Below are 55,975 nucleotides of genomic sequence, written 5' to 3' on the forward strand. Positions count from 1 at the left end.
TTCTGTATGCTCGTATACAATAGTCTCAGAGCCAAAGGACAGAGAGAGATAGGCGATGAGAAGACCAACAAGGAGACAATCTTTCTTCTGTTCTCCCACTCACCGCTCGGAAGAAAATCAGAAAGCAAGAAAACTGAAGGAGGAAAGAAGTTAAAAGGATTTGAAGAATAATAATAAAAAAAAGAGAGGACTCCCCTTTCTCTCCCACCTGGAGAAATGTTGGAGCCTAACGTCTCCCTATTCAAGATGGGTTTTAAATGAGTCGTTCGTTGAGTTCTTTAGCGGGCAACTCTTCAAGGATAGTTTAAATGAGGGAGGGACGTTTTCATAGCCATTTCAAATTTCAAAAACCTCTTACATTCCCCACCATTTTGAAATTTTGGAAATTTTTGAGATAATTTTGAAAGTGACAGAACTTTGAAAACTTCAAAGTACGAGCAATCAGTATACTTAGCTTTCGATGAAAGGTGTCTTTCGGACTTGAACCTTCATCCAGTTGGTATTTCGCCATCCACACCGGTTCGAAGTGAACAAAGTCTTGAACTTGTACTTTATGTATAGATTTTGAGAATATCGAACAACTAAGAGTTGACCTTGCATATGAGTTCCATTGGGGTAGGGCATTACGACCGTACGCAGGTATCTTGTTTTGTGAGCATCTTTTAGAGAACAAGTCTTAATTCTCTATTTGACTGTGGCTCCACAGTCACACTCACATCGGTGATATCTCTAAGGGTATATTGCAACTCTATGTGCTATAATAGCCTTGATATCATTAAGGCATTACACCATCCTCATGTCTAGAGCAGTTGAGCATCTACTCGATAGAGATGGATAGTGAACTTAGTTCACTTAAAATTTGGTGCTCCTACTAGTCACTCAGTTAGCTTGTTTGTCCCATTGAACCTACATCTTGGGATCTCCAGTCAGATAGGTTGGGTTGCCGCTGACGGTGACTCAAAAATAGGCCTTAAACCCTTCCCCCTCGAAGCATATTGAACTTATCCTCTCGATAAGCCCTTGGTCAGATGATTTGCCAAGTTCTCTACTAATTTAATATAAAGTCATAACTTCAGTAGAGGTAAGCTTTCTTAAAATTTTATATCGAAGCTCAATGTGCCTAGACGACTTCGAGTTGTGATTTTTACTTTTCATTTTTGCTATAGTCGCCTGCTTATCGCAGTTAATTAGAATAGCAGGAATAGGCTTATCCATCATGGGAATATCTGATAATGGACCCCTAAGCCAATTTGCTTATCCACTAGCTAACTCTAGTAATCCATATGATAAAATGACTTAGTCAAACTTTTCATGCCAGTGTCTAGGAGCTTGTTTTAATCTATATAAAGATTTGACTAGTTTACACACTTTATTCTCTTGACTAGGAACTACAAAACCTTCTGGCTGCTCCATATAAATTTTTTCGTCTAACTCGCCATTAAGAAAGATGGTTTCCACATCCATATGATGGATTTCAAGTTTATATGATGATGCCAACGCTATAAGCACTCAAACTGTAGTTAACCTGGTGACTAGAGAATAAGTGTCAAAATAGTCTATTCCTTCCTTTTAAAGACCCATTTGCATCCTAGTGGTCTAGACTCTGGAGGTAAGTTGGTTAACACCCATATATTGTGTGAAAGGATCGATTCCATCTCACTTTTAATGGCTTCCTCCCATAGAGGTGCATCACTAGATTTCATCGCTTCAATATATGTCAAAGGTTCATCTTCAATAAGAAATGTGTAAAAGTCATCTTCTAAGTTTTTCTCTATTCTAGGTCTCTTGCTTCTTCTAAGTTTAACTTGGGGTTCTATTGTAGTGTTATCATTTTGTGATTTAGAGGATTTTTCTATTTCTAACTTTCTCTTTTCTTTCATAGGAAACACATTCTCAAAAAAATACTGCATCATTCAATTCTTTAATAGTGTTCGCTGTAATGTTAGGTACATCTGATCATACTATTAAGAATCGTTATGCGTTACTATTTTCCGCATACCCTATAAAAACTGTATGGAAAGTCTTAGAAGACAATTTAGTTATCTTGTTAGAGTTAATTTTAACTTTTGCAAGACAACCCCAAACTTTGAAATATTTTAGGCTAGGTTTTCTACTCCACCAAAACTCATATGGTGTTTTCTGGTTATCTTTAAATGGTATATGGTTAAGTATTTTACATGCTGAAATTAGAGCTTCACCCCATAAATTGTTGAGAATACCATAACTAGTAAGCATTGAGTTAATCATGTCAATAAAAGTTTTATTTTTCCTTTTAGCAACTCTATTTGACTGAGGAGAATAAGGTGCAGTAGCTCATGTATAAATCCCATGTTCCTCACAAAAATTTCCAAATTTTGTTGAACTATATTCTCCTCCTCTGTCTAACCTAAGTTTTTTTATTGTTTTCTGGATTTGATTTTCAACCTCTAATTTATAAATTTTAAATTTTTCTAAAGCTTCATCCTTAGTTTTTATTAAATATACGTGGCAGTATTTTGACATAGCATCTATAAAGGTAATAAAGTATCTTTTTTCTCCTCTCGTCGAATTACTGCTCATCTTGCAAATATCACTATGTATTAAATCAAGTAGGTTAGAACTTCTACTTGTTGATTTAAATGGTTTTCTAGGTTGTTTAGCTTGAACACAAATTTTATATTTTTTGTTCTTCTCTAAATTATATTTAGAAATTAAATCTAAGCTAATCATTCTTTTGAGGGTATTGTTATTCACGTACCCAAGTCTACTATGGCACATCTCTAAAGAGTCAATATGCATAACAAGTGGAGAAAAGACATTTTTATTCATATTGTTGCATGGTAATACACTCAATTTAAATAACCCATCAGCAATATAACCCCTCCCTAGAAATGTCCCACCTTTGGTAATTACAATCTTATTTGATTCAAACACTAATTTAAAGCCTAACTGACCCAAAAGAAAATCACTAACAAGATTCTTGCAAACATCTGGCACATGTTGCATGTTATGGAGAGTAAGAATCTTTCCAGATGTGAACTTTAATTTTACTTCTCCTTCTCCAATCACTTGTGCAACACTGGAGTTGCCCATGGTCATAGGTCTCCTTTAACCTCCTAGTAGAAAGAAAAAGAGAAAATATCAGAACAAATATGGATAATAGCTCCTGTATCAATCCACCATTTGGTTGGATTGTAAGCTAGATTTAATTCAAATTTTGAGATTACTAACTTGTCCTTGGTTCCAGTAAAGCCAGAACTGGTTATCATATTTGCTTGAGGAGTTACTTTGTCACCTTGCCCCTTGATCTTGTCCTTTCTATGTCTACATTGTTTGGCATAGTTTCCTGGTTTTCCACAATCATAACATGTTCTTTTGCTCTATTCCTTTTGAATCTTCGGTTTTGGCTTCTCAAAGTGTTTCTTGGGTTTATTCCTCGCGAAGTTAGTTTTCTTCGTTTCCACTAAGTTTGCCTTTGCACTAACTTCTAAGTCATTAACCAAGTCATGTTTATGGTTATTTCTATATTTTTCTTCTATTTGAAGGGACACTAATACTTGATCCAAAGGGAGGGTGTGTCTCTTATGCTTTAAAGAGACTTTAAAATTTGTCCAGGTAGATGGGAGCTTTTCTATGAGGGTTGCCGCCTGAATTCTCTCATCAATAGGGATTCCCATCGTGATGATCTTCGCCACTATATTTTGGACTTCATGTGCTTGATCAATTACTGATTTGTGATCTACCATTTTGTAGGAAAAATATTCTCCTATGATGAATTTTTCTTCTGATTCGGTTTCTTTACCATATTTCGACTCAAGTTCATCCCATAATGTCTTAGATGTACTTTCAACTTTAGAGTAGATGTCATATAAGTTATCATTTAGTGCACTGAGTATCAAACTTTTGTACAAATAATCATCTCTTTCAAATTTATATTTAGGAGCTGATATGCCGAGTTCATGATCCATTGGGTCCTTAGTTGAAGGATTGTTTGAAACCACATAATATAAGTCTAATATGTCTAACCAAGACTCCATCTTTGTTTGTCATCTAACAAAATTCTTTCTGTCGAATGGCTTGGGTTTCAGAATATCGTTTAATGAGTTCTTAAATTTATCTATTTTTGTGTTTCAGAAACAAATCTCTTTCAAAAAATTGTTGGAATAACACCTTATAAGAACTCAAATAAACCACAAATAATTTAATTTCACTGAAACAACCCATTCCAATGCGTACCTCTTCGACGTCGTTTTCTTTTGATCCACAATAAAATAAATAGTACTTGTAGTTGGTCCGAGGTGTGTAGTCACTGTCTTTAAAAGAGATTCGCCTCCAAGGACGGGCTAACCCCTAAGACTCAGTCAGTGAGTATTGTTGGTAAAAAAAAGAACTACTTAACAAAAATGCCTGCAAGTAGGTGTATTCTGAGAACTACATGAGCTCTTTTGGCAGAAAAGCGGAAACGTCTTTCTTTCATCCTCCACTTGCTGGAGACTATAGAGATATGGAATTTGAGAACACTGACTGACAGCACTCAACTAATGGGACTTTGGGGCAGGTATTTTACTGTATACCTATACCGACGGAATGAAGGCACGAGACTGAGATGGAGACCACAACTTAATGTAAGTACAAACTATACCACAAGCTTATAAGCTTCGAGAGCCCAGGCCAAGGAGCTCTCTCGAATAGAGAAACTCGAAAGCCTAATGCGGGGTTCCTCACCTTTTATTCTTTAGATCAATTAAGTGTTAATTTAGGTTTGAGGGAAATCTTAAACCAAATTTGAAATTAAAAAACTGAGCTTTCATTCAATCTTGAACCAAGCTTCATTTAATCTCATTATTAATTTTAGATTCATCTACGATTATTAGACTAATCAAATAAGTTCGTGATCGGCTTGATTTGAAATTAAACTCCAAGCTCGAAATAATAATAAACAAATCATGATCTTGAAGTTTATGCAAGGCTGCAAGCTTGATCAGAACCATGCTCGATAAAGCTCGGCTCGATCGCCATCCAACGGCCGCGGTTACTTCCGAGACCACCCCCCCCTTCCACTCGCTGCCTTAAAACCACCAGACCAGCCGTAACAGAGTCCCTTCCATGGCCTGAGAGCTCCCGTCTCCCATCATCACCAACCCCCCCCCGCCCCCCAGCCGCCGCCGCCGCCACCATGCTGTCGCCGGCCAGTCGATCTCCGCGGATCCTCCTCCTCGTCCCTCTCCTCCTCCTCCTCCTCCTCTTCTCCGCCGCTTCCGCCTGGAAGAAGGACGAGTTCCGGAACTGCAAACAGACCCCCTTCTGCAAGCGCGCCCGCGGCCGCAAGCCCCACTCCGTCCCCTCCCTCTCCGTCGCGGACGTCTCCATCTCCGACGGCACCGTCGCCGCCCGCCTCCTCCCCTCGCAACCCCTCCGCCAGGCCACCGCCGTCGACGACCCCGAATCCGACACCGTTCCCCCTCGCCCCCTCCTCCTCCGCATCTCCGTCTACCAGGGCGGCGTCCTCCGCCTCCATATCGACGAGGATACCTCCGCCCCCCGCCGCCGCTTCCAGGTCCCCGACGCCCTCCTCCCCGACCTTGACGACCGCCGCCTCTGGCTCTCCCGACTCTCCTCCCCTGCCTCCGGATCCTCCTCCTTCTACCTCGCAGACGGCTTCGAGGCCGTCCTCGTCCACGACCCCTTCGAGATTCAGGTCCGCCGGAAGGGCTTGCGAGAGCCCGTCGTCTCCCTCAATTCCCACGGACTCTTCGACTTCGAGCAGCTGAGAGACAAGAAGAACGACGGCGAGGACTGGGAGGAGCAGTTCCGGGGCCACACCGACACCCGGCCCCACGGTCCCCAGTCGATCAGCTTCGACGTCTCGTTCCACGGCGCTGACTTCGTCTACGGCATCCCCGAGCACGCGTCCACGTCCCTCGCCCTCCGCCCCACCAGCGGTCCCGGCATCGAGTACTCGGAGCCTTATCGTCTCTTTAACCTTGATGTGTTCGAGTACCTCCATGATTCTCCCTTTGGGCTCTATGGCTCCATTCCTTTCATGCTCTCCCACGGCGCCCGATCCTCCTCTGGCTTCTTCTGGGTCAATGCCGCCGAGATGCAGATTGATGTCCTCGCCCCCGGGTGGGACGACCCGGCCGCGCCGGCCAATGGCAGGATCGACACCTTGTGGATGAGCGAGGCCGGGGTTGTTGATGCCTTCTTCTTTGTTGGCCCCAAGCCCAAGGACGTACTGCGGCAGTACACCGGCATCACCGGGACCCCTGCGATGCCGCAGAAGTTCGCCGTGGCTTACCATCAGTGCCGGTGGAATTACCGGGACGAGGAGGATGTTGCATCTGTGGATGCTGGGTTCGACGAGCATGATATTCCTTATGATGTGCTGTGGCTTGACATCGAGCACACCGACGGGAAGCGGTACTTCACGTGGGACAGATTGCTGTTCCCCAACCCAAAGGAGATGCAGGGGAAGTTGGCGGCCAAGGGGAGGCACATGGTGACGATCGTTGACCCTCACATCAAGCGGGATGATTCCTTCTACTTACACAAGGAGGCAACCGGGAGGGGGTACTATGTGAAGGACGCCACAGGGAAGGATTTTGATGGGTGGTGCTGGCCAGGCTCCTCGTCGTATCCGGATATGTTGAATCCAGAGATACGAGAATGGTGGGCTGAGAAATTCTCCTTTCAGAACTATGCGGGCTCAACTCCGTCATTGTATATATGGAATGACATGAATGAGCCTTCGGTCTTCAATGGCCCCGAGGTATATGCAGCTGTACTGTGGCTTATAAGCTCTATATGTTTGCTCTTCAATCTAAGACAGAAAACAACGTTTGACACATTGCTAGGCAGAATTTACTTCTTCTTGGTTAACAGGTTAATGATTTGATATTTTGATATCCTAGCAATGGATTGGAGTCAAAGAATATTGAGTCCTTTAAACTACATTTGGATAACCAAAATTCAGACTAAATTAGCTAGGTATAGAATTTGTCATAGTTGAAATATACTTAAAATCCCATAGGCTTTGATGGAAAAATTATAACATCAACCTTTGCACAATAGTTCAAGTGACTTGTTAAGTTGCCATTTTGCTATGGTCCTTCAAAATTGTACATTCATCTGTCCTCCCTTTTCTATCCTTGTTAACTGGTAATGAGGATAATTAATAGCAAAGATGCTGGAACCCTCAATAAAGATCTAGTTCTTACAAAATGTCCAAATTTTGGAGGCATTTGTAGACATTGTAGGATTCATCTTTATTTACAAGGGCACTGGAACATGTTACAGTAAGCCTGCTTGATGTGACCTACATAAGGGGTGTCCAATTAATTTATGAGCATATAGTGAAATTTTAAATAAGGGGATTCAAGTAAATGATCATGTCCTTATTAGCAAGAAACTTCTACCTTCTACATAGGGTGCCATATGTGCCTCTAAATCTCTGAACAAACTTGTTCTATACCTGCTGTCTAGGCTCTTCCTATTCGAAATTATTTTTGAGAGATCAACTTTGTTGCACCTGCAATCCCATCTACTCGTGCACTTGCACTTGCTTTGGATAACTAAGACCTTGGCTTCTGAGAATTTCTTTGCTATTACTCCTAGTATGGCTTTCTTTGGTTTTATAAGATTTCTCTGTGCTCTAGACAAAGCATTGATCCATAAGGCAACAGTTTGAATATCCTCAATGATTTTCCACTAAAAAATTCTTCTTTGAAGAAACCAAAAAAATCTTCTTTGAAGAAACCAAAAAAATCTAAGTTATATTTATGTATTTATGTATATATTTCTTTATTCCAACAAGATTCCTCTGTCACCGAGTCCTTCTAATAATCAACCAATCAGATGATTTAGCGCTGAATAATTAAGTGCATGTATAGTTTTGTTCGCTCCTGTCCATTTTATACTTGCATTTTCCTACCCATCTTATATTAAACGTTAAGATATTTTGCCAATTAGCTGTCTATGACGGAATTATGAGCACCCAAAAATATATGAACAAAAATGATTTTTTATGCATAACTGGATTTGTTTCAAATTAATCTTGCAATTTTACTCACTTATAGTTTGGATAAATTCATGACATTTATGGCGAACATATGATGTTTCCTTCTATTGATTTGTATTGCTTTATGACCATCACCTCTTAATTGGAGACAGCTTGATCTAAATGAGGGAATTGATTCTTATGAATCATATTGAAGGAATGTTTCAAGTTTCGGATCAAATTGATCCTTTTCAGCTGAGAATGAATATAACCTGACCTCAAGTTTTGAGTTTTAGTCGATTTCTGTGGCTTTGGTGACTTTCAGCTGAAATTGTCTAGTATCAGTCCAGTTTTGTTTGAAACTGACTGAAACAAGCCATACATGACTTTTTCTAGGTTTAATGTTAGTGTTTTTTAAATTTTTATATATTTATTTTATCTTTTATTATTAAGTATGTAGGATATGCAGGATCACTTTTTAGTGGTTTTTGTTTTCTTTTCTTGAGTTAAAAGAGGAGATAGATTATAAGTTTAACATTTGATAAGCAGACCCTCCCGAAAACACTCTTATTATTAGTAACTTAAGGAATATTATGTACACGAGTTACAAGGCATTTGATCAAGCAATCATTTAATGACAAAAATATATATAAAAACCCAAATTAATATATTTGTGTGTCCTACTAAAAGTAAAATATAATAAACTTGCAAATAACTGAAGTCAAGAAGTCACACATGAACTCACAAAACAAAATATGAGCAAGTCTAATTTCACTTATATGTAGCATTAACTTTAGGCATAAATTGTCAAGACTACACAAATAATGATCTATATAATACAAAATACTCTAAAATGTTATGTAACAATTTTCTTGGCTTCTTTTATTTTTCTTTTTTTAAATTTTCTTATTTGTTGGCCGGAATTTTGAAAAATGGAGCCAAACTTTTAAAGCCATCAAATTGCTAATAATAAGACCCCAAAGACCAGGCCAAAACTGAACCTGAAACTGTGCCTTCAAAACTTGTATCAAAGATGATATGTCTGATATGACTTGCTACTTTTAGCTTTTAATTTTGTGGAGATGAAACTTTATGAGTAAATCTCATTTGAAAGCTCACTTTTGCGAAAATATGTATTAATTCTTCTTCTTCTTCTTCTTCTTCTTAATACATGGTAGGACATCTCTGATAATATGCAACCACGGTCCCTATCTTACATAGATCACCTTTTGGTTAAAAGTTCTTTTCCAGGGAATGATCTAAAATGAATGTGTATAAACTCTGCTAAAGGCTATGGGAGTGGGTGAGCTGGGAGGTAAACAACAAATTGTTGAAAAATGTATATGCCCATAATATATAATTAACATTTATTTGATAATGGTGACCAATGCATTTGAATAAGAAGTTTGCTCTGAAAGAGAACCTTCTGGTACTGTTGAGGTTGTAAAAAAAGAAACAACATGATATTGGGTAGAAATAGGTGACTCACCAAAGACTAGATATGAGCATCTGTGTGATTACCTAGTGGGGAAACTACTGAGACTAGAATATAGAGACATTTGATGTGTTGGTTTGTGTTGCTCAATCTTTGTCGTATAGACCTAATTCTTCTACAAGTTTTCCTTCTAATCATGGGGGGTTTGACAGCTGATTGGAAATGTGGGAAAATAAAAGAATGTGTCTGCACCGATATCTATCTCAATCTTTAGTATCATTGGTTGCTCCCTTGTTGTTTGTGATAAGCTAGATGAAATCTGAATTAGGACTCTAAGAAATGAAGCAGAATAATGCTAGCTTGTTGGAAGAAGGGCTCCAAGTGGAATTGCTTAGGTCTGGTCCCTAAACAACTACTTTTTCAGTTACGACTCATTCTCTTGTATTTGTTTTTAAGCTTGAAAGTTCTCATATCTCTTATTTTGATATTTTTTTTAGACTTTCTTTTATTTAGCTATTTGAGTCCCTTGTTTGCTTAGTTTCCACTTATTTGTAGTGTTGAAATAAAATTTCGAGTCTACTTTGGCCAAAAATACTTTTAAAAGTTCTTTTTGGTTGTATGTTTAGGTAGTCTTAGAACCTCTGGGGTTGTGTTTCAGAGTTGTCTTGGTGTCCTTCATTGTTAGTTTCCACAAGAATTTAACTTTTATTATTACATTAATTAATGATTATGAGCATTTATTGGGCAATAGGAGCCCTTAGAGAAAATCATGACCATGTTCTCCTTAACCTGCGAGAAGCCTCTATATACAATTGGCTTTTTTCCAAAAAGGATAATCTATGATTTATTTGCCAAACCCTTTTCAATCCTTTGTCTCTGCTTCTGCTAAGTATATTGTCTACCTCGTTGGATAATTATATTCTCCTCTGGCTGCACTAAAAAGGTTAAAGTTTTCGTGCCACTATTTTTAGAGTTTTCCGTGCTTGACGAAGAAGAATTAGGCTTGAATTTAAGGATGTTGTTTTAAATCTAATTTGAACAAAAGAAGAAATAATATTGCATATTCTTCAGTTTGCTCCGTCAACCATATAGGACGAAGCATAAGTGTTGTGCATATTCACTTCTGTTAGATCATAGTTTGTAAAAATGCCAGCAAAAGCAGAGAGCATCAAAGAACAGTTGTCTTTTATGCTCGAGTTTCACATAATGTAATTTTGACCCTCAAACAGGTTCTTCATGCCATATGATACTGGATGCTCTATCTCTTTTTACCGGTCGGTAAGTTTACTATTGTAGACCTGGTTATTTAGTATATCAGACCAATTCAAAGGTTGAGTACATTGTTTCTTTTTTGACTCAAAGTGATCTCTTTGGCATTTAACCATATCAATTATCAAACACTACAATGTGACGCCTTATATGAACAACATGTGTTAGTGTATGTGAATTTGATGCTTTAAAACAACATATTTTACTGCTTCTGCTATTTAAAAATCATTTTGTCTTCATCAGATTAGCATGCCTAGGGATGCCATACATTATGGAGATGTAGAGCACCGAGAGTTACATAATGCATATGGGTACTACTTCCACATGGCTACATCAAATGGACTTCTAAAGAGAGGTAATGGAAAAGATAGGCCATTTGTCTTGTCAAGGGCTTTCTTTGCTGGAAGTCAACGGTATGGTGCAGTATGGACTGGAGATAATACTGCAGATTGGGACCATCTCAGAGCATCAGTTCCAATGATTTTAACACTTGGTCTTACTGGCATGACATTCTCTGGTAAGTAGACTTGGTCATTAGACTTCGCTGCTGTCTCCTTTTCCGTGGACATGGCTGATATTTGCAATTTATATAGGTGCCGATGTTGGTGGATTCTTTGGCAACCCAGAACCAGAACTGTTAGTGCGTTGGTACCAGCTAGGTGCTTACTACCCTTTCTTTAGAGCTCATGCCCATCAAGACACTAGGAGACGGGAACCTTGGTTATTCGGGTAATATATTCATTACTGTCTCATGGAATTTGTATTATCATAATTGCTAGTATGCCATCTTACTCACAGGAGCTTAGTAACTGGGAACTATGGTTGCCACAAAAGTCTCAAATCTTGCTTCAGCTCTTAAACTTGCACCCTTCCTGTTATTCAAGCACTCATCTATTATTGCTACCATTTGACATAGTATACAATATACACTTTTATTCTGACATTTATTTCTTTTGTTTTGTGAGTCAAGTCCAAGTGAATGCAGAAGTTTGTTCTTCATCTTTTGATATTTACGGATGACATTTTTATTGTTTAATGATGTACCATGAGCAGAGTTACCTATGTATGTAAAACAACCACAAATTGGGATCATTTTTTACAGGTCAATGGAATCTTTATGCTCAGAACCCTGATTCGAGTAGTCCTTTATTTGGTACTTCCCAAGGAGCCGGAACTGCCATTCTAACCCTTTTTGGGGGATTCCATCCACAAACGCAAAGTTTGTGGTTGGCCGATATTGTTCATCATCATTTAGGTATTGCATTTATTTTTCTCGTTACTGGTCGTATGTATAGAACTAACTTCGGAATTGGGCATAGTATCAAAGATCTTTTAGAAACACATATTCCTCTGGGGGTCGATTAGGACGTTCTATAGACGAATGTTGCTTTTTGGACCTTCAACACTGCTTTCTTGCACTGGCTGTCAAATATGCTATTTCACCTGCTTGATGTTCAATTTACTCATCATAGTAGCATAAGTGGCAAACTTAATTTTGCTCATGGTTTATCAGGCACTCTGGCCCTGACCACATGCCAACTGATACTGTAGAACTAGTACTTGGGGCCACAATAAGCCCCGGTATATGGGACTGGGCCACCCAAACAGTGCCAAACAAGAGGAGAATGAGCCCGAACCTCTTGTTACTGGGCAGGACAGCTAAATCCCCCTATTTTGTCTTAAATATCATGTGAAGGTGAGAGAGTGAGTGAAAGGTAGTAGGGAGCTCTCCAAGTGCTAGATTGTGCTGCTTGACTTTGTATTAAATGCATAAGTATAGTTCTCATTTTATGATAGCTATATGAAATTATGTATTACACCATGAAACACATTTAACTGGCAATCCAGAGTATCAATAGTGGTTCCAGCATTTAAATCACTACAGCTACCATATTTTCATGAAAAATGAGCATTAAAAACAGGGGAGAAAAGGAAGAAATGAGGCTAAACATGGCCAGGTCAGCTGGCCCGAGCAGTGTGGGCTAATACACTATACTGGTATAGTATGTACAGCAATACTTACTGTACTGACCTGGAACTTGAATTGTCCAGTCCCTTGATTTTTGATATCTTGGTTGTGCGTCAAGAATACTCTATGGACCTTCACGGCAAGTCCTTCATATATTATTAGAAAAATAAGCAGTAATATGGAAAAATTTAAGTCAGGAAGTAAATTCTGATTGTTTCTAGTGCTTTTATGTTGCTAGACTTAGTGCATTTTCATATGTTCCAAATTCCTAATCTTTATATATATATATATATATATATATATATATATATATATATATATATATATATATATATATATATATATATATATATATATATATATATATATATATATGCATGTATGAATGCAAAAACCAGACATATATATTGTCTTGTCCAATTTCCATTTGTTAGTGAAACTTGATTATCCTATCAACTTACTTCAATACATCTTGGCTTCTCACAACATCTTATTTCTGTAATGCCCAAAAATTTCTAAACATGGAGATTGTTCTTTGTCGTTTGGCTAACATTATGACTTTCTGATTTGATTACACTGGCCATGATACAGAGAGCACAGCACTGCCCTGATAAGAGAGGCAGTACATGTTCGATATTCATTGTTACCATATTATTATACGCTATTCAGAGAGGCTAGTGTAAGTGGCATCCCTGTGATGCGCCCTCTCTGGCTAGAATTTCCTGCTGATAAAGAAACATATAACAGTGGTGAGGCTTTCATGGTTGGGCCAAGTTTGTTGGTCCAAGGGATTTACGAAGAGGTACCTTATATGATTTACTCTCTATTTACTATTATCTATCTGTCTATATTTTTTAACTGCGACTGCAATTTGAGGACTTCTTCCTATGTACTCTTGATGTTGAACAGAGGCAAAAATCTGTGTCAGTTTATCTTCCTGATGGGCAGTCTTGGTATAACCTGAGAAATGGAGTTTCATATACCGGTGGTGTATCTCACAAACTGGAAGTTTCGGAAGACAGCATACCCACTTTCCAGAGGGCAGGAACTATAATACCCAGGAAGGACAGATTTAGGCGTAGTTCCACTCAAATGGTGAATGATCCTTACACCCTGGTATGTCTTTTATACCCTTTACGATTTTTGTTACCTGCTGAGCCCTAGATTTCCTTTTATGTTGCCTTCCTTTTATGTTGTCTCTTATGCAGTGAATTTTCCATCTGATAGGCAGAGAAATGTGATGTTGTCTAAAAAGCAACTTTATTATTCATTCTAATCAGAATGATGTTGGGATTTGTTCAAAGCATACATGCATATTGTAGCATGAAATTATGATTTGTCATGTCTATGGTTAAGCTTTTACATCGTCAGAAAGATGTTGAATTTCAATTTTCATTTTTTTTTTGCTTGAATAATAACATGTAATTAAAATAAGCGCATGAATTTATGAGATTTGCTTTATTTCCTTATATCTTATCATATATGATTGGTTTATGGATTTTTAACAAATCCATAGACCTGTAAAAATCTTTGTATTATTATTTTTTCCAGCAAGGCATTTTCAGATAATTTTATTTTTTAAATGTTGAAATAGGTTCTGAGATGTTATCCTATTAATTGAATTCATTTAAAAGGGGGTTTACTCCATAGATCATCTATAATGTCTTCTAGAAGCAATAAGAACTTTGATTAAATGAAGAACCTTCCTATATTTATGTTGTTTCATAAGGAATGTATCTCCTGTGGATGTATAAAATCTAAATTTTGCATGCTTGCCTTGTGTCTCCTCCCCTCCCCACCCCCTCTCAAATTCAAAAATTAAGCTTATTGCACTTTAGTGCATAATAGAGGCAACTTGTCCTTTAATCCTTACTTAGATATGTTCTTTTGTTTTTAGTTTGTGGTTCCATCTGTAATTGTGCTGTAATACATGTGAATTTTATCTTTCTATGAACACATTTATCTGAAGTAATAGGGTCCATTTGTAAAACTTGTATATGGAAATTCGCCTTTCATGATTGTTTAATTAAAAATGCTACTATATCTAAAATAAGTTTGTCGTATGCAATTTGATCTTTGATGTTCTTCTGTTAATAATATGCATGATATAAACAAAGTATGCTTCCTTTTGGGTTGACCAATTGAGGCACGATACTGCTATAGTCTAAGGACTTAATTTCCTATCAGTTTATTTTCTTCTTGCTACATACCCTAGGTTCGTATACTGACATATGGGTTTTGGAGGATTATGATTGGCATAAGATTAAATAGCCAAAGTTAGGATCTGGGTCTTGATTTGACTTGATTTGCCCTAACCCATCCGTTGGATTGGGAAGAGAAAGATCCACAGTGGGAGGATTTTGTGGAGGGAAAAGAAGAGATATTGAAAAAAAGAAGAGATACTTCTTCATGAATGTCTATATCATCTAGATCTTTGGAGAAGTTATATGAAAGTAAGGATTGCTGGACCGAGCTGAATCGGCTAGTTCAGCTCGAACTGAGGCGACCCGGTCTCCGACCGGTTCGGTTCTCCAATGGAAAACAGTTCCGGCCCTCTAGGAGCCGGAATTTGATTGGATGTGGCCGAAACCGGCCGAAACCGGATAGTTCCGTTCGGTTCTACTCGGATTCAGTGCAAACCGGATTCGGGGCCCCGCTGTGGGGCTGTGACAACCCACTGTGGGGCTGTGACAACCCACTGTGGAACCTGTTGATTCGGTTCAATTTGAATCGGTACCAAACCGTACTGGTCGCTGACCGGTACAGGTTTCGGTACCGATTCGACGAACCTTGTATAAAAGTAGAAGGTTTTGATTTGCAGTACATGCACATTCACTTGCATATGTGCAAATGTGTGTGTGAGTGTGCTCGTGTGTATGTGTGAAAATGATCTATAAACTTGACCGTGGTTCGTTTTGAAATTCATCTACCTTGTTTTAGAAAATGAAAGATATGGTCGACTATATTCTAAAGATTTGAATGGATTGGATAACAACCAAGTTCACTAGTTTAATCCAATACATTATGTTATGAGATGTATGCCAAATGAGATTCTTTCAAGAGTTTGCCTGGCATTTATTGACTATAGGGGAAATATTAAGGTTATTGGGTGTTTTATCAGTAGTTATACAATAGACATATGAAGCATGGTCATGGATACATAATACGGATATGGCACTACAAAAATTCGCCAATATGATAAATCTTGAAAGGTAGGATATGATATGTTTAGGATATGCCAAGAAATATATATATATATATATATATATATATATATATATATATATATATATATATATATATATATATGGATGCATATTCATGTAGACTTGCATGCATATGTGCTGCAGACATATGTCTGTACATATATATATATATATATATATATATATATATATATATATATTATATCTGTTGTTTGTGTGTATGTATACATGCATGCATACATATATATTGCTGATGAATCAATATTTATATATTATAAAAAAGCATCGATAAAGCATAGCAGCCTAATAAAATAATTTAGTCTATACTCTATATGGTAGCATTAACTTTTACAGGCTCATCATTGGTCATTATTTCATAGATTGTAATCCATACTTCTTGTTTTAATATTAATATCAATAGACTACAAAATTGACCCTCCTCTTTTTTGGAGGTATCGAGAAAATATCTAAGGTGTATCCAGGAAATATCTAGATTGTTTTAAAATTTTGAAAAAAGGATACTTAACACAAGTATGAAACATGTACCCGTTAAGTCTTTGATGAGTATTGGTATTTATACAGGTATGATATGGACGCGACGTGTAATTTGAATTACATGTGCTTCTTCTTACAAAAAGACTATCTGACATTCGCCCATACTTGCTCATACTAGATCTCACTGAATGCAACAAAAAAAAGAATAAAGAAATTCTTGAAAAATAGAACCTTTTTGAACAATTACAACTGGTGTCGGTGTTTCTATAGTTTTTGCTAGTCCTTGATTTTGTTGCTGGTTTGCTGCTACTTGTGAATTGGATGGTGCCTCTTGATTTTGTTCCTTTCTTACTTGTGCCTTCTAAACTGTCTAAAAGCATCTTTCTTCATAGGGCTATTTGGGTTTGTTTCACTTTGTAAGAAGAATGCTCACTGCATGGATTTAAAACACCCCATTTCTGTATGCTCTGTGTAGTTAAATGCAAAGAGATCCTATTAGGTGGCCAATGGCAAGGTTTGCCGAGTTGGTATTGGAGGGCATATTGGTTGGCGATTTGTTTGGCATGGTACAGATCTGTACCATGCTGTTCTAGCGCACACCGTAATAGGGAGTCGGAGAGGGAGGGGGAGAGGGAGAAGGAGAGGAAAAGAGAGATAGAGGGAGGGAGAGGGAGAGGGAGGGATGGAGAGAGGGAGAGAGAGGGGGGAGAGAGAGGCCGAGAGAGAGCGTGCTGAGAGGCCGTCATCGTGAGGGGGAGAGAGGGAGAGAGAGCAAGAGGTCATTGTTGTTGAGGGAGAGAGGGAGAGGGAGGGGAGAGGAGAGAGGGACTTACCAGACCTTGTTGGTGACGTCATCGTCATTATCGAGCGATGGGATGGAGATTTGGGTTTCAAGGGAAGGGGATAGATGAAGCTGAAATCGGACGAAAAAACAATGCAGAGGCACTAGGGTCGGGATGAGTGACTATAAACGATGTAAGCGAATATGGTGCTGATAGCCGACTGGTTATGCACCGAACCAGCTAGTTTGGCATGCTTCAAATTGGTCGGTTCAGTACGGTTTAGCAAACCATAGGCCATGGTGTGCTGCCAGGAGATCGGGCTATAGCTTTCACTTTTTAATAGCTCTATGTTGGATAGTTGAGTATGTTCTGGTAGTTTGATAGTTTATTCTATATGTGAGTTCTCGATTTGTAAAGTATGTTTTATTTTTGCTAAAAGTGCTTTACTAAGGTCCTTTGCTTTTTCCATCTACACACTTCTTGTGTTCGGGCATAGAATATTCTCCTTGAGTGGTTCTTACAAGTTATTATTTTGCAGCCACTTCTCTCATAACTTAAACAGAGCTTGTATTGGTATTCCAAAAATTGTGTTCATCATTCTTAATCATGATGGTTCTTAAGACATAATTAGTGAGCATTCTTTAGATTTCTGGAATAGTTTATTTTTTTTAATTGATATTTTGTGGCTCTTTTGTTCATAAGAGTATTTTATGGCCAATATTTAGTTGGGTCTTGCCTTCAGGAACTTAATGTTTGGCCTAGTGTCATCTGTAATGATTGCCTGGAGATGGACAACTTGATATCGGGTTTCAATGTACTACTAGAAATTGTGTGGTCCTAGACATCAATATAGAAGGGTAAGAGTTCTCCATTTAGGATCTGCTTTCAAGCTAGTGACTATAATAATATTTATCTAGAAAAGATCTTGGAGGACATGAATTCATTTTTGCTCTCCTCAAGTAGACAGGAGATCATCTTGGTCAGTGGGAAGTATTTAGTCCTCTGGCGTGCTCCCAAGAGAAGTGTTTTTGAGTATTTGGGCATGTTCTTCTGGGCCATTTGAGCCTAGAACACTATTGGCAACATAGAGGATTCTGCACATTCTTTAAGACAGCATATCTGTCCATGATTGTTGGCTCTAAGGCAAAGTATCTCTGTCCATGATCATTGGGATGGACATCAAAACCGAAGCAACCTTGCCTAATCATCATTAGCTTATTTTTCTTCCACTTGATATCTTGGCTTCAATCCTTTCGTGGGATTCTATAGGTGTTGGTGCTGTTTGTAAGTGGGTAACATCAACTTCATTTTTGTTATCTGAACCTCTTAAGCATATATATGGAGTCGTCTGTCAGTCATGTGAGTAGATGAGTTACATATCCCTAGCAAAGAGAACCAATCTCCTGCATTTTTCTCCATTATCGGATGCTCAACATTTTCTTCCAAATCTTCTATGGCCTATTCTAAGTCTGAAGTTCTTTGTAACTTGTGGGTGGCCTTGCAAGTATGAAGTGACATACGGTAGTCTATTCTAATTTGTTATTAGGGTTAAGATCTATTTCCTCTATAATCAATGATTGTTAGAAGTGGGATGCACCCTAAAAGCCATTTGCATATTCAACATAGGAAGAAATTGAAATATCATGGCTGTCTCCTTTGTACACAGTTATAAACAATATTGGGTCGTGTCACACATCGGCCTTAGAACCAAAAAAGAGTCCATTAAGTATCATTGTTTTGGCAGAATGACCAAGTGAATGGAATGTTTTCCATGGGGAGAATTGGATCATTCTGGACACTTGAAAATTGTTGGATCATTCTGGACACTTGAAAATTGTTTGTTGGTATGGGTGAGGTTGGGTATCTTTGGCTGCCATTATATATAGTGTCAATAGCAGTTCGGAGTGGTTATTTTCTTGTGGTCATCATAGTAGTTGATTCCGCATTGGTATGTTGGGTACGCGTCATACTGAACAACTATCTCTTGGAAGTTCACTATCAGAGTTGGAGATGTTTTAGATGGTCTTGTATGCACATCATGCAACTAGTCCTCTCTCTTGAGGGCATGACTCTCTACAATGATTTTAGTTCAATAAATTTGTAGCCAAACTTGTATATCAACAATGGGGCACCTGGATGAGGCTAGGTGGTTTGATGGGACAATTGCCTCTTGTATTCAAACCATCGAGGTGATCTTCCTTTTTTTCTCTCTTCTTTGTGTTGAATCCCTTCGGACCTGGAGATACGCTGGGTCGGGGTTTGGTGAACCAACAGGTCGCTCCTCTAGTTGAAGTATCATGCCCCTTTTTCGTTGCCTAGGTTGCACCTTCGGAATACATTATGGACCATGCCCTTGTAGGGAGCACAATAGTTTATTGCTTCTTGGAACGAGTATGAGTAAGGATTATTTCAATAAGGATTATCGCTCCTTGGAGTCTTGGTACCAAGCAATGTTTTAACCAACTTGGTGTTCATATTGTAATTATTATTTATTTCAAATAAACAAAATATTATTCAAAATTAGTTTTGCATCTCATCAATTTTCTGTTATGTTTGCACGTGATCTAGGATTCTGATGGGCCATGAGATCGATTAACGATGGGTTTGCTGGGGTAATGATTTTTCTCAACAATCAATTGAGGATAGAAGAAGGTGGAGGGATTAAATTGTAAGAACAATTGCTATGTATAAAGAAGACTTCTCTATCCACTCTATCAACCAAGGATGAGCATAATTATACATGTTTATATATAGGGAGGCTGGTCCACCTTGCTTTATTGTGACTGTAATACACCCATCTAGTAAGAACATGGTAGCTTAAAGATCCAGGGCCTCGGCATCCTACACTAGTCCATCAACCTTGACCTTCTTGGATCTCTCTTGAGTTGTCACCAAACTTAGGCTCGGTTTGATCAGGTGAATCAAACCCTTGGTATATGTATTCGTTTATATGGATTGGCATAATGAGAGTCATATTAGGCTGATATTTCATACCTGAACATGGACTCATCCTACACGGGGGTTTACTAGAGTAGCCGGCTCCTAGGGCTAATCCTAGGTGGCCGACTTCTTCTAGAAGCCCTAGAGGCGATCGGCCAAGCTTTGGGTTTCCTAGATGGCCACCAACTACTAAGGTTTTTCCCTGGCTAGATGCCACTAGGAGGATTCAATCCTAGTGGCCGTGATACCTCGAGATTTCTAGAGTGGTGACACAAGAGTCCTGTGGTTTCTACACTTGTGCTGGTATAGAGGAGCCTAGGGTTTCATCCTATGCTGCCCCCTTCGCTATAAATAAGGAAAGGTGTAGGGTTTGGCAAGAATCACATATACATTAAAGTTTCTTGGCCAGGGGCGTCCAAGAAAGGGCGCAGCAACCATAGGGCACTGCCTAGAAAAGAGAGAGAAACATGGAGAGAAGGAAGAAGCTGGAGATTTGAGACTAGGAGGAGGCTACCGAGTAATTTGGAGGGCTTGCCAGCTGCGAGTACTTATGCGGTGCTTAAAAATCCCTCTATCATCATCTTCATCATCTCTTTGTGCTCTTTTGTCATCTTTGCTTGTATACATCTCTCTTATCATGCATGCAAACTATGTGATTGTTGTTGATTTATTGAAAAAAGATAGATCCTGTCCATGCTATTCATACTATTCCGCTACATAACATGCTGCTGGACCTTTTCCATGTCCTTCAATGACTGCTTTATAATTCCTTCCTATTTTTGTTTGTTGCGTTCTTGCATCATAATCACCAGCTGCAATAACTATGAAGTTGCATTGAATGGTGTAAGGCATCCTGGTGCCAAATACTGTGGTCTTTCTGTTTGCACCATCAAATTCTGACAGTGAATAGTCAATCTTTAATATGCTCCATCAAGTAAAGCTGTTTCACTAGGAACACATGCTGCTTTGTGTGATCAGGTGGTAGCTCTGAATGGTTCATTTGCTGCTGAAGGAGAGCTTTATGTTGACGATGGCAAAAGCTATGACTTCGAGCAAGGGGCATACATCCATCGCCGTTTTATCTTTGCTGATCGCAAGCTAACATCAGTAAATGTTCACCCTGCCAATTTAGGAGGGAAGTTCTCTTCAGACTGCGTTATAGAAAGGATTGTTCTTCTAGGGTTACCATCGGGGGCAAAGAAAGCTGTGATTGAACCTGGAAACCATGAGGCTGACGTTGAACTTGGTCCTCTCACTCTGCGAGGAGGGTCAAGCCCGGATGCAATTACAGTCCGGAAGCCCAACGTCCGCATTGCAGATGACTGGACTCTGAGGATATTATAACAATATACTCCCATATTTTTGCTGGATAAGGAGTACTCATGTTAGTTTTAGATCATATTCAAGAGCAATATCGTTCGTTACTCATTGTGCATCTGTTGTGACCTACGAAACCTTGTTCATGCATGACTGTAATGCATGCGAATAGAATTTTGTTTATGTTCCAAATGATTGATTGCTGGTGGTTAATTATGATCAGCTGCTATACTTCTCAAGGTTGGGATGTCCTGGGAGATGGCTCAAGATATGTTGCTGTACTGCTCTTGGCTATTGAAGACTGATATTTATGCCTGTATTGTAGTGCTTTTACATCCTTGCACTAATGATATAACTGGGGATCTGTGCTGATGTGCCAATTTTTGATGGATTCTAGAGAAATAGAGGCGCTAGTTTTGCCCCTGGGCCCTGGGGTATGATTTTTTTTTTTTTTTTGCGTGCGACTTCCCAGGAACTATTTTGCATCTCTAGTTCGAAAATTTAGTTGTTTGGGATGTTTTAAAAGGAAACTTTATATTCATACTCAACAGAAGATTTGCAAGGGATTGTGGAGGTTTGGAGTATTCATTTATCCCACTTCAGGGGCAGTCACTAGCACACTGGTGAGTTCTACAAGAAGAAGGAAAAAGAAGAAAAAAAAGTTGCTATGAACTTGCTGAGTATGATGTCGTCCAGTTTACCCCCATCCCCCATGAAATAGGTCTCAGGAACTGGTATAAGTTGCAGTGCCACAAAGGTTTTTGACTCAGCTATTGTATCCAGATTAACAGATGGACGATTGCTCTGGAAATGGTCATCCCGATTGTGTTAGTCTTTGCTTGATGTAAGCTTTTGCACAATAGAAGGTCAAGTAGGAAACCATCAATGTTCATGCACTGCTTTGTTTACAAGTTTGGCCATTACGCCTTGTCACTTTGTCAGGTGGGCTGCATCGTCAAAATTGCAAATCTTAGTCATGTTAGGTGGTTGCATCGTCAGAACTGCAATGAATGCTGCATGAAATGAATTGCTCGAATGCTGCTCAATGTCGCTGAAGGTGAGTAGTTTCCAAACCGTGAGCAATCAGAATGCTGCTCAACGCCTTTAGAGTTAGTATACAGCGCTGTCTTCTAGATGTGTTATCAGAAATTTCAATGCCAGATTCAGATCAACTGTGATCATTGCCTCTCCAGCTAGCATATCCCATCTACCCTTGTTTGACATTGCATTCAAGAATCAATTTTTCAATGGCGTGTGACGATTCAGGTACGAAGATATTACAGGGAAAACGGCATGCAGAAATTGTTGAGCAAATGTTTGATTCCTGTAGACTTCTGGATCTGTAGTCGGTGCTTTGATGGGACCTCTGCTACTAGCATTTTCCATTGCATTTTCCTTCTTTAATTTTGTTCTGTATTGCATCCAAATTGAAGACATTCTTTACTTTCTAAAATATATCTTCTGTTTAACCACTTCCCAATCTGCTTATAAGACATTGGATGCTGCTACAACCGAAACGGAGTTATGTGTCATCACTTGGTTTACTTCACATCAGAGCATGAGGAAAGCTTGGAATTGGCTGAGACCAGGCTGTCTTTTTAAACTATTCTTCCATACGGCCTCCGTCATCTCTAAGCCATTTCCTGAAGGACCAATTCATAATGGAAGAAAGAGCGTGGTACGTAACACACAGCCTATTTACTTTTAAAATTTTCCCAACGCGGTTACGCTGAAGGTTCCGTTCCCAATGCGGTATCTCTCTTTTCTACCAACTCACCACAGTTTCCAGCCCAGCAATTTCCATCTCTAATCCCAACACAAGAAATGGAGGGCAAGTTGTTAAGCTAGACCCGTCCTACCAATTTAAAAAAGAAACACAAATCTCTCTATACAGTACCAATCAATACTAAGAACGTTGCTGTTGCTATTAAATTATACGCTTGTAAATCCTGGTAACAATATATCAAGAGGTGAAAAGAGGGGTGAAGTTTAGGTACCATTGGGTTGCATGACACTCATTTGGAATGAGATGGCTTCCATGTGCGACCCATATCTCTAAATTATAGACTAACAAGTATTATTTTATTTTCTAAATTCAGCTGATATTATTTGTATGGAGGTAGCATCATCACACAATGCTACATTAGCATGTAACCTTCGGGTGACCACACAAAAGGCTATAGGAAACCCAAGGCATATGATGCTCTTTGGATCAATTCTAAAGGGTCCAAGCTAATATCGCTGACAGAGACAGCAGCAGAGAACGAATCAGCAGTGGAGACCGAATCTTCCTTTCGAGTTTTTATTATCTACGGTTGGTTGACGTGGTTGACTAAATCTATTTGATAATTTCTCATAAGGCAGATCTAAATCCTGTATATTTCTGGTTTCAATTTTTTTTACAAATATCTTATTTATAATAATTTTAAATTAAAAAATGATTGATGATGTGGTAGTCCAAGTCTATCTAATAATCTCTGCCAAGGATGTTTTCTGGTTTCAAATTTTTTACAGGCATCTTATTTATAATAATTTTAAATGAAAAAAGAGACCACTGGGAGAATCTTACATTGGTGGTGGTGGGAAAATGACATGCAGCGACTGGTTCGCTCGCACTTTTTCTCCCTCTTTTTTACTATGAAAAGGATGTGAATGTGGATACTTCGTCTTTATTCGATGTAGAATGTAATAAAACAACGCTCAGTCTAAAACCACATGACTTAGTTATCGGGACTGTTGTTCTCAACTTTTCTCACCTGGGTTGGAACTTAGGGAGGAGGGAATGGTTTCGGTGGCTTCTTGCAGTGCAACTTCCTGGGTGGGGAAGGCTATAACTGAGGCAGGCTCTTCACCTTTTCTCTACTCTTGGGTAACTGTGTTTCATGTGAAGCGTTTTTGCAAGGTGGCAACTACCCCCGCGCGCCTCCACATTCCTCCCCCTCAGCTTTAGAGGACTTCACCTACAAACAAACAAAGTACCCTCTCTCTCTCTCTCTCTCTCTCAACAAACAAAGTACCCTCTCTCTCTCTCTCTCTCTCTCTCTCTCTCTCTCGGGGAGTGGAAGGTGGGAATCTCGAGGAAAACGTACGCTTATCTCGTGTCACAACAAGGACTGGAGATCGAGCGCGCGCTGCTGAAAGTTTGTTGGGCTCTCTAGTATTGTAATTTAAGGTGGTTTTCTGGCTGTTCTTCTTGTTTCTTTCTCTCTTTTTTTTCACTCAAATCGTTAAATGATTTATGGTTGGATAGAGGAATTTGAACTGCTATCTACAAGTATGATGCTTTCTCCTGCATGTCAAGATTGAGCAATTAGCTGTTCATGGGGGGAGTTTATTCCACTCGGAGTGATCATTTGTTATTGAGACATGGATCCTTTGAATGATAGGCTGTTTGACTCCACCTTCTTGATGTCTGAAGAGCGAGCAACATCCCCTCTTCTTATCTTCTTCAAAGACGCAAGGTAGCCATATGGTTAATTCTAGCTGCCATGCCAGTAGTCAAAAATTTATAATTTGATTGCATGCTGCATTGGTTTTCCTGTTTATTTGTGATGATTTCTTGGCGGGTCCAGTTTTTAGCTAATCATTTGTTATTTAATTTCTTGTATTGTGCAGGCAAGTCTTCAAATTGGATGAGCTAGGATTAGAGATTGCATTGATCGCTTTCCCTGCTGCATTGGCTTTGACAGCCGATCCTATTGCCTCTCTAGTGGACACAGCATTCATCGGCCAGATAGGTTAGTTTGCCCTTCTCAGCTTCTCGTTGCATCTTATGATCATGCTTTTGCTAATATTATATGAATCATTTCCTGCAAGTTGTTTCTATGCCGGTTGCTTTTTCAAGACATGGATCAAATTCATGTTGAAGAGATCTCTTCTTCTTTAGCTCATGCGATCCTGTCATCTCTGATGATGAGATGCAAATCTGCCCCTGGTTTGCCGTGGATGATGAATTTGCTTGGCTTTAGAATGAGATTTCTGTTATCAGTTTGCGCGTAAGTGTTCCTAGGGTTTAAGTTTATGATCAATGAAGAATCAGACATATTTTATGAGCTTCTAGCTACCAAAGACAAATACCAAGTCAGAATCAGCAATAATGTTTTGGTTGTAGCATGCGGGAAGTGTCTTTCTATTTCTCCTCTTTGATGGCTACACCATGACTTACTCGACTTCCTAGATATGTGAGTCGACTTGTTCGAAATTTAGACTCGAGGTTTATTCACAACATCCTGGAAACAGGCATCAGTTTACTAGTCCATGCCACCTGAATATGTTTCTTATCATATAGTTCCTGCTTTTTCTGAGTTCTCCCCCTTAGAATATTTTGGTTGTTCTTCAAAGTTGTCGCTCTGTCTACTCTCTGGATACGTAGTCAACGAGATATCTATGGAGATACAAGAGGCCACAGGGAATTACATTGTCCTGCATGAATTATTTGATGGAAACGCATAAATTGCTTACAGGTTTACTAAATCTCACTGTCCAAACTATTAAGCCTTCAACATAATATACGAAGTACGAACCTTTTAAATACTTGACCTGCCACTGTTTTAATATTATTTTTGCGTTGCAAGGATTTTTGATTAGCTTACCTGAATACTGTTGTTGAGCATTCACATATTTGATGCAGCCATTATGGGCTATGTAATAACATGATGAGCAGTTCTTGTGGAGTACAATCTCTGAAATCTGCAATGGAGTGACTCTTGCCTTTGTCATCTAATTAAAGGCCATGATTCAAATACTTGGTTATTAGATAGTTTGTGCGCTGTCTGTGGTAGTTTGCCCACGAGTTTGAATTTTTGTCCATTCTGGCGTGACAAATTTTCCTTAAAGGAATGCTTGAGGTTCCTTAGTATTATCCTTGAAAAAAGAAAACAGAGTTCCTCAATGATTTTTTACTTACCAGCTGCTGGTTTTAGGTTTTAATTACCTTGAAGAATAACTAGTTAAGCCCTTTTCTTTTTGTTAATGTATTACAACAGGTCCAGTCGAGCTTGCAGCTGTAGGTGTCTCCATTGCAGTGTTTAATCAGGTGTCAAGGATTGCTATATTTCCTCTTGTTAGTGTAACTACATCTTTTGTTGCTGAGGAGGATGCTACCTGCAAAATGGCCAATGAAGAACTTGAATGTGGAGAACATGAAGGGCCACTTTCTGTAAATAGTGAAATGAAAGAATTGATTCCTCAAAATGGTATGCGAATACGAAATTTTTATATGTTATAGATGATGATTGTAGCTAGAAAAACAAAATGGCAATTTATTTTAGATTCTCGATGTTTCATATATTCCATTTTCTTTGTAACTTTGATGAGAGTGATAGCTCTCTATAATTTTGTCATTGCTTTATCAGATCCTGAAAGGACTGTGAGCAACTCATCTTCCTGCTCTGATAAATCTACATGTATCATACCTGGGCGTGAACGGAAACATATTCCACCAGCATCTTCAGCATTAGTCATTGGTGGGATTCTTGGCCTTCTCCAAGCTCTCATTCTCATTTCTGGAGCAATACCTATCTTGAATTTTATGGGTGTAAAACCTGTGAGTATATTCTCTATGCATATTGCAGAATTTTATTTGAAATTGTTTCTTCTCCATGGTTTCACCTGCTTAATGATGCATGTAGCTAGAGCATCATCGTAAAGTTTTAATGGTAAAATAACTTCTGTTGATTCAAAACTAAGGGCCTTTCTGGCATTGTTGTTCTTTTTGTGTTAATGAAATATTGCATTGATGTTGAAGATAGCATTTGCACAAAACTCGTGCTATCCCTTGCTTTTGTTTTCACTATTTTTGGAAGCAATAAATCTTTGATTGCAAAAGCTCTAAAATTTTGCAAACAATTTGTAACAAAACAAAAGGGTTTCATCATATATGTTGTTCAGTCTAGTTCATTTTCCTTCTTATATTTTTTGCAAAAAACACAAAACAAGAGCAATAGCAAATGGACCTTAAAATGTTTTAGTAGGTTCAGTACGAAGAAATATGTTAATGGAGCAAGATTCAGGACCAAAGTTGTACTGGCACAACATCTGTATGCCGCGAGTTTGGCATGCCACTGCATGCGATATACCACAATCCACAACAATGCATGACTCAACAAAATGAAACTGTATCTGTAACATAATTTGTAAACTTGAATAAATGGAAGACTCCAACGTTGTTATTAAATGAAAAAAGAAGAGTATTATTTCTTCTAAATACTTATGGAAACACAGAATAAATAGACTATTTTCTGAAATGTTGAAGAGCAAGGGCACACATTTTTTTCTTTAGAATACAAGGCTAAACTAATTCTCTTCTTAATGGTTTGCGACTCTGTTAATTACACAATTTCAAAATAATTTCTCAGTCCTGTGTAGGTATACAGATATGTAAGGCAAAGAAATACATAATCATAAGCATCTTTCCTTTAATTAAACATCAATATTTGACTCTCTCTTTACCATCATATAGATCCTATTTGGGTATGCATTACATAGTATTACACATGATGATACACATATGTTATAGATATGCAAGCATCCATGCATACGATTATGCTTTGTGTGTTCACCATTCATGTTTTCAAATATTTACATCTATATTGATGATTGTGGAATCCACTTTCGCAAGAGCAAATACTCGGGTCTCTTCTTGGATATGTAATTAGTTGAAACATGTTGATTGGATAATACTGCCATTTTGGAAATGATCTTCAGTATGTCATGCTTATTGGTCTAAAAAAAAAAAAATCTGATGCTACTGGCTTCTTGGTTGGATCCATGCAAGAGTTGGCTCTTTGACTAGGAGGGCTAGTCCAATGTCTTTATTGCCGAAAAATTTAAAGAGAGACCAGTCTTTCTACTTATCTATGTTACATGTTTCCAACTTTGTTGAAAACTGTAACATGAGCTATTGCTTATATAATAACAGGGCCTTTTGTCTCAATAGGATTCCCCTATGTTGACCCCAGCATGTCAATATTTGACTTTGAGGTCTCTTGGTGCTCCTGCTGTTCTCTTGTCTTTGGCCATGCAAGGGGTCTTTCGAGGATTCAAGGATACAAAAACTCCTTTATATGCAACAGGTAAGAAAGAAAATGAATATTCCTTTTATATTGCCCCTTCTTCTTCTTCTTTTCCTTGTTGAAGAATGGCCCTAGCTCTTGCATTAGAGCGTAATATTCCCATTGTTTGGTTAAGTCATACAGTATTTCCAGGTTTCAGTTATCTCAGATATGAATGAAAATTATAACAATCTACCTAGATTATACATTATTCAATAATATGGAATTATTTTTGCAGGATAAGGATGTTAAGTCATACACTATTTCCAGGTTTCAGTTGTCTCAGATATGAAAGAAAATTATACATCTACCTAGATTATACATTATTCAGTAATATGGAATTATTTTTGCAGAAAAAGGTTGTGAAATCTTAACACTATAGTATATCATCCATCTCTATAGGTGTTAAATATTCAAGATTGCATGCTTGGGGTTTTCATGAAATTTTGATGTTAGTTGTCACGCCCCAAATCCGCCACTAGGTCGGCCATGTGACACGGCCGCACACTCTCTAGGGCAGAGCCCTAGAGAATATATTAGACCTGAAAAACTTATTACATCTCAATATCCATGAATAATAACGGCCTTAGTTCATAATGAATAACAAACTTGTACAAAATTACCAGATTCATTCATCTAACTGGAACCAAGGATGCTATATTCCTTCACCCATGATCTCAACTATAACCAAGTACTATGTAACCTCAACTCTAAAAAGAAAATGCAAGGAAGGATATAAACTTTTCCAGCCCAGTAAAAAATCCGAATCGCTACACATAACTAATAGAAATAATCAAATAAATAATACAGGTAAAAAGAATATCATATCAACTACTTGAAAAGCTCATACAAATAGTATGCTTAATAAGTCCTTATTGTTATCTTATCAAAAAAGTGCGCGCGCACGCGCGCATATATATATTGAAAATTAAAATAAGTAAAGAATCAGGGTTTTACCTCAACTTTTCATGCAATCTATATCTTGTTTAGAAATTCAGGTATGAGGATCCATGCGGGTGTGTGTTTAGTCCCAAATCGATTATTCGCTGGGTAGATCTTCGGTACTTATACAGGATCAAGAAGCCCAAATAACCTTCCGGCTAGCCATTTTGGGTGAGGTTCTGGGTTGTTACAAATGGTATCAGAGCGGATCCAGCCTATAACCTATGTGAACTAGGAAACACTGCAGTAACGGATTCCATTGGGGCTGACTAAGGACCGATCATGGTGTTTGTAATTAGATTTGAACTCGTAGCCTGACGAGGACGTCAGGGCTTGAATGGGAGGAATATGTGAGGACCCATGTGGGCGCGTGTTTAGTCCCACATTGGTTATTCGCTGGATAAATTTTGAGTACTTATACAGGATCAAAGAACCCAAATAATATATTCCGACTAGTCATTTTGGGGGAGGTCCTGGGTTGTCACACATGGTGTCGAGAATCTTGCTCAACTGTTCCTGGTATCTTGCAAATCATTTTCGTACACTACCAAATACATTATTAAAATAAAATTATAAATTGATATTCAACTATCTAAAATTCGTTATTGGGTCCACTAGGGTCTACCATTCCCCCGATCCCCTCGTCCACATCTCTTCAGCCTATTAGAGAGAGAGGTTCGAGAGAGGAGAAAGAAAGAGGGAAGGAAGAGAGAGAAGATAATGTTGGAAATTATGTCCTAAATCCAATCAATTGTTGATTGTAAATGTATTTGAACCAATTATAAATAACATGGTATTTATTCATCACCAGAACATCTTCACAAACTCTGATGTGATGAAGTCCTTAGGACTGCTTTGTTTAATGAAATATGATTTTGTCACACAGTTCCTTAAATGTTCATGACCGTATGATATACTATTAATAGGATGATAGTATTATCGGACGTAGGTCATTGTGTATCATAATTGTTGGTTGTCTTCCAAACCAAAGAGTATAGAGATACTAGTATGGTATACAGATGAATGGTAGTGTACGTTCATTGAACTTGACCAATTGATGGATTCTCTCTTGTCAAGAGTTGCTCCAAGTGGATATGGGTATATGTATCTTTTAGACCTAAGATTGCAACCGGTGGCTTGCAGGCAACTCACTGTACTTTGGTGCCGGACTTTCTGAATTTTTAATCCAGCAACGAAAGGTTTCTAGGTCTAGTCAAGTATTTGTGATAGTCAACTGCAGATCAAGATGGAATTGACCTCCCTTAGGAATAAGGGTGAATGCCTTGTGTTTTCAATTAAGTAGTACCCTGGCTAGGGAAAGTCAAATCTCTATCACTTGAATTTTTGAATTGAAACATATTTCCGGATGGATCGTTTCAGGGTAGACAGACTCTGAACCCATCCTGGGCATTTTCTGGTCAAGAGGATGAATTATGCGGTAACCATAGTCCATAGGTTCTAGAATATTGCTTTGCATCTATTCGGCCTATCCGGTCGTCGGGTCCCATTGCTAGATGGTTACTTCGATTAGTGCAAGAAGTGTTCTTGTACTATCGGCTTAGGTTCGAACCTGTGAGGTCACATGCTTAGAAGTTTCTGGATTGATCAAATGGCTGATTGATGATTGAGAATCGTCTAGATGTAAAATAGTCAATGTGATTGATTGATTGACCTAAGCAATTGTTGCTTGGAAAAGTTAATTAGTGATTGGATCACTGATTAGACTCAATTTGATTGAGTAATAGAGATTGGGCTTGACCAAATTCAAATATGATTTGAAATTGGTAAAATCGTAATTGACACCAAAATTGGTTTGGTGAAAATGTCTAATTTGCCCCCAACCAAATCAGATTTGGTCTGAGTCAAATTAGACTAGGACTTCTTTTTGCCTATGTGGGACCCACATACTGTATGTGGGACCCACATCCTGTATGTGGGATCCACGTCCTGCCTAGGTGGGACCCACATACTGTATGTGGGACCCACGTCCTGCTTAGGTGGGACCCACAACCCACATCCTGATCGCACTGCAGGCCATGTCACTCCTTTGCATGCGTGACACGTGGCGGAGCAGGACACCTCTTTTGCTTGCATGTGTGACATGTGGCGGGCCTGGACACCTTACACTCCTCCTGATGTCATCGATGACCTCATCTGCCTCATGAGGTCATCCATGACATTGCCCTCTAGGCCACCTCACCCCTTTGCATGCGTGACACGTGGCGGAGCAGGACATCTCTTTTTCTTGCATGTGTGATATGTGTCTTGGCAGGACACCTCATCAGACACCTCATAGGGACATCTCACCCTCTTCTTGGCCTATAAATAGGCCACCCCTCTTCCTTCTTCTCTACACATCAAGAGCACCAGAGAAAGAGAGTGAGAGGAGAGAGTAGCTCTGAAGGTGAAAGCCTTAGAGGAGTTCTTGAGCTGTGAAGGTCCATCTTCTTCCTTCTTCTCCCTTTCAGCCAACCTTCTGCCTCCCTGCGAGCTAGCACTCCCCAGGAAGCTGATCATTCCGGAGCTTCGCGTGGATGAGTCATCGAGGCCGGACGCTTGTGCGGCTGCGAAGCATCCTTGAAGGAACCTCCTTCTAAAGGTAAGAGATTTGATTTCTCTTATGGTTGAGATATGATCTCAATCTTCAAATCACAAGAAGTTGTGATTTATGCATATTTATTTGAATTACACAATCCTCGGGATCTGAGGGCTTTGTGATTTTTGGTGTCAAAGCAAAGGATTAGTGGAGACTATCCGATTTTCGAAAACTCTCACGCGTGATCGTGTGACGAAGTGTGGCTCTCCACCCAGGGGCTCATATGATGAGTGCTTTGATAGACACGTGCGGGTGTCACCCTATGTATTGGGACTGAGCCCGCGCCACATGTGATGTGCAGTTGAAGACTGTCTTCGACTGGTACCAGAGTCAAAATATCTAAAATATCAAGCATGTTTTGGGTTAAAATGTTTAACCCATTTTTTCCGCATAAAATTTTCTGAAATTCATGCTTAGCCCTCTGCACGCACACTAACAGTGGTATGAGAGCCCGTCCAGGCTCTTTGTGATATCAAATATCTATGCAAAATGTGATCTTTTACATATGATGTAAACTGATTATATTATTTTATGATGTTATTTATATGATGAATAGACATGTTTGTATGCATGTGGAAACCATTTAACTTGAACATTAAAAGGGGTTTTAATGATTCAAAGTTGTAATGCATGCAAAACCAAGATAAGACATGAATAATGCAATACACTTAATTGTGAATTAAGTATTGATGTAGATCCTAGATTTTAAATGTGATTTAAACATCTAAGACATTGCATAAATCATGGGGGTAATGGGTTATCTAAATCAAATCTGGTTGGGTTAGACCCAATGGTCAAAATCAAAATATGGAAGAATAACTGGTCAAATCTAATTTAAAATGTTTACTTTGGATTCGATTAAGGTAACTCTTAATCTTTGCAATAGTTGTAGTTGATCAAGTCTATGTTTCTTGATAAGACCAAATGGATGTTGATTTGGGCTCCGCGGTTGAGCACTAAGTTTTGATATTGATCTAATTGAAATTGATGAACCAGTTGGTGTCTAAGGCAACTGTTATCAGTGGATTTTTAATTGGGAGCTACTTGCTGGGTTTCGGTCCAGTCAAGTTAATGGCATATCCTTCCGCTGATTTCACTTACCTGGCTATCTAGGTGAATCTCTTTTGATTAGATCTCTGATTAACTCTTGTTGACCCATGCCAAATAAGGAAATCGGTCGGACCGATTTAGGTGCACTGACTCAAATCTGTTCTTATTAACCTCTAATTTGAAGAAGTCAGTGGGAGGATCAAGGTTAGTCAGCTTTTCCTGTTTCATAAAAATCCTCTAAATTATCAGGTTCTTAAAAATGGTGCGGTTAATGAAAGATGACCGTGTCATAGCCTCCCATTGCATTGAAATGATAATGAGTCCAATATGTTTATGATCATTGGAGGCGATACACGCTTGGTTCTCATCGGCTATTGGAATTGTCACTCAATTAATGTTGAATCGGTTGCATCCATTAAATAGGTGGTCAGGTGAGCCGAGCCACACTCGGGCTTGGTCATCTACTGATGTGATGAACTTATTGCAGCAAGATGATGGTTGGACCTGACTAGGTTTTTCAGTGGAGGTGACACACACCTGCTGAAGTGGCCTGTGGCAAAAGGATATTACTGGGAGTTGTTTGGTGAAACAATTAGTTATGAACCTACCCTTAAAAACAGATGGTTTAGCCGAGACACACTCGGGCCCATCTGTATTCTATGTGGATTCCGGTACCCACTAAAGAATTAGGAGTAATTATTCGGATTAAAGTAGAGGCTATTGATTCGTACAAAATGGTAGGAGGATCTTGGGACTAAAATCCAAATTTCTTGATTATATTGATTCATTTACTGATTAGGCTTTGTTGTTATTCTTTGTAGAAATGGCCACTCAATTGTCACTTAGGTCATTATTAGATAATGAAAAGTTGACTGGTCCCAACTTTTCAATCTGGCTTAGAAAGCTTAAGATCGTCCTGGAACACGAGAGGACCATGTATATAATTACTGATCCAGCACCTAAATTGCCTCCTGCTAATGCACGGGTAGCAGTCCGTGATGCTTACTAGAAATGGACGAGTGATCGGATTACTGTCCGGTGCATTATGCTAGCGGCAATGAGCAACGAATTCTCGCAGAGATTCGAGAGTGCTCAGCCGAACGAGATCATTCAAGTGTTGAATGAATCGTTTGGTATCCCTGATGACGATAAAAGGTATAGTACCAGTTGCTGTATCTTCAACGCCAAACTTAGGTAAGGGGCCTCTGTTACGGACCATGTACTGTACATGATCGAGTTGATAGAGTGCCTGAGCAAACTCGGCTTTTCCCTGCATGAACAATTGGGAAAGGACGCGATTTTGAATTCCCTACCTGATTCCTACCGACCATTCCTCACTCATTATAGAATGACAAAGCCTGTACTTAACTTCTATGGTCTTTTGGGGTTGTTGCAGAACTTTGAGAAGGATAACCAGCTCAGGAAAGGGCCGGTTAATATGGTTGGTGGTGGGGCAGGACATCGTCCCTTTGGAAAAGGGAAAAACAAAAATAAAATTAAAAATAAAAATAAAAGGAAGAGAAAGGTGCTAAGAGTCGGGACATCTTATCAGATGATAAGAAAGCGGGCTGACCCTAGAAAGGCGGTGTGCTTCCACTGTCAGAAACCGGGATACTGGAAAAGGAACTGTCCTCTATATGTAGCCACCCTTGATCCAAACAGGCCCAGAAGAAATGAGCAAACAGTTGCTGGGCAAGGTACTTATATGATAATTCCTTGTAATTTCTCCATATGTGATAAATTGACCTGGGTATTGGATACCGGAAGTCCTTATAATATTTGCAATTCATTATAGGGACTGCATGTCAATAAGAGATTTGAGGATAATGAGAGGTTCCTAAATGTTGGAGATGGAAGGACTGTTCCAGTTCCAGCATTGGAAGATCTTAAGTTAGTTTTCAATTCTCATATAATCGTCTTTAGTGACTGTCACTTTTGTCCATCGTTCTTAATGAACATCATTTCTATAGGGCTTTTAGCCCAAAACGGTTATGAAATATCAATAAAGAATCGTTCTTGTAATATCATTGTGAATGGTGTTATTATGGTTGATGGACAATTAATAAATGACATTTACACTATATCACATCCTGTTAGTATAGTGTACACATCAAGTAAGCGACCTAAGATAGATAATATCTCTGATACCTACCTATGGCATTGCCAGCTAGGACATATTAACAAGAACAGGATCAACAAGTTGGCCAAGTTGGGTATTCTGAATATTAATGATCTTGAATCATTTCCAACTTGTGAGTCTTGTCTTCTTGGTAAAATGACCAAATCACCCTTTTCTGGAAAAGGTGAGAGAGCCATACATATTCTAGGACTCGTACATACTGATGTATGTAGACCTATGAGTACAAGTGCCAGAGAAGGGTACAACTATTTCATTACGTTTATAGACGACCTGTCTAGGTACGAGCATATGTTTCTTATGAGGCATAAGTCCGAGTATTTTGAAATGTTCAAATTATACCGTAATGAAGTAGAGAAACAAACTGGAAAGTATATTAAAATTCTTCGATCTGATCGAGAAGGGGAATATCTCTCCAGTGATTTTTTGACTTATCTGGAAGAGAATGGGATTCTATCTCAGTGGACCCCTCCTGGAACACCTCAACATAACGGTGTATCTGAAAGGAGAAACATGACTCTGTTAGACATGGTCCGGTCCATGATGGGTTTCGCTAGCCTGTCTTTATCCTTTTGGGGATATGCTCTAGAATCTGCCTGCTATATCTTAAATAAGGTTCCTAGTAAATCTATAATAAAGTCCACATGAGATGTGGACTGGGCGTAAGCCAATGATCACTCACCTAAGAGTTTGGGGGTGTAAGGCCTATGTCAAGCGTTTGAAAGCAGATAAGCTGGAATCCAAGTCTGATAATTATTTCTTCGTCGGATATCCAAAAGAAACCTCAGGGTATTACTTCTATAATACTGATACGCAAAAGTTGTTTGTCTGTAATAGGGCTGTTTTCCTTAAGAAGGAGTTCCTTGGTGAAGGAGCGAACAGCTCTGATGTTGCACTTAAGGAAGTTCAACGTATAGAAGAACCAGTACAGACTAAAGAACCGAATTTGATTAGATCAGATCCAGAACCCATTATAGAGACATCCGTGAGGCGATCCGGTAGAGTACCGCATCAGCCGGACAGATACTATGGTTTTCTGGTCTAGGACGGCGAACCTGTTGGTCTCGATAAGAACACAGAGGATCCCGTCACCTACATGGATGCTATGCAAAGGTCTGATTCTGAGAAATGGTTTAATGCCATGAAATCCGAAATGGAGTCTATTAAGATCAATGATGTATGGACATTGGTTGACCCACCTGAAGGAATCAAACCCATTGGGTGTAAATGGATCTTCAAGAGGAAGAGAGGCGCAGATAGAAATGTGGAAACCTACAAAGCCCATCTGGTTGCCAAGGGATTTCACCAATGTTATGGCATAGACTATGATGAGACATTTTCTCCTATGGCAATGCTGAAATTCATTTGGATCATGCTTGCGATAGCTGCACATCTGGACTTAGAGATTTGGCAGATGGATGTTAAAACCGCTTTTCTGAATGAGGATTTAGAGGAGCAGGTGTATATGATACAATCTGAAGGTTTTATTTCTGCAGATGAATCTAAGGTATGCAATCTTCAGAAGTCCTTATACGGACTGAAGCAGGCTTCTCAGAATTGGAACATACGTTTTGATACGGTGATCAAGACGTATGGCTTCGTTAGGAACGGAGAGGAACCTTGCATATATAAGTGGGTAAATAGTTCAGTAGTGATGTTTCTTGTATTGTATGTGGATAATATTCTTTTAATAGGGAATGACATTCCTACATTACAGGAAATAAAGATCTGGCTGTCATCACAGTTCTCCATGAAAGATCTGGAAGATGCATCCTACATCCATAGGGATGAAGATCTATAGGGATAGGTCTAAAAGGTTGCTTGGGTTATCCGAGTCCACGTACATAATACTGTGCTGAAACGATTCAGTATAGAAAATTCTAAGAAAGGCTATCTTCTGATAGGTCATGGAATCACTCTTTCTAAAGGAGATTGCCCGACACTCCCCAAGAAAGAGAGCGTATGAGTAGAATTCCATATACCTTTGCTGTGGGATCTATTATGTATGCTATGGCATGTACTAGACCAGATGTGGCGTATTCACTAGGAGTAGTGAGTAGGTACCAATTTGACCCAGGAAAGAGCCACTGGAAAGTTGTAAAGACTATCCTCAAGTATTTGAGAAATACTAACGATAAGTGGCTTGTTTATGGAGATACTGAGTTGCGACTTGTCGGTTATACCAATTCAAGTTTTCAATCAGACCGTGATGATAGCAAGTCTGTATCTGGTTATGTGTTTATCCTGTTAGGTGGGGCCGTGTGCTGGAAAAGTTCCAAGCAGCATACCGTGGTAGACTTTGTATGCGAGGCTGAATACATTGCTGCATCTGATGTCGCCAAAGAAGCTGTCTGGTTACGAAAGTTCATTGCTGAGCTAGGAGTTACACCCTCTGCTGATGGACCAGTCCCACTATACTGTAATAGCACTGGGGCCATCGCTTAAGCTAAGGAACCAAAGGCACACCAGCGCACCAAGCACATTCTGCGCCGGTATCACCTTGTTCGTGAGATAGTAGAACGAGGTGACGTTGATCTTGACGGAAAGGATAACTTAGCCGTCCCCTTCATTAAGGCCCTCAGTGTAAAGGAGTTTGACCATCATTACTTGAAGATGGGTATACGATACTGTACTGATTGGCTTTAGGTCAAGTGGGAGTTGTTGAAAATTATGTCCTAAATCCAATCAATTGTTGATTGTAAATATATTTGAACTAATTATAAATAACATGGTATTTATTCATCACCACAACATCTTCGCAAACTCCGATGTGATGAAGTCCTTATGACTGCTTTGTGTAATAAAATATGATTTTGTCACATAGGTCCTTAAATGTTCATGACCGTATGATATACTATTAATAAGACGATAGTATTATCGGACGTAGGTCGTTGTGTATCATAATTGTTGGTTGTCTTCCAAACCAAAGAGTATAGAGATACTAGTATGGTATACAGATGAATGGTAGTGTACGTTCACTGAACGTGACCAATTGACGGACTCTCTCTTGTCAAGAGTTGTTCCGACTAGATATGGGTATATGTATCCTTTAGACCTGAGATTGCAACCGGTGGCTTGCAAGCAACTCACTGTACTTTGGTGCTGGACTACCTGGATTTCTAATCCAGCAACGAAAGGTTTTTGGGTCCAGTCAAGTACTTGTGGTAGTCAGTTGCAGATCAAGATGGGATTGATCTCTCTTAGGAATAAGTGTGAATGCCTTGTGTTTTTAATTAAGTAGTACCCTGGCCAGAAAAAGTCAAATCTCTATCACTTGACTTATTGAATTGAAACATATTTTTGGATGGATCGTTTCAGGGTAGACAGACTCTGAACCCACCCTAGATATTTCTGGACAAGAGGATGAATTATGCGGTAACCATAGTCTATAGGTTCTAGAATGTTGCTTTGCATCTATTTGGCCTATCCGGTCATCGGGTCCCATTGCTAGATAGTTACTTTAATTAGTGCAGGAAGTGTTCTTGTACTACCGGCTTTGGTTCAAACTTGTGAGGTCACATGCTTAGAAGTTTCTGAATTGATCAAATGGCTGATTGACGATTGAGAATTGTCTAGAGATAAAATATTCAATGTGATTGACTGATTGCCCAAAGCAATTGTTGCTTGAAAAAGTTAATTGGTGATTGAATCACTGATTAGACTCAATTTGATTGAGTAATAGAGATTGGGCTTGACCAAATTCAAATATGATTTGAAATTGGTAAAACCGTAATTGACACCAAAATTGGTTTGGTGAAAATGTCTAATTTGCCCCCAACCAAATCAGATTTGGCTTGAGTCAAATTGGACTAGGACTTCTTTGCCTATGTGGGACCCACATATTGTATGTGGGACCCACGTCCTGCCTATATGGAACCCACGTCCTATATGTGGGACCCACGTCCTGCTTAGGTGGGACCCACATACTGTATGTGGGACCCACATCTCGATCGCCCTTCAGACCACATCACTCCTTTGCATGCGTGACACGTGGCGGAGCAGGACACCTCTTTTGCTTGCATGTGTGAGATGTGGCAGGCCTGGACACCTCACACTCCTCCTAATGTCATCCATGACCTCATCTACCTCATGAGGTCATCCATGATATCGCCCTCCAGGCCACCTCACCCCTTTGCATGCTTAACACATGGCGGAGCAGGACACCTCTTTTTCTTGCATGTGTGACATGTGTCCTGGCAGGATACCTCATCAGACACCTCATAGGGACACCTCACCCTCTTCTTGGCCTACAAATAGGCCATCCCTCTTCCTTCTTCTCTACACATCAAAAGCACCAGAGAAAGAGAGTGAGAGGAGAGAGTAGCTTTGAAGGTGAAAGCCCAAGAAGGAGTTCTTGAGCTGTGAAGGTCCATCTTCTTCCTTCTTCTCCTTTTCAGCTAACCTTCTGCCTCCCTGCGAGCTAGCACTCCCCGGGAAGCTGATCATTCCGGAGCTTCGTGTGGACGAGTCATCGAGGCCGGACGCTTGTGCGGCTGCGAAGCATCCTTGAAGGAACCTCCTTCTAAAGGTAAGAGATCTGATCTCTCTTATGGTTGAGATATGATCTCAATCTTCAAATCACAAGAAGTTGTGATTTATGCATATTTATTTGAATCATACAATCCTTGGAATCCGAGGGCTTTGTGATATTTTGGTGTCAAAGCAAAGGATTAGTGGAGACTATCCGATTCCCGGAAACTCTCACGCGTGATCGTGTGACGAAGCGTGGCTCTCCACCTGGGGGCTGATATGATGAGTGCTTTGATAGGCACGCGTGGGTGTCACCCTATGTATTGGGACTGAGCCCGCGCCACATGTGATATGCAGTTGAAGACTGTCTTCGACTAGTACCAGAGTCAAAATATCTAAAATATCAAGCATGTTATGGGTTAAAATGTTTAACCTATTCTTTCCTCATAAAATTTTCTGAAATTCATGCTTAACCCTCTGCACGCACACTTACAGATAAAGCCTTCTCCTCTTCTCAAATAGCGAGACATCTCCCCCCTCTCCCTGTCAAAACGCCATGGACGAACCCCTGGTTGGCGGCCCATAGCAATCCGGCCCTGGTGAGGACGGCCGGACCAGAGACATTGATGGCGACAGAGGTCGGCTGGACGGAAGAAAATGGGAAAGAGAATAGAGGAAAGAATGAAGGGCTCGGCCCTTCTCTTCCTCCTTTGCTTTCGCCGGAAGTAGGTGGCAGCCGCGGTGGCCCAGGCGCTCATCCGACGCCGGCCACAGGCGGCCGCATCCCTGGCCAAAACCGGCGGTCGGCTGCGGCAATGCTCGGTGGAAGAGGACCGAAACAGGGGTCCCTTGTTTCGGATGAAATCCGGCTGCTCGCCGACCCACATCCACAGCCACAACAGCCACCGAACCAGGAAACAAGGAGGAAGAAGACGAGGAACACTTACCTCGGTCCGGCGGCCCTTTCCGGCAAAAAATTGATGGTGAAGCTCGGGAAGAGGAGCTTAAATCTCGTGTCTTTCTTCGAGGACAATGCGATGGATTCAACGGCGGAGATGGGGAACCAAGTCCCTAATCTCACCCGACTTGTAGTTGGATTACCCCGAGTCTCTCGGAGTCACCGGCACGATCGGGGAGCTAGGAGTTTCTTTTCCACCTCTTTGGCCGATCGCGGTCGACCACGATCAAAGGGAAGATGGGCCTGGCCTCCTCAGGCCGGCCCATTAGCCTAGAGAACTGGGCTACTACACTAGTTCTTTAAAATCAATAGCATCATTCACGTGTTGTGCTTTGTTTTCTTATCCAAGTATTCAATTTTTATCTGTGGTGATAATTACTTAGAAGGGTACCTTCACCGCTATATCAACCAGATTCTGGATGTCTTTTTAGCTAATTATATACAATAATTATATGCAAAAATGCAGAATGTAGATATATAACAATTTTGTCAGAAGTATAGAAAGTATCATGTCTATAATTAATTATATTAGGTTATGCCAATCTCGATTTCGCTTTCATTTCTATCTTGTTTTTTTCTTCTCTTTTTATTTTTGAAGGAGTCTTTTGTTTCAATCAAGAATTGTTATTCCATCAAAGTGTCCTTTGTAGTTGAGTGCACTTGCTTCAACCTTGTACATTTTTGTAGGTCTGTTGACTCTTCAATTGTATATAACATCTCCTTCAGGAGGCATGTTCTCTTAATGCATATAAAGAAATCATTTAATTTGACAATCAACTTCTCTTACTTTTGGGACAGTTATGGAATAATTTTTTGGCTAAAATTCGTACCTCAAGGAAAATGTAGTTCCTTATGCTAAATCGTTCCTTCGTCCTCCAGACTCTTTCCAATGGCACAGATTAGCTGAAACAATGTCTTACTAACTAGAGAAAGAGAAAGGGGCCAAAAAATTGCCTGCAGGCATTGTTTGCTGACTATAGATGTTCCAATCACCTTACAGTGCACCGATTCAATGATCCAAATTTATGGATGACTTCTGCTCGTCAATTTACATAAAATCACCTTGGTTTGAAATTGCCAGAAATGGCCATATGGCAAGAATGGTTAGATTCCTCAATAATCGAGGGATGTTTTCTGGCAGGAAAATATTCAATGCATCCTATCAATAAGTCTTGCATTAGATGGTGGAGACTGACTATTGATAATCCTCTCTTGCAAAGTAATCTTTGAAGTCTTTAATGAATTAGAAGGATGGACTTGGGCTTCGATAGTATAAAACTGGTGAAGCAAGGTTCGGTGGTTACAAATTGTTGCAATAATCCACTTTGGTAGGGGGAATGCCAAGTTTATATGGTCAAAGATGGCAATCTCCTTATGCATAAGGGCCACTACCTAGTTATGGCCTTACCAATTTGGGGTTCTGGGAGGGACAACCTTGAGACAGGCCTAACCTTTGGTATATTTTGCACAAAAATGACTGCCCCGGAAATTGAACCTGCACCATTATGCTTATCAGCCCAAGCCTTTTGCAATTGCACCAATCAAGGTTCGTCGTCTTGATACGGGATTCCATATTAGTACCATGCTTGTACAGTGTCGGTATATCTGGTACGAGGGTCTGTTTAGCATGCGAGACTCGGTTTGCCCTATACTGAGTCTCGGTTTCATACTTGTATAGTATGCTACGCCCAGTATAGCAAACCTTGGAACCAAGCAATGGGCCTCTATGTATAATCTGTTTGAAGTATATATAATACATATAATGATGATAAAATTTTTCTCTGACAAGGACGAAGCTTACTACTAATGGATTCTTTTTCTACCACTGGCATTGGTCCTTTTCATAGACAACACTTGAAAATTTCTTTACCTTATTCATAGTATTAATATCCTAATCAATATCTATGCTTAATGTTCATGGATATCTTCATGTACTAAATTTAGTGGTGCATTTTGACACTATTTCTCTGTAAGTTTCGGCTAATACATTTTTATCTTTGAAGATTTTTGGTGAACTCATTTCCTTTTAGTTGTTTTTTAATAGTTTTGAATTCTAAACTAATAGTATTCAGTGTACCCAGTGTTTTGAAACTTTATTTGCTGTTTCTATATTATAATACTGTCTAATTAAAATAAATTTTCTGTGACAATTCAGTGGCTGGAGATGCAACCAATATTATCTTGGATCCCATATTTATGTTTGTTTTCCATTTAGGTGTCAGTGGTGCGGCTATTGCTCATGTTATTTCTCAGTAAGCATTTTTCACAGAAACATTACCAGCGATAATTTTTTTCCTTTTCGCTTATATGAATTGATGGAATACCTTGTTTCTGTGCTTATTGATAATACATTACTTTTCTTCTTCTTCTTCTTCTTATTCTTCTTTTTAAAGCATAATATATTACTTTTCTTATTTGTCATGTTTTCTGTATTCTAGATACTTGATTGCATTAATACTTTTGTGGAGACTGCTGAGAGAAGTTGACGTGTTACCTCCTAGTATCAAAGATCTGCAGTTTAGCCGCTTCCTGAAAAACGGTAAGAAATTGGTTTACTAGAATCAATAGTATGCTCATCATTAATTTCCTTGAATGCCATAGAATTTGATTCCCTATCCTGCACTGTCGATTACTTCAAGACTTGCTGTTTTACTAAAACAAATGCACATTCTTCATATAATTTATTTCCATGTCTTCAGCTCATGGAAAGTTATGATACTAGAATAGCACATCTTATAATATTCCAATGAGGAACCTCTGTATATTTAATATATCCTTCCTTGCACAAGATTATTGACCTATTACATCACTTATTACTTCGTTATATTTCCTTCTCCTCAGTTATCTTATATTATGTCATGTGGATGTAAGTTGCTCTTATGTCTTGAAACTTTATGATTTTATTGCTTTTTGGAAAGCTTTCTCTATTAAGTTGTGCCATTATACATTGTTTCAGGTTTTCTATTACTTGCAAGGGTAATTGCTGTCACATTCTGTGTGACGCTGGCAGCATCAATGGCTGCAAGACACGGATCAATTCCTATGGCTGCATTCCAGATCTGCTTGCAGATCTGGTTGGCGACGTCTCTTCTTGCTGATGGATTGGCTGTTGCTGGACAGGTCAAGAAACCATTTTTTCTTATATATGTTGATTGGTTGATAAATATCCTGTCACCAGAATAACTATAGAAAGACGACCTGTATGCGAAGTTCTTGGTGGTTATTCTTTGTCAAAAGCACTTGAGTCAGTTTGATAAGTTTTCAAGAGCACTGATTTACATCATCAGTTACTCATATGGCCAGACAACTAATGGGTTCAATATGTGAACAAAAGCCATACTACTGTGAAAATTGCACTTCCTGCTAATTCAATACCATCCTTCTAGGGCTTATTAATCATTCTGACAATAATAATTGCCCTTGGGAATATGATTTTTCACCACCATTATTACAAATACAAGTACACGAACACACAAGAGGTGTTTTGGATGATGATAGCAGGAATCTTCTGCTTAGGTGGTGCATGCATTTTGTAATCTCTTTGGAAACTCATCCCTACACCTACTTCCTAATCATTTCTTATTGAAAAGTTTTTTACCCTCATGCAAATCTTCTCCTGCACCCACACCTACTTCACATAACTAAGGGATGAGCAAGTTATAATATATGAGCATACCATGTTAACCTCCAAGCTCATTCATATGTGGAATCTTAATGCTAGAGAAACTTCACTGTAGACATGGTCTGTTTAGACAGAGAAACCAATATGCCATGTTTTTTCCAGGGCCCTGTTAGTACATTATTGAAGGAAGTATCTCTATGCCAACAAAATCCAACACCCAAAGGGAAGACCCAGACATAGGCTACTCACTCTGGGCCTTATGCCTGAAAGATTCTCTGGAATTTCTGAGACCTTTAGTCAGAATTCCTATTGATTAGAAATTAAAGACTTCCTGCCACAACCAATTCATGAAATGGTTCAATTGGTCGATCAGATTCATGGCATAATATGGAGCATCTCTAGTTCTAACTTTTATCTTCAACAAACTCAGTTATTTCAGAATCTATGCAGGCAATACTTGCAAGTGCATTTGCTAGAAGAGATCATTCCAAAGCAACAGCTGCTGCATCCCGTGTTTTGCAGGTAACTAGTTTCTAACCAAAAATTATTCACCTTTCCAAAGTGCACATGTTTTACGAATTTCATTTACTCAGAACCAACAATGACTTTCCTATACTATGTTTTTCAGTGGGGAGTGATTCTAGGTCTGGTTCTCTGTGTCATTCTTGGAATTGGCTTGCAGTATGCATCAAGATTATTTACCAAGGATGCCGATGTTCTGCAACTTATTCATATAGGAATCCCGGTATCTTAGCACCTTCAGTTTGGAGATATAAGTTAGGATAGATTCTGTTACAATTGCATTTGAATGCAGGAAACTCTTGGTGCAATGAAACCAAATTTGAACATCTTCAGAATCCATGCACCAATGTTCCCCTGTTCAGTGTATTGCTGTTACTAGGTTTCTGAGAAAATTCTATGTCATCCAGTTTCTAATATTGACTAAATATTTGCTATTTTCTTTCAGTTTGTGGCGCTTACTCAACCAATTAATGCCTTGGCCTTTGTTTTCGATGGAATCAATTTTGGAGCATCAGATTTTGCATATTCTGCATATTCTATGGCAAGTTGTGGCAAGTTGGCTTTGTTTTGTGATATAGATAATTTTTTTCTACTTCTTTTACTCCTTGTATATCATGAACTTATGATGCCTCTTTATATTCAGGTCCTTGTGGCCATTGTCAGCATCTTATGCTTGGTTGTCCTCTCTTCTAGTCATGGTTTTATTGGAATCTGGATAGCTCTAACGATCTACATGAGTCTACGAATGTTTGCTGGTTTTTGGAGGTAAATTTTCAAATATTATTTTTGAATATGTATTACATGATCGCTGGTTTTATTTATTTTTTAGATAGTTAAAAAATTAATAACCACATGTGCACCCACATATGTGGCTTGTGTACTAAATATGCACTATGTGATTCTTTGACTGCTAGCGTACTGCCTTTTAGATATTGTTTGTAACCATAACCATAGGCATCGAGCCTTATCTAACTATTTGCAGTTGGCTTTATGAATCTTCATTTGCCAAGTATTCCTATTAGGATCACTTTTGATATTATTTCATCCTTTTCCAGATCTTTACTCACAACCTTCATCCATGTTACCTTAGGTCTTCCCCTTCTCCTACATCCTTCAACACAAGTATCAATTCTTTTCTGAAGCCACTTCATAGATGATTTTGCATGCCCATATCATGTCAAATGATTCTCCATTACGTTTTTCTTAATTTGGAAATTCCTCCAGCTCAAGTATATTCTTTTAATAATATATAGTAAGGGATGCCTTAACATTCACATGTATCAATGAGTGAACTTGACGAATTCTACCACCTCACTCCTCTTTAACTTTTGAGATTCTTTCTTGTCTGCTGATAGAAATATTATCTTCTAATAGTTTCTAATCAGCACCATTTTAGTAGCCTATTCAATCACAGACGCTCTTTGATGCCGAGCAGCTATAATGATTTGCCTTTTCTGTCTTAGAAGTAGTGATATTTTAGAAGTATTTTTTATATTATTTTACAAGGAAATTGCAAATATATGAAGCATTTTATATTAAGTTTTCAGTAAGTGAAATATTAGAAATTTTAAATGCTCTATGAAGAGACTCGGGTGGTCTTTCAAAAATTCATAACCAAAACTCAAGGTGCAGAAATTTGGAAGGGCACATTCGGTCTTGAATGTGTCTGGTATCAGATTTGTAATTGAGTAAAAATCTACTTGTCTATCAGCTAACACCGTGATGACTTAGGGATTCTTCCAGGGTTGACATTACTGCTATGCATTATTAAGACTGATTTAAGAAGTGTTATTGCTTTTTAAACAAAAAGAGGATGACTTACCCAAAATAGGTTTGTTGTAATCGAGTGATGCTTTGACAGAATGCGACATGAAAAGATTATTTTGTTGATCTCCACTCAACTGAACACAAGGTTTCAGTGATGTCATTATCCTGTCATAGCTATCACCTTTGGATCTGTTATTTACTATTAAAACAGAAATAATGGCTGTCACTTGCTCAGTCCAGTGCTTGAATGACTTTTCTGGAATAAGACCATGGTTTCTATACAACCATGACTAACTAGTATAATGGAAATTAACTGCAAGATGACAGTGTTACTTGATGTCTTAACATTATATAATATTTTAATTTGATTTGTAAGTTTAATCTTAAAAGAAATACTGTATCAATTGGATGAACTGTAAAAGGTCTAGTACTGGCTGTTATTTCATACGTCAGCAATCATCCATTACATGCATGGATAACATGACAGGGAGGCTCTGCAACTGTTGTAACAGCTGTTATTTTAAACATTGGATGAAAATTATGTCCACAGATCCATTATGGCACCCACCACTAGGCATGTGACCTTGATTCTATTTAGATTACTCAGAATCCTACTGCAGTTTACCATAGGGATCCTTCTTTTTCTTGGTGAAGCTGTGTGGATCCTTTAGGGGATAACATTATATTATAATGCATTATCATATAAAGTATGGTGTATGATCCAAAAAAAGACAGAATATTAACCATGTCATTGTGGTGGAAGAACTGTTTAATAGGATATCAAACGCACAATCACAACAAGAGACCAGAGGATGAGCAAAGAAATCTAGGGTTTTCAACATTTTATGGTTTCTTGTGTTCCAAAACAAATGTTCAATGTGTGCAGGATAGGGACAGCAAGAGGGCCATGGACATTTCTTCGGAGTGTTTAAAGTCTTACCTTTGGGATTCCTTTCTGTCTTTCCAAATGTTTAGAATGTGATCTCTGTTAACTCAGTTATTAAAGGTGCGCCCACTTGTATTCCTATAGCTTCTTTGACTCTTATGGCATCACTTTTTGCTTCAGTTATCTGTATGTACAGGAATTCTATCTTCTACTAATACACTCCATTTATATGTCATAAATCAATATTAGTTGGTCGAACACCTAACATGTAAAAGTATTAAAAAATTGAATGCTATCTGAGACTGAAATTTCCTTTAACAGGTTCTTATTGGAAAGCTAGCCTTGACATAAAACAAGAGCATTACATGTCCTCTGGTCAAGGGCACTAGCAGTTTGCGTGGCAGTAATAATCCTTCGTACAGGCTATAGAAGGCAAGAACATCTAGACAATATGATGCCGTATATTTCATTAATCGAGCTGATATATTGGCGCACAAATTAAAGATCATAATTGATGTCTCAGAAAGTTTTGTTATGCTGAGAAATGGATCAATGTGCACAACAAAGTTATGCAGGATTCTTGTAAGACCATCTGGACAAAAATTTAGCCCATTTTCTTCCCCCTTAAGTGTAAAATCACTTGCTATCTATATTTGTAATTTTGAAAGTTATTTCAGTGGTTATGTGCTGTAAGAAACAAAGGGAAAGGTATTATGTTTAAAGATTTCCGCAGTGGTTAATAGTTGACAAATGATCAAAAACTTTTGTTCTGCATGTTTAAAAAAGACAACCATTGTACATATGGAATCTTGTGTATGTAACTATAATATACTCAGTGTACAAGTTTATAATATAACAGATTTTTTTTCCCGATATATGCACTGTTCAAATATTGAAGCAACTTAAACCAATATCTCTGATTTTGGAAATCCGACATATCATTGTCAATACTAGAATAATTCTTCCAGTTTTTCTAATCAAAGAGACTCTGGCAGCAACAGAGCTTGAGCTTTGTTGCACAAAACCTTTCTTAACTAATATCTGTGTTTCACCTTGAAATGACCTCTTCCATTTTTTGGGAGTGGTTACTAGATATGGTAGGTCAAGTAAATTAGTGCTCATGATAGGATTTCTATGATGCTTTGATGTCTCAAATAATAACACATCAAAGAGTGTCATCTTTGAATCTGTTCTCACCTAGATTCCATGGTTTTTCTTTAGCTGCCAAATTGTAATTCTCACAAAATTTTCTCTCATTTCTAAGGAATCTACATAGGCTCTGCAGAATGAAATGAAAAGGTTCTATGGTTTCCTCTTCGGCTACCTAATTATGAATCTCGCTTGTATGACTCTAAACAAGTATCTCAAGACCACAGAACAATTATGTTCTCCTTGTTTCTCGGTCTCATCTCTTCTACATTGCACTGAGAAAAATATTCAAAGTAATCCAATTCATTTTCTAGTTGTTTCTTGTCCATTATCTTGGTGGCACACTAGCATTATTGATATTGGATGACTGTACTGTTTAATTTGAAAGATGTTGTGCGCCTCATACTAGTGTTTAATGTTTTATTTTTTCTCCATGTTCAATTTTTTGTTGCATTTGTATAAGTGCAAAGCAGCCTCATGTCTGTTAAAGGTCTAGGTTCTATTATCCACTGATTTCTGTCGAGTTCTTTCAGTTTATTTGACTTCAGGCTTACAAAACTGAAGGGGAGGTTTAGATGTGACGTAGCTACTTCCGTTTGTAATAGAGGTATTTAGACCCGTTATATACTGGATGTTTGATATGTATTTCTAGATAAAAATAAACAATTAGATGTTTTTTGAGAGAAAAGAAGGGAAGCCTGCCCGTGCTATAATTATCTAGATCCAGATTTTGGAAATACAAGATCTAAGAATGGAACCTAGAGCCTCTGGTTGTTAAGTAGAGGGGTGTGACCAAAGTCTGTTGGATCGGTACTAGATTTTTTTTTTTTTGGAGTTTTTCAAGTTGATTTAATTGATAATCAATCTTTTTGAATTTTTTCAATAATTTTAAGCTTAATTTGATTTTTTTTATGTTTTTATGATTTCGGCTTAATCCAAATGATGTATCTTATTGTTTTAAAACGATACAAAACATAAAATAATTAGTGAGATGCTGCATGCTACAAGAAGCAACATGAAATATCCTCAAATCAAATAGTGAGACAAAAGATATAAAATAATACAATCAAATACATATATTTAAAATATAATATAAATACTAATATTTAAAATATCATCGAGTGGCGATACCTCTCGTAGATATCTAGATTATTAGCATAGTCAAGAGGCACATCAGCCCACCTCTCTAACCAAGCGACATTGTAGTTTTATATGTTCATCTTATAAGGGACACATTTCAGATTATAAGCACTTTCAGATCTCTCGTTGAAGCTCTGGTTCTAAGAGGTGTTTTTTAGCTGATAAATTGGCTGATAAAATGATTGTGAAGGGGCCCATCTGAATAAGCCGGCAGCAAAATTCGATCCGTAAAATGCTCCGGATACATAGGATAGTAGCCACTAGAAGATGCCTTAGATACACCATATCCGTATCCGTATAGTCTCTGAATCTGAGTAAACTGGCTCCTCCACACTGTCCATTAGGCCTGCAGGTGCCTTTTGTTTTTCTTTTTTGATATGTCGGGCATCTGCCCTCTTACCTTTCATGTCACTCGCTGTTTGCTTACCCTTCGTTCCACTTGCTGTTTGCTTATCCTTTGTGCCACTCTCTTCCTGCTTAACCTTCGTGCCCCTCTTTGCCTAGCTATGTTTGGAGGATGTATTTCGCCCTTCTGACCGAGGATGTATGTCTTCTCTTATTTTGCAAATTTCGAACTATTTTTTCAAGCCAAAAGAAACAGAGAGAATGAGATAGGAAAGAGGAAACATACCTTATTTAGCTTGGATCTTCCTTCAATTACGCTGAATCAGTGTAATTTCACAAATTGGGGGGAAGGGGGAGTCGTTTAACCATTGGCTAAACGAACTTTCAAAATAAACTGTTGGAAAGGCCTTTGGTCTTCAAGCCTTTCCAACACTTGTTTTTAACAAAAGAAGCAGTGGGGGAGGGGGCCCAATTTCAAATCGGGTAAACTCGGTGCGAATTGTCTAGGCCGGTTCCGGTCGGTTCAATCCATTTCGTACATTTTTTGGCCGATTTCGGTCGGTTCAGAATCCGTTTCGACCGGTTTGGGGTGGAACCAACTCCAGTAGGTGAATCAATCTAGTTTCCTACCGGGTTGGCTCGGTATGGGCCGAACCGGGCAGTTCGGCGGAACCGAGTAAACCCAGGCGGTTCGGTCCGGTTCGGCCTTTCCCAGGTGTAACCATTGTTGCTGGATGTTTAGCTGTGCAAAAAGATGTGTCATTCATTTAGCGCATGGCCAGTCAACTATCTAAACGAAAAATACCCAGCAACAACACCAGCTCACCACACAGCAATCATTCTGTCCCTTTTATCCCTTATTTTCTGAACTTTATCTTTATAAATAACTTGATGTAGTGGTAGTAGCGAAGATTGAATCCGATGGCATGTTCTGCATTCTCTTTTCTGTAAGACTGAAGTACATCTTGAAGTTCTTCACTGTCCATTTTTCTTAGTGACACTTTGGCTTTGATGTTCATGATTTTTTTATAATTTAATATATTCAATATTTTTGTTGGTTTCCGAGTTTATTAAATTTTTTATTTTTTTGATATTTTTTGTATTGTCATATTTTCCTTTGCTAAAACCCTAAGTTCTATTAACTTAGGTTTAATTCTTTTGGTTCTGCGGTTCAAGGACACACTATTTTTAGAATTAGGATTTGGTGAGGGAAAGATTCCTTGGCACCAACCTTTAATGATTTTACCAACTACACCAGTTGACACCCTCTATAGTTCGGAGTTATGCTTAAACTTACATAAAGTAGCGAGAGATTAAGGTTCGACCTTGTTGCTACTTTGAAGACATGAATGTGTCAATGTTAAGTAGGACACGAGTAGCCTTCTCCAACGTATGCACGTGTGTTGCCCCTCGTGCATGCCAATCCAACTATCTCTAATGATGCTGCATGTAAATTTCTATCCAAATAGTATGAAATGAGGTGACATCCAAGAGGGACTTGGGTGAATGATTCTTATCAAACCATCAACCTTCATTCTATGATAATATCTTCTAAATGGAAGCAATCTCATGGCATAAGAAGGGAACAGGGCAGCTGATTGACTGGATTAGATTTGATTGAAAAACTCTTGATGATGATGGAGGATTATATTTCAGGGAACGAAAAGTGAAGCAAAATATTTGAGTCGTGCACGTGCATGTGCACAAGCACCCGGGCGCACGTGTGTGTGTGTGAGTGTGTGTGTGAGAGAGAGAGAGATGAAAAAAAACGCAAGTCAGTTCCTCCTTTTTCTTAAATAAATCGATGGCCTTTTGGCCTCCCTTTCCATAAGAAAAGAAAAGAAAAACACTTAAGGCTGGCACTGTCTGTAGATCTGATTTATTTTGATGATTCTATGTAAATTTTTGACAAATAAAAAGGTGAGTGGAGGCAACTTAAGAAAGAGAGATAGATGATGAAGGCTCGAGATTGGGCAAATCTAGAGAAGCAATTAGGCTCACACGGTCACACTCTTCATGATATTTCTCAAAGTGCACTGGCATTATGGGATTTACACATGCATGAATTTATTAGCTCATCTATGCTTTAAATATATAAACTGCATGAATGGACATTGTTATACTGCTTGGGATCATCAGAAGATGAAATAGGTGGATGATTCACATCACCAAGAAACAGGATTTTCAAGCAGTTTTTCTTTTTCTTAGATCATCCATGTGATGGATTAACCTCTTGATTGATTATAAATCATCCCATGAAGCCTCACTCACTAATCATCCCTTGGGATGAAAGCAAAAGCAGTGCTCTCATTGATCTCTCATCCCCACTGACCCCACATTTCTCCCACGCACCCATCATTACCCAGGATCACACCTTATAATATGTTGTGTTACCGAGCATGCCATTTGTGGGACCATTAATTAGCCTCAAACATGGAGTGGTGGAGGACGCTCTAATTATCTTTCAAAATAAGCAACCAAAGCAAATAAATTATTCTAAAGGAAAAGCCACTCATGCAGCAGTGTTGATCTAATTTTTATACCTTCCCTTAAGGCATTGCTGCAATGATGTTGCAGAGATCTGAAGCACTCAAAAAGTACACTTGATTGTGGCCATGGAACTAGGCAACCAGAAAAGGATGAAATCAAGAAAATGGCTGATGCCAGTAGCAAACACAACTGAGCCACCTGAGGCTTCGTAGACACTGAAAGTTAGCAGAACATCTGAGCTTTGGATCTGTTCAGGTTATATGAAATCAAGACAATGGAAAGTACCACTTCAGAGTTCAGATAGATGGACAAGGCTCAGTTCTAGGCACAGCCATAGTAATTTATGGTCAGGCATCATAGTGCTGATGGCGCCGCAAGATACAGCATCCATCGATAAAAAAACATTACATTAAATATATATATATATATATATATATATATATATATATATATATATATATATATATATATATATATATATATATATATATATATACAAGTACTTGGAGGGTGGCTGTAATCTCCAATCCAATCTAGTGAAATATATACCTTTTATTAAATATATATGCTCACATTCGCTGTCCATCAAACTCTCCCATTCTAATAAATCGTGGATATCACACTTACAGCAATGTTTTAGATGTAAGCAGGCCGTTCCCTGGGACCGCCATCTTTTATGGCAACTTGGATGCTACAATGAGTGCTCACAGTCGCACATTCTCATTTGCTCCAGATTTTCAGCATGATTGCATATCAAGCACTTGAAAGAAAGATGCAACATCTTCTGGTCGCCCAAATGTTGAATTATGTTGCTGTTTCATAGACGTTATTCTTACAAAAACAAAGAAAGATGCAACCTTTTGTAACCATTTTACAGTTAAATTATCTGCATGACTGGTTTTGCAGCTAAGATGATTCTATGCAGATCAATAAGAATCTCCATTTAGAACTAAATTGTGCCCCATGATTCCAAATCAACACAATTTCAGCCTTTTTTATTTTAAGGAGGCAACGGCTAGTTCGCTATGAGGTGATAGCTTTGATTTTATCCGGTGTATATGCTAGTATTGACTACAAAATTACAAGAGCCTTCTAGGAAGAGGTCACCAACCTTATTGCTAAGGGAATTCTGACAGTGGTTTCGGGTGATTTCAATTGTATTCAGAGGCCCAGTGAAAAGAGAGAGAGCAGGGTCTACATTGATAAGGTGGAGAGAAGGAAGTTTCGAGACTTTTGGATGGCGAATGGGTTGGTGGATCTCGGGTTTTTCAGGTCGAGGTTCACTTGGTGCAACAACCGTTCAGACCGTGCCAGGTTGTGGGAGAGGATCGATAGGGCCTTTGCGTTAGCATGTTGGATCCAACGCTTCCCTGCCATAGTTTCGAGACTTTTTAACGGTGAATGGGTTGGTGGAAGACCTTTGGGCGGACACTTTCCTGGTGAGGCTCGGGCTGACCATGGTCAACGTTGAGGTCGCGGAAGGACTTTAGATTTGCAATCTTCTCCACCCTGAGGGAGTTGGGTGGGATACTAGCTTGATTGGCCATCTGTTTGGAGAACATCTTGCAGAGAGAGTCTGGTCGCTGCTAGTTTCGGATAGTGCTAGTCCGGATGTGAGGGTTTAGAGTACGTTCTATAGCCTCAGAGTCCGAGTGGGAGACATCTATCGCTTCCTTCAGAGTGAGCAGCACCTGAGGCAGCATTATAGCTAGATTTGGAGGTTCGGTCTTCATCCGTGGGTAGCCCTATTCTTCTAGAAGGTGGTTTGGGTCCGGCTGCTGACGAGATCAGTGCTGAGCAGGTGGAGACTGGGCATCCAACCTCAGTGCCTTGAGTGTCAGTTGGACGAGATTGTGGACCACGCTCTATTTTAGTGTGAGCGAGTTAAGAGGGTTTGGAGGCTCGATGATATCTCACCGGAGGCTTGGTGCCACTCGGGCTCCTTCTTGTAGACGCTCAGATGGTGGGTCACCACCCCTCGGACTCAGAGGCGACTTATACTGCATACCATATCTGAGTACTAGGAATGCATGGACATTTGGACAAAACAGCCCTACATCTAGGTTCGTCGTGGAGAGGGCCTGTGTACATGGACGAAGATTATCCATGCAGGTCCATTGGATAGGCCTTTGATAGCTCGAGATATCTGGGGCTCTACATCTACTCTTGTAGTGCCACAGAAAGTGTTTTTCACCTGGGAGTTCCCACCCTCGAGCTTCCTCGAGGTCAACTTCGATGGATGCATGCTTGACAGTGGCAAGAGAGGTGGTGCAGGTTTCATTATCATAGGCCCGAACTCTAGGGTTGTTGCTGGTGGGTGCTAGATCTTCGACATCTCTATTTCGGAAGAGGAGCTGAGGGCAGCTTGGGTTGGTATGTGTCAAGCCTGGCTTGGTGGGGAGGGGGGGTGCCAATGGAGATGTTACCTTCTAAGCCAAGTATGTATATAAAGAAACTAACGGAGCTGCAGATTGGGTGGCCTCATTTGTGGCCGACCATTCTGGAGGATTCTGTGGGTGGGGGAGAGAGAGTTGCCTAGATCACTCCGAGACTTGTTGTCTTTTGATTGTTTTGGATATATTCACACAAGATGTGTATGAGTCATCTGTTGTAACAAAAAAAAAAGAAGAGCATGTCATGAACTCTTATCCATCATGGATTCTTGTTCCTGGTTAACATGGCCATTATGCCAAACATATCATGCATTTGTGAGAAAGCCAAGTTTTTGGATCACCATTCTTCTAACTAATCTTGTGATGTTGCGTTAAAATTGTATTAGGATGCATCCATAGCTTTAACTGCAGTTCCCCAGCAAGGGCCGGCCGAGAAATTTTTTTTCAGGGAGTACTGTTTTTGTAGGACTTGGAAGCGGAAGATTTACTATTGATCTAGAATAACAAAGTTGACAATCTAGGCTTTCCAGTTGTCCATCTTTGAAGACCACAGCTTCATATCCGAAGACATTGGTTTTCCAATGGATGGGGAATTGATAAAGTTGCAGGCTGACTTCATGAATCAGTTCAGTGCTCACTCAGTCCAGACAGTGGATACTGCCTGCACCTGTGAAGTGCAATGGAGAACAAGGTACTACTGTACCCTTCAATCTTGCTACCCCTACCACCACCTGGGACCCATTTGTTCCCAAGGTAAAAAGGAATCCATCATTCACCTCATGCTCACAACCTCCACCAGTCTTGACCTTCAAGTCACTCTACCCTCTATTCCCACTAATACAGATGGCATGCTCTTTGTATAATGTTGTTCCCATAATGATCTGGTAAACAATTAATTAGCCTCGCCGAAAGCGGGTGTGCTCATCAAGCCTACTCTCCCCCTCTCCTTCTATATTCTTTGAATTTCTTAAACACCCTTCAAGTATTTCTGATGATCCTTCAAGTTGGCATCTAACAACAATCTTTGGAAACTGGTCATGGTTCACACACTATTCAGGACTGTTTCAT

At 39.1% G+C, this 55,975-nt stretch overlaps 2 protein-coding genes across 4 annotated transcripts; both read left to right on the forward strand.

Annotated features, from left to right (window-relative positions):
- Window positions 1–5,075: 5,075 nt before the first annotated feature.
- LOC103715923 (probable glucan 1,3-alpha-glucosidase) lies at window positions 5,076–21,721 on the forward strand. Its single transcript, XM_008803722.4, has 6 exons — window positions 5,076–6,748; window positions 10,923–11,196; window positions 11,273–11,408; window positions 13,240–13,450; window positions 13,558–13,764; window positions 21,050–21,721. Exons 1-6 carry the CDS (start codon window positions 5,156–5,158, stop codon window positions 21,413–21,415), a joined length of 2,787 nt encoding a protein of 928 aa, XP_008801944.2. The 5' UTR covers window positions 5,076–5,155; the 3' UTR covers window positions 21,416–21,721.
- A 2,539-nt stretch (window positions 21,722–24,260) lies between these two features.
- LOC103715922 (protein DETOXIFICATION 42) lies at window positions 24,261–48,265 on the forward strand. 3 transcript variants are annotated; one of them, XM_008803721.4, is made up of 15 exons: window positions 24,261–24,560; window positions 24,639–24,849; window positions 25,004–25,125; window positions 26,374–26,583; window positions 26,743–26,933; window positions 28,326–28,461; window positions 42,749–42,845; window positions 43,032–43,132; window positions 43,550–43,713; window positions 44,666–44,737; window positions 44,844–44,960; window positions 45,183–45,288; window positions 45,381–45,502; window positions 47,391–47,510; window positions 47,712–48,265. In XM_008803721.4, exons 2-13 carry the CDS (start codon window positions 24,755–24,757, stop codon window positions 45,428–45,430), a joined length of 1,461 nt encoding a protein of 486 aa, XP_008801943.2. In that variant the 5' UTR covers window positions 24,261–24,560; window positions 24,639–24,754; the 3' UTR covers window positions 45,431–45,502; window positions 47,391–47,510; window positions 47,712–48,265. The 3 variants fall into 3 exon arrangements, with proteins under 3 accessions (XP_008801943.2, XP_008801941.2, XP_008801942.2); XM_008803719.4 differs by having other exon boundaries at window positions 24,268–24,560; window positions 45,183–45,278; XM_008803720.3 differs by having other exon boundaries at window positions 24,269–24,560; window positions 24,775–24,849; window positions 45,183–45,278.
- The last annotated feature ends 7,710 nt before the right edge of the window (window positions 48,266–55,975 follow it).

Source organism: Phoenix dactylifera, chromosome 6, assembly GCF_009389715.1.
Source record: "Phoenix dactylifera cultivar Barhee BC4 chromosome 6, palm_55x_up_171113_PBpolish2nd_filt_p, whole genome shotgun sequence".
NCBI lineage: Eukaryota > Viridiplantae > Streptophyta > Magnoliopsida > Arecales > Arecaceae > Phoenix > Phoenix dactylifera.

Bases quoted from the DNA above. Each gene is read 5' to 3' on its own strand.
- LOC103715923 (XM_008803722.4), top strand. From the start codon at position 5,156: ATGCTGTCGCCGGCCAGTCGATCTCCGCGGATCCTCCTCCTCGTCCCT. The intron at 13,451-13,557 runs GTACCTTATATG...GATGTTGAACAG, and splicing joins TCCAAGGGATTTACGAAGAG to AGGCAAAAATCTGTGTCAGT. The intron at 13,765-21,049 runs GTATGTCTTTTA...TTGTGTGATCAG, and splicing joins TGAATGATCCTTACACCCTG to GTGGTAGCTCTGAATGGTTC.
- LOC103715922 (XM_008803719.4), top strand. From the start codon at position 24,755: ATGGATCCTTTGAATGATAGGCTGTTTGACTCCACCTTCTTGATGTCT. The intron at 43,133-43,549 runs GTAAGAAATTGG...ACATTGTTTCAG, and splicing joins TAGCCGCTTCCTGAAAAACG to GTTTTCTATTACTTGCAAGG. The intron at 44,961-45,182 runs GTATCTTAGCAC...ATTTTCTTTCAG, and splicing joins TTATTCATATAGGAATCCCG to TTTGTGGCGCTTACTCAACC.